Here is a 62,038-nt window from a genome sequence, read left to right on the forward strand (position 1 = left end):
AAGTCGATCATCTAACTTATGGTTCACTTTTTTCTAAAGAATCACATTCATTTTGTGGTTGATAAATCAAATGACTGACTTTGGATCTAACTCATCATATTGATGTATATCATTTTCTTACATTAAATATAATTCATTTTATTCAAATGTTTTAGATCTAACAACAGGTATCTTTGAATAACAATAGCAATAACTTTAGTACATGATCATAATCATAATTAAAATTACCATATATAATTATTTGAACCATAAATACTATAAATAACAATGGTTTAAAGTAACTTCTATAAAATGGAGATTTCATCTTAATTACCTGGAATCAGCCATTATTTTGGTAGAGTTTTCAACACCATTAGCAGCGGTCAATGAATTCATCATAGGAAAGAGCTCCAAAGACATCTTCTCCTTTTCAATATTCTTTGGAAATACATTATTTGTGGCAGCATTTGGTACCTCTTTGGCTCCGGATCCTACAAATATAACAAAAATCTTAAAAACACGACCCATAAACAAAAACGCGTTTCTATAATCAATTCTTAGATGGACAATCAGAAGACCATATAGACCTAGGCCGGGGTTTAGGCCTGGCATTAATTTTGTGCTAGTTTACGTGTTTTAATCTGATTATAGGATGTACGATGTTATTAAAATGGTAAAGAGATAGAAAAAATACCTTTGACATCAAGGTCGGACGAAGCAAGAGTCTTAAAAGCATCAATATGACCAAAAGACCTCCTCTCTTTCAAAAACTGGCTAAAACGAGTGCATGTTTGTGTGAAATTAGACTTAACAATCTTCTCAGAACCCATAATTTCTTCTTCAAATTAAAGCTTGAATTATTGTTAGTGAAATAATAAGAAGCTCATTAATAAGCTAAGGTTTAAGATAATAATGGAAAGAAGGAAGAGAATAATAGGGGGAATGAATGAAGATATATATATATATATATTTAGTCTTGATGAGAGAGGGAATTTTTATAAAAAGAAAAAAAAGGTGATGATTAATTAAGAATAATTAATTACGTGATTAAGGGGGACAAGTAGGTGGAATTGTATACAACTCGTGTTAAGGGTGGGGCTAATAATAATGCTAGTTGGCTCTTTTCACTATGCACCTCAAAATCGATTGTTTTATTTCACGTGTTTATTGCTTGGGATCTAAGAATATGGTGTCGATTCATTTTTAATTATTCATTTAAGATAAGGTCGTTGGTGTATGCGGTTTGCCTACTTTATTGGAAACTTGTACACTATTACTATCTAATACTATACGTGCTACCTAGATTTTTTCTAAAAAATAACACTTCTTCTGCTTTTACCACGATGCCCTCATATTATTAATACTCCGTAATTATTATTATTCGAGTTAAGTATGAGCCTCGAATTAGTCATGTCAGCTCTCTTATGTAATCAAGATATAATTTATATCTGACATCTCTTATGTATTAATTAAGATCAATAATTATCATTACTCGAGTAAAAGCATGAGTCTTGAGTTAGTCATGTCGGACCTCTTACAACAAGAGATAACTTGCCTGTTATAGCAAAATTAGATATTTAACTGTAGAAGTAATATCTAGCATAATAAGTTAATTTAATTTAAGTTTATCAAAAGAAGTCAAGGAAAACGTATTCAAGCTATAAGTTTATTTTATTTTTATTTTTACCATCAATAGATTTCAATTTTATAAATAATATTATCATATTAATTATCCATCTATGACATGTTATATAATAGTGTATATGCATGCGATGCTTGCGTGTATTTTCTTTGCATTACTATAATCTATTTCGAAATTTATGATCTAATTGTATGTTTACACATCTACACTCGATTATCATATAATGATTTGGGTTAATAATCTCATCAATTAAAAGTTTCTTTCAAACAAACAAACAATTATTATGAGAAAAATAATTACGACCAAAATTTTCATTATTGTACTCCGTAACAAATAGGTCAAATACTATCAATAAACAATTACTACGAGAATCATGCCAACACTATTAGAAAACTGTAATAATTATATATTGGGTGGGGTAGTTTGGGAATTATTTAAGGTTACAAATTGGTTTGTGAAGTGGCAAAGCTCAAAGGGGTCTTAATCTACAGGTTTTGGACTATTCCTTTGGGGGATGGCGATGGCATGAGTTTCTTTAGACTTCGTCAAGCGTCAATTAATTAGGTCCGACATTGGATTCTTTGGATTTTCTTCGGAAATTTCTAATTAAGTTCCAACATTCATGTTTTTTTTGAAACCAAAAGACTTTACCTAGCTAATACAAATTCATGGCTTAATTAATTAAGATTTTCGCTTATACCGTTACGTAGACCTTTATCGATAATTTTAAAGATAGTATTCATTCCGTCCCTTATTTACATGTTTACTTTTTTTTTTGGGTTTTCAAAATTACATGTAAAGCTGGGCATGGGCCGGGGTTAGAAGCTTTTACCTTACAAGTTACAACTAAAACCTATTAATTTATCGTAGGAAATTGAAACAATTTTAAATAACACACTATGAAATGACCTTCTACATTGAAACATGTGTTAGACGACATACATTACTGTACAAGTATAATATTATAATTTTGATGAATATCTAAAATTTTTAAATTACCATTATTTTTTAGGAAAATTTGATTTTAATAATCCCACCTTTAACCGGTTCGCTACTAATAATCCCACCTTTGGGGGGTATTCTCTTCTAATGGTCCCTTATGACCGGTAACTTGTTGTTTGGGTAAGTTTTTTTTTTTTTTTAAAAAAAAAATAAAAAATTCCTTGGCCATTAGGAGGTAAGAAAAAAAAAATTCTTGGCCACCAGGAGGTAAGAAAAAATATTAATTTTTTTATTTTTGTTTTCAAAACGATAAGGAAGAAGGAAAGGGAGAAAAAAAATTACTTTTTAAAATTTTTTTTAAAAGAAATATAAAAAAATATTTTTTTTAAAAAAAAAATAAAAATAAAAAAATCCTGGCCACCAGGTGGTAAGGAAAAAAATTAATTTTTTTTATTTTGTTTTCAAACCGGTAAGGAAGAAGGAAAGGGAAAAAAAAAATTACTTTTTTAAATTTTTTTTTAAAAAGAAATATAAACAAATATATATATATTTTTTAAAAGAAATATAAGAGAATATATTTTTTTTTAAAAAAAAAAAAATTCCTTGGCCACCAGGAGGTAAGAAAAAAAAAATTATTTTTGTTTTCAAAACGATAAGGAAGAAGGAAAGGGAAAAAAAATTACCTTTTAAATTTTTTTTAAAAGAAATATAAAAAAATATTTCGACGAATCACAAAGTGACACGTGGCATATTAACCCATTACACCGATCACCAACAGGTTATGGACCATTAGAAGAGAATGCCCCATAAAGGTGGGATTATTAGATAATAATCAAAAGATGGGATTATTAGCAGCGAACCGGCCAAAGGTGGGATTATTAGAATCAAATTTTCCTATTTTTTATACATAATTCTTATTTATATTCATGTATAATAGCCAATTTTTTTTAGTATAGATTACAAAAATTGGTTTTACATAAACCGTGCATCGCACGAGTTTCTAAAAATAGGGAAATTCTCAACATATTGTTCACATGTTGATAAATAAAAAGTAAAGTAATAGGCTAAAACAACGATTGTGACAAGTTTAGTTGGACCGATTCAGCGAAGCAACGGTCATACATGCTCAATTATTGATTCAATTTTTCAAATAAAAAATATTAATGTTTGGGGGGTCTCTTTTTGGCGTATAATCTTTGATCACAAATAAAATACTTCGTAAATCTTGCTCCAGTTGTCACAATCAATATAAAATGTGAATGTCTCAAAATATCACATTTTTTTTGCTAACTTGTTTCCTTATCGTCGACTTGGTAAGTCGGCATAACAGAATTATTTTGTGTCAACTTGTTTCAAGTGGTTTTACACACTAGGAATTACTTGTATTTTGGTTCAACCTGTTTCAAGTGACTTTACGCTTCATGTTATGGTTAAGATTTTCGATTTGTAATATGATCAAAGTTCAAGCCTTGTGAATTTTACAAGATAGATATTTGACAGTGAGGGAAAAGCGGAAAACGTAAGAAGATCTCTAATTCTCTACCTTTTAACACTCTTATTTATTTGGTAGATTCGAATCCTAATCCTCTAAATTATGATGAGGACTCAATTAACTAAGTTAAACAAGCCTTGATTGGTTAACAAGGTAACAGGATAAGTTTTAAAATTATAATGAAGTTAAAATAATGCAAAATATCTCAAGTGTCCAATAAGATAAATTAGTTAGGGCCAAATAGGGTCTAGCTAGAGTTGTGTTTAAGGGGTTTTTAGAATCCCTCAGGATATAGATCTTCAATATGCTACTCACTTGGTTCGAGACGCCTGCAAAACAACGAATATTCCTTAATCGGAATATTCGCCTTCGACGATTAAGTTAATAATAAAAAACGGAGGGTTTTCAAAGAGAGAAAGGGAGAAGTTAGAGCAAATAGCAATTATAAATGCTTATGTCTCAATCCATCCCTCCCATCATCAATGATTAGGGTATTTATAGGGGTGGGGATGTGTGTCACTCTAGGGTTACGTACCCTAGAATGGTGGGCGCTGATTGGCTGCCTAATAAATGTTGGACATGTGTCCTTTGGGGGTGTCGTTATGACTTAGTGCTCGGAAATTGGGCTTTTGATGTGATTGTTGCCTTTTCGTCCCTCTCTCAAGCATTTTAGGTTGTCACGTGTCTTCTTCCTATTGGGCCACGTGTCGCCTTGGGACTAGACCAAGTGACGGGGTATTTTTACCTTAAATATGTAATACCCCGTATTTTGATACGTATTTTCTAATTAATTAATTATTTTATTATTATTTTCTAAAAAGGGTATTTTAGTAATTTATTTTACTATTTGAATTTTGGCGCCAAAAGTATTTTAAAACTTAATTAATATTTTGGATTTTGAATAAGATTTATTATCCATTTTTTTATTTTAAAAACCGGATTATTTATATATATTTCGGATATTTTAATTAAGCAAAAATTATATTTTAAGTCCTACTAATTGGCTATTAATTTCGGATTTTTCTAGTGTGGAAAATCTGATTTTCTTAGCTAAATTATTTAGTGAATAATTGGTAATCTCTTAATTAATTATTTTATACAATATACTACCTTCGTTCCTGAAAACTCGACTCACTTACTATTCATGTGGTGAAAATAAAATAACTTTGACCACATTTTATGATTTATACAATAAAAATAAATTAACAAGTTTGGTCTTATAAGATTCCCCTACTGATAATTTTTTTAAATATCAACTTTTAAGAAAATTTACTTATACTTAGCTGAAGTTATTAATGGTCAAAGATGTTCATTGGAGACCGTGCAAATGCAAAGTGAGTCGAACTTTCAGGAATGGAGGGAGTATATTATTTACACAATTATTTTAATCCCTTAAAACTAGCAAAATAATTCCCTAAATACTACATAAGGGGTTCGAAAATTTGAGCTATCACTAGTAGAAAACAGTTTATGGCAAGCGGTTCAAAACCCTAATGGGAAACGGTTTTGAACCGCTCGCGCTTGGGGGCTTCCCATTGCCATTTTAAATAAACCGCTTCCCATTTGAAGGGAATGAGAAGCGATTTAATGCCTGAACCGCTTCCCGTTATGGCTTTAAAAAATATTAAAAAAAAAATTATTTTTCACATAATTTGATACACAAAAATAAAACATATGTATAAAAATATATATTTCCATTAATAATTAGTTGTAATATTACATTTTAATTTTTTTTTAAAAAAATTAAAACTACCGAAGCCACCACCGCAACAGACAAACATTAAAAAAAAAAGATCAAAAAGTTTACTCATTATGCAAATAAATTTAAACAACAAATTCATTAACACATCAATAAATTTACAAACCCTAACCAAATTTCAACTCAAAAAATGCAAATAAACCATAAATCTAACCAATTCAAAGCGATCAAACATAACCTAACAGTTCAAAAATGCATACAAAAGATGAAATTTGGAAAAAAAATAAAACTAGATCTAAATTCTTACCTAAATTAAAATTACATATGAAAACGCTGGTGGTACTCGGTGGGTGTCGCCTCGTCGGTGTTGTTGTTGGTGCTGCGTTGTTGCTCGGTGGTGCTTGCTCGGTGAGTCGGTGATGCTCGATGGTTTGCTGTGGTGGGGGCTGCTCGGTGGGTTTGCTGTGGTGGGGGCTGCTCGGTGGGTTTGCTGTCGGTGTTGTTGCTCGGTGGGGTCTGCTCGATGAGAAGAAGGAGATGAGAATGGAGATATGCGTGAGAAGGAGATGAGAATGGTGAGGAGGTGAGAGAAAGGAGAGATGCGTGAGAAGGAGATAAGAATGGAGAAGAGGAGAGAATAAGGAGAGATGCGTGAGAAGGAGAGGAGAGGAGAGAGATGAGAACGTGAGAGTGAAGAGGAGGAGAGAGAAAGGCCCGTAATAGTATTACTTTTAGGGTTTTTTTAGGAATGGGGAGCGGTTTAAACATTAAACCGCTTCCGAATACAATATTTGGGAGCGGTTTAACCCAAAAATGCTCCCCATTTGTATGTTTCAGTTTTGTTTTTTTTTTGGTGGGTTTTTGTGGATTTTTGGAAGCAGATTTTAATAACCACTTCCCATTTACTTTTTTCTACTAGTGTATGGAAGCTCAAAATTTTCGGCTACCTTGGTTGGATTTTGGGTGATTTATTTTGGTAAATTGTATTTTTAATTATCTTCCTTAAATCTATTATTTTTCCTTAATTCTTATTTCCCATCTCCTAAATATTTGATCATCTTATTTCCCTACCTTATTTCATCCTTGATTATTCCCCAAGCAAGCTCTTTTGCCATATTATTTTTCATGACAACACACTTTCCTAAAATTAATTATTTTTTAGTCACCTTAATATTAAACTTTCCATATTTCTTTAGCTCTTTTCTCCTAGTAATTTCCTTAATTCTTTTTACCATAATTCTTACTACATTAATCAATTTCAATTCAATTATCTCTCTTAAAATCGAGAGCTTCTCTCACTAAAAGTGAGTTTCACTAGCTTTGCTAGGGTTCTTCATATCTCCTTCAAGGAGTTTATGCATGTACCAGATTATCCCTGGATATCTTCATAGCCCTTCTAGGTGGGAGGAATATCAATCGTTTACTTGTGTTTGTGGTTTTCTTAACCATCTTTCTCTTCATTAAAGAGGATTAGCTTCTTGGTTCTAATATTTTACCTCGTTTCCCATAAAAGGTCTTAACCTTTCAATAGCCTTTACTTGTTCCAATATTGCTGAGGCCCTCCTCTTCATTTTTCACAACCAATTAATTTCGAGTAGTAATTGCTCTTCTTCTGATGGTGCAGTCCTTTTATAGCTAGAGGCGGCTACCCATTTAGGGGATTAAATTCTCCAGTGCTTGCTCCCATGCGTGTAGTGTTTCATCTTCCAAGAACTTGAGTTCGTCTATAAATGCAACGAATTCTAGCTCTGTCAATCATCTTCTTTCTCACCTTCACTTCTTCCTGTTTCTTATCTTTGCTTCTTTAATTATCTAAGTCTGTCGTTCTCTTATTCTCTCCCTCTTCATTTAAATTTGTCTTATTCTCTTAATTCTTCCTGTCTACTACCATGAGTAATAATAGGAACTCTCCTAATGCTCATGGTAATCAACAAGCCCAAGATATGCGAGGGGGACCTCTCATTCCCCCCCCCCCCTAAATTTTTTTTTTAATCTTGAGAATGTGACTATTAATTTCAACTCCAGTGTAATAGGCTTATTCATTGGACCTCATCCCCCTTCCGAGCATTTTGTGCAACATATTGTCAATTCTCGTTGGATTAGGAGGGGGGAGATAAGAGTTCATAGATCGGGGTTTTTTGTTCGAATGCAGGAACAACCAGGATCTAGAAGGCCTTATTCGTGCCAGCACAACAATCATAGATGGTAGAATACTTAATTTCAGAAGGTATTAGGTAGACTTTGTGCCCCACCAAATGAATTTTACCCTCAAAAGAGTATGGGTAAGGGTTTACGGGCTACCTTTGGCCTACCTTATGTCAAGTTGGGCAAGACAAATCCAACGGCACGTGGGATATATTGAAGAACTAGAGCATGAAGGAGATGAACTCCCTATACATGCTGAGCTTAGGGCTCGAGTGCTAATCGACCTTTCTATTCCATTAATCCTGGGGTGCTTTATACCCTTGGAAGGGAATAGAGTGATATGGGTATACTTGAAGTATGAATGCATCTACTGGTTTTGCAAGTCTTGTGGGTGTGCAGGCCATGCTACATCTCGTTGCACTCTCCATGCCGTTGTTGCAAGGAGAAGAGCAAGGCATAGGTTGAATGAGGTGGAGGCGGATGGGATAAGAGTGTTATATGGGCTAGCTGAATACCCATTCTACTTAAACTTTATTCGTGGTTTACCGGATTGGTATCGGTTCTGAAATACAGGTTTAGACCTTCGACCATATGAAAATCCAAAGGAATATCCTATGTATGGGAGAGTGCCAAGGGAGGATAGGGGTTTCGAGAAAGCCATCCGTATGATGACTCTTTATCAGCCTAGGAAAGTGACGAGAGTGAACAATTTCACACCGGTGAGGAGGAATTGTCGAATGATGATTCTGAGTTAATTGAAATGGAGGAGGAACCGGTGAGTCCGGATCTTATGCTATCCACAGGTAGACGTTTGGGTTTAAATGGGGATCCTTATGCTAAATTTGTTCAAGAAGGGCTGCCAAACCCTAATCCGGATACTCATAATGAGGGGAACATACGAAATTTCCTTGAGGAACATCAGCTGGATGCTGCTTAATATGCAACGTCAAGGAGAAGTGGGGGTTTAAGCCCAAGCAGGCCCATGGTTGCAAGAGGCTCAGCTGCGCATGCAATCAGCAATTTGCCTCCTCCAACTCGCCCATTCTTCATGGGTTCGACTTTTGAAGTTAGAGAACCATTATCAACACAGCAAGTGCATAGACAGGGAGGTGGGCCAGGGACTATATTCCATACTTTGGGAATTTTTGAATGGGCTTCATCCCCCATTGAGTTCAAAAGAAACAATGTAGTGGCTTATGGAAATGCAGAAGCACAGAGTGGGGCTACGGCTACTCCATTTGCTGCAAACCCGCAAGGTTGGTTAGAAAGCTCAACAATTATGGCGACTAGAAGAATAGAGGAGGAGGAGGAGAAGCTAGAAGATGATGAGTATGCTTTCATAATTGAAGCAAGCACAATTCTGTCTTTAGGGATTCGGAATGCAAGAAGGAATGAAATTCAGGAAATACATAGCAATGTAAGAGCTGCGACATCGCCATTCCTACGGCTTTCATCAACGGAATTGGTGGGGCTTTCGAACCTTCCTCTCACGGAGTTTGATCCTCCTAATACCCCGGTATCGCACTTTAGTTCATTCAATTTTACAGATTTATTTAATTATGATGACAGTGCAAATAACAAGAAGCAAATAAGGGAGGCAGTTGGTCATTTACCGCACTCATGTGATGGTGATTCGGTGCGATATAGTGAATTTGATTATGAGTGGGTCCAACGTAAGAGACTCAAGAGGCTTCATAGGTGGTCTGAAAAAGGTGGATTTACAATTTGGCTCAAAGATAAAAAAAGGGGGAAGTAGGTTCGCCTCAAAGGCTATATCGGATCCCGACATGGCAAAGGAATTTGGGGTGGATATTGATGGTGATCTTTGAATGAGGGGTAAGAACAAGAGACCTCAAGACATATCATCTTCTTCTTTCGAGTCTTACAAAAGGTAGAAAAGTGAGGAAGTGACATCAGTGCTTAGGGAAGCAAGGGATGACATGGACATTGTTCAGCTAACTATTTTTTATTCGATAAAATTAACGTCGGAGGGTGAGGAGGCTGCTCTAAATCAGCCCCCAACAGGAATATGAATGTTGTGGCATGGAATTGCAGGGGTTTAAATGATCCACACTCCCTTGCAATTCCCTACCTAGTGCAGCTCTATCCTTCAAAGTTACCTATGTTCTTGTTTATTTCGGAAACTAAGATGGATTTTGCTTCGGCGGCGGCTAGGTTAAGTTTTCTAGGCCTTACTTCCACATTTAGTTGGAATTCGGATGGAAGTAGTGGAGGTCTGCTAGTTTTAGGTTGGTCTAATGATGTAATAGAATGTTTGTATTCATCAAAAACTTTATCCATTGTAAAATGAATTAATCTAATGGAAGTTTGAAGTATGTTCTGTTTTTTTTATGGTGAGCCTCAAGTAGAAAATAGAAGAATAGTATGGGAACAATTGCAATGGTTTTTAGAAGAGTTAAAAAATGTTCTAGTCATAGGAGATTTTAACCAAGTGGAAAGTGGAAGTGACAAACTAGGGGGCTCGGCTCGAATAAGAGGAATTGATGATGCCTTTCTAGATTGGAGGTTTAGAGTAATGTGACAAAAGTCCCTTTCTCAAGACCTAGGTTCACTTGGAGCAACAAGAGGGAAGGTGACGATCTTATTCTAGAAAGGCTTGATCGAGCCTACATTATAGAGGAATGGTTCAACCACTCTCCAAATGGGAGGATTGCACATGAACCGATAGTTTGCTCCGACCATGCAGCCATCACTTATTATGATCAGTCTAGGTCTACTACTTCGAATAGGCCTTTCAAATTGAAAATTGGTGTTTTGCCTTCCCGAAAATCAAATAATTAGTGGGAAATTCGTGGAAGGAGGAGGTTCAGGGGTCGTACATGTTCCAGCTCTCAAGGTCAAAGCTCCAATACTGGTGCTTGGAAAATAAGAAGGTTTGGGGGATCAACTGGAAAAAGCTTACCGAGGATCTTCGAAGTACGAGGATGAATATTAGCTCGCTTCAGGAAGGGTACATCAAGCGTATTAACCTTCTTATTCCGGAGAGCCAATTGTGTTTTAGTTTTTGGAAAAAAAGAATGAAGGCGAACTGGATTAGGCTCGGGGACTGCCCCACGCCTACAATGCATAGGAAAGTGAAACAAAGGCAGTTACAAAATGCAATTCTGACGCTAAGGAATGGAAATGATACATGGGTAGAGGGGCAAAGGGAGGTCGAAGAGGTGATCTTAACCTCAATCAAGGAAATCTATAGGGGTGAGCACGGATCGGATATCCTATCCGAAATTGGATTTCGGATCGGATATCCGTATCCGAAAAATCAGATATTTGATATCCGTATCCGATCCGAAATTTTCGGATATCCAAATATTCGGATATCCGAAAATTTCGGATCGGATAGTAAGCTGGGATCTGAGAGCCTCGGCTTCATTTTCCAGTGAGGCAACTCTTCGTTTCATAGTCTCAACCTCCAAACTTCTTTGATTACTTACATCTTCAACCTTCAAGGCACACACATAAGCTGCTCAGATCATGAACCGAAAACCACCCTCTCCCTTCCCGAATCACCCTTCGAAGCCCACAGCTTGTCTCACCCACCAACACCACCAATTTCTTTATGATGCACAACACCGAAAAATGAAATTTGAATGAAAAAATCTAAAAAAAAACCCATATATTTTTACAAATTGAAACTTACCCAGTTTTTAAGATGATAATTCGAGCAAAATACCCTTATTAATTGACTGAAATTGCTTTAATTTAAAGCCTAATTGAAAAACCCTAATCACTAGAGAACCCTAATTTACGGGTTACTGGAAAAAAAAAATCTTTGCTTTATTCTTTCTTCTTCCTTCGTCTTCTTCTTGTTCTTCTCTTTCTTCGATCCATGCTCTTCTCTTCTTAAAACTGTTACAGGGAAATCTAAGAAGAGAGAAAACTCGCAAAATTGAAGAAAACGAAGAGGGAGATGAGGGGATCTAAGATGAGAGAGGAAGGAGATGAGGAGATGTGAGATGAGGGAGGAGGGAGATCATCTGAGATAAGAGAGCCAGAGACTCAGAGAGGACAGAGGAGGGAGGAGGGAGGAGGATGAAAATAAAAGAGAAAGAGGAGGATTACAATATACATTAGGGTTATCCGAATTTCGGATATTTTGTATTATTTTTTTTTTTGGTAATAAAAGTGTTTTTTTTCGGATTTCAGATCGGATACCCGATCCGATATCCGATTTTTTTTGGATATTCGGATATCCGAAATCGAAATTTTGATATCCGATATCCGAAATTTTCAGATCGGTTATCCTAAATTTTCGGATCGGATGCGGATCGGATTTTCCGATTATCAGATAGTTTTGCTCAGCCCTAGAAATCTACAACTCGGTTACGACCAACAACCATGGGGAAGATATCGATCTTTTACTTCGACAACTTGATACTCCCATCCTCTCAGAAGAGGAACGACTTTGGCTTGACAGGGATTTTTTGAAATGTGAAATTAAAAAGGCTATGTTCAATATGCACTGCTCCAAGTCTCCAGGCTCGGATGGGTTTACGATGGACTTCTTCAAGACCTACTGAAATGATGTAGGGCAGTTGGTGGTTGATAGTATAAAGCAGTTCCCGAGGACAGGTAACATGCTCAAAGAATGGAACCAATCTCTACTAGTGTTGATCCCAAAGGTTAAGGTTCTGGAGCTCGCTAGTCATTTTAGACCGATCAGTTTGTGCAACCCGGTCTATAAGTGCATTTCTAAATGCTTGGTTAATAGGCTAAAGTCGATTCTTCCAAGCCTTATTACGGAAAACAAGCATGCTTTTATTCCAGGGAGGTATATGGAGGACAACATTCTCCCGAGTCATGAGCTTATGCACCTTATAAATTCGAGGAAAGGCTCTAATTTCACAGTTGTGAAGATTGATATGTCCAAAGCTTATGATAGGGTGGATTGGCTCTTTCTCCTGAAAGTCCTGCAAGCTTATGGGTTTCCCAACCACTGGATAAGGATGATATCACAGTGTGTCTCGACGGTTAGTTTCAAAACAGTCATCAATAGGAAAACAACCTAACACTTTGCTCCCAATTGTGGGTTGAGACAGGGGGATCCTCTTTCTTTGTACCTCTTTATTTTTTGTATGGATATCCCACTACTAGAAAAAAGCTATTCAACGATGGAAAAAATCCGTCGGAATATCCTGAAATTCCGTTGGAACTTCCGGTTTCCGACGAAATTCCGTCGGAATATGTTGTCGCAAAACATTTTGTAGGTATTTCGCTATATTCCGACGGAATTTCCGTCGGAACGGTCAGTTTCAACGGAATTGAGGTTGTCGGAGTTCGGTTTTCCTTAATAGGAAATTCTGTCGCAAGGTTCCGATGGAACTGTTTCCGTCGTTACACATTGCCTTCGGACGGAATATTCCGTCGGAAACTGCTATGCTTCCGACGGAATATTCCGTCGGAAACTGATTTTAAGAAATTAAAAAAATAGTCGTGCCACCACCGGCACGGCGTATCACCAGCCTAAACACCACCACCACCACCGAAAAACTAACCCAAATCAGATTCACCAACCACAACCTACCCACCCACCAGCCGTAGCCACCCACCTCCAACCACCTAGCCCAGATTCACCAACCACAACCTACCCACCCACCTCCAACCCACCCACACCACCTCACCCAGACCACCTCTAACCCACCCAGACCACCTCCAACCCCACCCAAACCAACCCCAATCCCTCCCAAACCACCCAACACCATACCCACCCACCACACTCCAACTAATACCGTACCAACCTAACACCACCCCACCCTCCACCACATTTAAAAAAAAAAAACAGAAAAATAAATCCACCACCCACACACCACCACCATCTACAATAAAAAAAAAATCCGAAAAATTAACAAACAAAAAATAGAAAAAAAAATCTGAATAAATTTTTTTTGTGCAAACTAGATCTAAAAAAAAAAATCAAACCAAATTTTTGAAAGAAAACGAAGACATACCTTCAATTCTACGGGAAAAACGTTGAATTTAGGCTTTAAAGGTCAAATTCGACCATGAAAACTCTAGATCTAGAGTTTGCACGGTCAAATTTGATCATAAACACCATAATTATTTGCTTGTTGACGAAAATCCGAAAATCCATAGCAATTCGTTGCCGAAAATAAAAAAAATTAACCAAGAGGAAAGAGAAGAAGGAGAAAGGAAAGAAAAGAAGGAGAAAGGTGATGGAGAAAGAAAAGAGCACCGAAAAAAAAAAGAAGGAGAAGAGAGGAGAGAGAAGGAGAAAAGAGGCGAAGAGAAGAGGAAAGGAGAGGAGAGAGAAATGAGAAATAAAAGGGGAGGGGGTTCCGGAATATTTAGGGTTTTTTTTCTTTTCTTTTTACTTTTAAAGTATCAAATCCGCCGGAAGAGCTTAAAATTCCGTCGGAACTTTCCGACGGAATTAAAATCCCTCAGAAATTTCATGCCGATTTAAAATTTGTAGGAAATTAATATGTTCCGACGGATATTTTTCCCTCGGAATTTAAAGCTTCTGACGGAAATTTTTGTCGGAAGCAATTTTTCGAGGGAAATTTCCGTCGGAAGCAGTAAATTCCGAGGGAAAAAAATCCACCGGAATATTTCCAAGGGATTTTCCATCGGAACTAACATTTTCCGGCGGAATTTTCCGACAGATCCAAATTACGTCGGAAAATTCGAATTTTCCGAGGGAATTTCAGTCCGTCGGAATATGGCCTATTTTTGGTAGTGTCCAATCGAGGAAGTTAAATCTGGAAGAGGATATCAATCAATTCCAACGATGAAAAGTATCTCGCAGGTTTCCTTCGATTTCTCATCTCTTCTTTGCAGATGATGCTATGCTGCTCTTCAAGGCAAATGAGCAAATGAGGAGTCATGTTTGTGCATATCTAACATTCTTCATAGGTTTGGCAAAGCATCTGGTCAATGATAACTTGCTATTTGATACGATTTTAGGGTGTTTTGAACCTAGTTTACTTGATATAAATTGCGTTTTGGTTCATTTTTACTCTATTATTATGCAATTCTTGTGTATCCTATGCTTCACGGGTTGTTGGTGTTTTTGTTGAGATTCTAGGTTCAAAAGAACGACCAAATGGAGCCCATGGATACAAAGCCGAGGTTAGAAGCAAGAAGATGGATGAAAGAAGCCAAGGAAAGGAGCATTATAGAAGAAAAGATGAAAAAAAGGGGTTTAGAAGACCCTGCACGGCTGTGCCAGACCTTGCACGTCCGTGCAGGAGGTTCCAGAAAGCTTCAGCGAGCTGCCAAGGCCTGCACGGCCGTGCTTAATCTGGCACGTCCGTGCAGAAGAGGGTGCACGACCGTGCCAGACTTTGCACGTCCGTGCAGAAGTGCTCCAGAAACTCAGAACATTCTGCCAAGGCCTGCATGGACGTGCCAAATTAAGCACGTCCGTGCAGATGTAGCTGCACGTCCGTGCCAATATCTGCACGCCCGTGCGGAACTGCTCGATTCTTAGCAGTACGTTCTGCCTCAATTCTGCCCCCTCTGCACGTCCGTGCCAAACTTGGCACGGCCGTGCTTAGCCTTGCACGTCCGTGCCAAATCTGGCACGTCCGTGCAGACCTGCAGTCGAACTCCTTCCTTGTTTTCTCCGTCCTTTTTATTTGGGGGTCATATAAATACCCCTTTAGAGCTCATTTGTACGGGGGAGGCAGTTTTTCAGAGCTTTTCTCTTAGTTTGTAGTCTTAGAACATTAAATTCTCAAATCATTAGTTAGTTCTCAATTATTAGCTTGGAATTATTCAAATTCAATCATTGTAGAAGACAAAATCCACCATTGTTGCTCACCTTGAAGCTTCATAGTAACCATTTCTTACTCATCTTTTCTACTTCTCTTTACTTTGTTGTTAATTATTTGCTAGTTCTTGCATGTTTTGGATTGTTAATTAGCTTAATCCTTAGTTTGAATTTGTTCATGAATTGCTTGAAATCTTTAATTGCTTTAACCCCCATGGATTGTGAGTAGTCTAAATTCTAGGGTTTGGGCAAAACCCTCAATGTAGTCACTAATTACTTGTTGCATGTGCTAATTTGGTTGTTGTGGGATGTTAATTAGTTGAGCTTAAGTGGTTTAATTGCTTAGTTCTTGTATATGGCCATTGCTAGAACTATTTATCCAAGATTTCTCAACGAAGGATCGAGAGATGAACTTGAGTTAGCTCCCTTATGCTTGATTGACCCGAAATGCCATGAGAATAGGGATTACCGGTCAAGGGAATGTTTATGTCATCGTGATTATGCTTTAACACTTGTTTTATGCTATGTAACCACGAGAGTAGGTCGTATTCATGATTCAAGTAATCCCTCTAGCTTGAGAGAGTAGTTGGGTGCTTTAGATGACTTCCCCTAATTTATCCCATTAATTTACCTTGATTGTTGCATGCTAATTGTGATTTGTGATGAAGTTGAGTGGTATAACCCAAGCCCTAGATTCCTCTTAATATTGTTAACCTCCTCTTAGCTTAGTTGAATTGTGTTAGAAGAAGTTACTAAAAACCAACCCAATTTAGAATTCGTTTAGCTTATTTAAACGGTAGTACTCGGTGGTTGATTCAACGCCTCTCTTGGGTTCGACCCTTTCTTACCCTTACTATTGTTAGTGAGACCAAGATAGGAATTATTATCTTTGGTAGGCTCGACGATGGCCTATCAGTCAACAATTAAATATCCAAAAGTCTGTTATAAAGTTCTCGCCGGGTGTCGACAGTGATAAGAAATTGGCTATGAAACAACTCCTTTCTATGCCTGAAACTGATAATATGGGGATTCATCTGGGAGCTCCGATTGACATTCAGGGGTAAGAGCTCTTCTTTCCAATTTTTAGTTGACAAAGTATCGGAAAAAATCATCTCATGGGCTTCCTTACGCTTCTCCCAAGCGGTAAAGTTAATCCTTATCAACATTGTGCTGGTAAGCATGTCTGCTCACGTCATGAAGTGCCTGAAACTCCCTCAGAGCATTGCAAACAAGATTGATTCGTTAATTACTTGGTTTTGGTGGTCTAGGAATGGAATTAAAGGGTTGCATTGGGTGAGTAGAAATGTCACTCAACTACCTAAGAGTATGGGAGGCCTGGGAATTAGAGGTTGTTCGAGTCTCAACGATGCTCTCCTCTTCAAACAAGCAACAAGGATGCACCTCAACCCACAACTTCTACTATCAAGAGTACACAAAGGTTTTCAACCGTGTGGCATATGTAGTATCGCTAGTCCTTATATAAGAAGAGGGAATCTTTCAATGGGAGGTCAAGTCTACAAAAAGCCACTCAATATTTTAAGGAGGGCTTTGCATGGAAGGTGGGGAATGGTAATTATATTAAGGCCATTAGAATGCCTTGGGTGAAAGGGGAAATCCCATTAGTAAACTCAGGCCAAACCCTGAGGGCCGCGTTGAATTGGAAAGTGAGTGATTTAATTGACAGGGAAACTAGAACTTGGAATGCAGGGAAGATAAGGGAATGTTTCGACTGGGATAGTGCAAAATCGGTTCTGTCAATGGAGCTCCTGCATTCAATTGAGGATGATTTCCTTTACTAGAAATATCATCCTTCGGGTAGGTACAAAGTTAAAACTGGGTACTACTACCTATCAAAGGACTTAGGGTTAGAAAGAACTACCTTCTTGGCAAGGGATCAGGAGTTTGTTAAGTTGGTTTGGAGATTGGACATTCAGCCGAAGTGGAAGCTTTTTCTTTGGAGGCTTTTTCATGATGGCATTGCAGTCAAAATTAATCTGGCTAGAAGTGGAATACGAGTAGAAGCAGTCTGTGATCATTGTGGGGTGGACTTGGAAGATAGCCAACACCATTTCAGGTTCTGTAATCTGGCAAAGGAAGTTTGGGAGAATGGCTCCCTAACTATTTGCCTTGACTCTCCTAGGTCCAATTCTTTGAAAAGATGGATTCAACACTATATCCTGCTTTTTAATAGCGAGGATGGTAAGCATAGTAACCGTTGTGCTTTGTTTATTGCAACTTTATGGAGGCTATGGAAAACTAGGAATGCAAGATGCTTCAAGGAAACTACGGGGGCGATAAGTTTAGTGATGGAGTTTATAAATCTTGCCATGCAAGACCATGAGACGTTTAAACTTCAAGCAAGCCCAACAAATGAGTTGGAGGCTACTAGCAGGGTTAATCCAATCATCCCCCCGGGTTTCAATCACGTGCATCTGGGAAAGGAAAAGATTAGTTATGATGATTTCATTGTGGAAGCCGATGGCTCCTGGGATAAGAAGACGATGAGAGTAGGGATTGGTTGGGCAGTTAAGACTAATCTCCAAGGCTATGCCCTTGATGAGGGCGGAAAACACAGAGCAGCTGCGTCAATCATACAATGCGAGGCTTGGGCTTGCCTCGAAGCAATGAAATGGGCTCGAGCTAAAGGTAGGAGATTTCCCTTCTGAATAACTTACAGGTTAACCCTGGCAAGGAGATTTCGATAACTTGGTTGCTAAAGGAGTTAAGGAAAGTGGGGGCATCGTTTCAAAGATGCACGATTATGAAAGTTCAGATAGATCAGGTTCAAAAGGAGAATGATATTGCTAGAAAATGTCGGGTTAACCTTTTTAATTTTTTGTAGTTTTTCTTATTCTCCTTTGCTATTGTCAAAAAAAAAAAAAAAGAAAAAAAAAAAAAATTCTTCCTACATTCTCCTACCATAATTCTTGCATGAGCTAGCCTATAAATACCCCTTGATTCATGGCTAAACACTTATACCAAATTCTCTAATTCTCTCTTAATTTCTTTCTAATTCTCTTCTATTTTCTCACCTTTTCTTGCACCAACCACCACCGATCACCACCCTCCGCCACTGCCACCGCCACCGCCGTTTGCCACCAGCCGCCAACTTCCGCCTCCCTTGCCACCACCTCTCTTCTTCTTTTCCTTGGTTTTCTATCTCTTCTTTTTCTCTTCTCTTATTTAATTAACTATTATTATTATGGGGGATTTATAAAACTTATTATGAGTAGTTTTAATTAAATAAAATCAAATTTTTATCCAAGTTTATGAAAAATAATTTATAAGATTCATGTACATATAGTTGGGGGGTTTTTAATTGAAGTGTTGTGATTATTTGTTAACCTTATTAATTAAGGTTATGCTTAATTGTAGGGTGTATTTGATCAAAGTTCTCGAAGTTCTTTTGTATGTGCTAAGCAAGGATCAAATGTACGTTAGGTGGCTAGATACTTTTGAAATTGATTGGATTGAATGAGAATGTTTTATATGATTTTTGTGATGATTGAATTAAGTTGAATTGAATTATGATTTATGATTTGTGAAATAAAAGCATGTTTAAAGAATTAGTTTTGATAATAATATAGATTGGAAGATTGATTTAATATCAAGTTTTGAATGATTAAAATTATTGATCATGTTTTAAAGGTTGATTTTGAAAGCATGTTGAATTTAAATAAAAAGGAGGTTTTAAATTGTTTTATTATAAAGATTGGAATTATTGATTTAAAGAGGATTTATTGAATTATTATTATTAAAGCTTTACAAGCATGTTGATAGTAATCCCACTAAGCGGATTTGGTTGATAAGACTTTAGACTTTGCATGACCGAGTCTTTCCTCAAGAATAGCCTTGCAATATAAGGAGACTATCTTGGGGGGTGTGCACACTTGGGTGAGAAATTGGTTTTATTAATTAATTATTTGAATATTGGATTATTGGAATCGGTTTTGAATAATGAGTTTGGAATTATTGGATTAATTATTGGAATTTGGTTTTGAATAATGAGTTTGGAATTATTGGATTAATTATTGGAATTGATTTTAAAAGCATGTTTGCAAATAAATTGAGTTTACTTATCTTGCACTTATCGTACTTAGCATATTTTGCTAACCCGTATTTCCTATTTGTTTTGGTTCACCCTGTTTACCTTAATGGTAAGCAGAGTGGACTATTTTTCAGGTGGAGTCAATAATTGAGCATGTGGGAGTCCCAGGATGTTCTTCACCTAGCTAGAATTAGGAATGTTGGTCTTTGTTTTTATTATGAGTACTCATGACAATGGTTTCTATTTATAGCTATTATTAATCAAGAAAGAGTTTGAGTTTCCGCTGCAAAGTATTGGTTTTGGTTAGTAGTTTTGGTAGCCTTGCGTAATCACACGGCGGTAATACACGCCTAAGTCTATCTCTACGATACAATTATATGTATTATTCTAGTATTTCCGTAGAGGGAGATTTGGAGGTGTTACAAAATAAGTTGAGTGGTGTAATAATTCTATGATACCTTTATACTTTGTTTGGATAAGATGAAATATAATGAAGGGAAGGGAACAAATCCCCTTGTTTGGGGTTGGAGGAACTAGGAAGGAGGGAGAGGATGAGATCCAGGCCATATTCATTCAAATAACCAAGAAACGACACAAGTTCGTCACAACATAACAGATTTTAATTACATGGGATTTTTCACATTATTGGAAATAATTATCAATGTGATTAGTGATTTAGATTTTCTATTGCTCATTTGCACCAAAAGATTAAAAAATAAAAAACACACACATTTTTGTTCAACTTTCAATTGTTAAATACCATACAGAATAGTTTTCAAATATAGTTACTGTAACTAGATTAGTGTTCGTGCGATGCACGATAGTAATAAAGTTTTTTTATAATTAATTTGTGATATAATATAAAAATAAGGCAACTCATATGAAATAAACAAATGCAATGTGTATAAGAAAAATGAAATAATTAGGCCAAAATTAGGAGTACAATTAAAATTGAGAAAAAAATTATTGTTGATTAGTTGCGTTTAAAATATTTAAAAGTGGTATACATTATACTCTGTATTACATTAATGATGCATGTTTTCCAATAAAACTATACAACGTAATTCCAAAAAATAAGATAAGTAGAATAACAAAAAAAAAAAAAAACTACTCCATAATAATAAAAGATGATATCATATATTCGTTGGGAAATTACTTAATGATAGCTTGACATGTGTCAAAATAATGTTAGCATGTTTTGTTTTACTATTAGTTGATAGATTAGTATTTTCAATAAAGGTAGCAAACTAGCAACGTTGTACTTGTGAGTTGTGAATCTTGTGATTATTCCAACTTGTACGTTGTTTCAACACAACTTTTTTTTTTCACTACCCCACATACACATATATATATTTTGGAAAATACTACTGTTCGTACCAAATACGAAGTAAGAGTGGCAACATAGTCATGTACTTGTGTTACTCGTGTACTGGTGCTGTTAATTAGCTGCAATATGCTCATAATTTCCCATTGGTATGATTTTATGAACGCCTATTTTGTATAGTAGAGTTGATATGTTATTTTATTGTTTTTTTTAGCTGTTATTATTTTCTTGTGTGTATTAACTTAGGCTATTTGATCTAAATGAAAATGTTGTTGGAGTTTTTGCAATTCTAGTAATGCAAATCGGAGTTTTACCAAGTGAGTGTGCAAGGAGCTAACGAGAGAAAGATGTAGCATGCAAGTTGGTGAGCCGTACAAGACTGAGCTAGCAAGAGAGCTAGAGCTCGGATGCCCGCAATGGCCTGCAGCAGGTCCGAGCAAGAGCTCGCCTACGTGTGAGCTATAGCTCGCTGCTGGGAATGCCTTGCGGCAGTTTCGAGTGAGAGTTCGCCAGCGAGGGAGCTATAGCTCGCTGCTAGCAGAGTCTTGCGGCATTTCGAGCGAGATCTCCCCAGCGAGTTCGCAGTTCATGAAGCCTACGGCAAGGCTGAGCGATAGCTCGTCAGCCCAGCCGTGGGTATGGGCCTTGCGTGAGGCTTGTGCTGCTTATTTCCTTTTCTTATTACTCCTATAAATACTACTCCTGGTCTATTTTTTCGAGGATACGTTATTTTCATTGTTGAAATACCTTAGACACTCAAACACAAACCTACCCTTTGAGATCTGAACAGTTCTTGAGTAATTCCACTATTCGAGTTCGGGTGCACGAATTACGAGGAGAGTTGCGTTAAACTTAGGGGGTGTGCGTCACTAGGAAACTTGTACCGGTGGTGGCGTATTTCGCTTCTAAGGTAGTGGATTCTGTTCTGCGGGGCGACTGTGAGTTTGATATCATCAATCCAGGAAAGTACTAAATGTTTATTTATTATTGATTTCAATAGTTATTTTACCAACAAATGTTAAATTTACATGCCTAGACCCAAATACTGAAATCGGATCAAGCAAAGCTCATAGTGGATACTTGCTTAGATATGTATTTTGTAGGAATAAAGGGAGGAAAAAGAGTTATTGCATTGAGCATCCGCCCGATTGGGCTAGCTTTGCTCGATTGGGCGCTAGAAAGAATAACGGATATGCTGGAATTCTAGCCGCCCGGTCGAGTGGCACTCGGCCCAGTCGGGCGTAAGTGAAAGTCTGGAAACAAACCTGGCCTTCTCTCGCCTGATCGGGCGAGTTATGCCCGGTTAGGCGCGAGGAGCTTCGAAATTTGTCACTTTCTTCTTTGGATGCTCGCCCGGTCGAGCTTTGTCTGCTCGATTGGGCACGTGGTATGCCGTTGGATTCCAACGGGCTTCTTCCCTTGGATTATTCCTTGATCTCTTGATGATCCTTTGTAACCCCCCATTAAAGAAGATGTTATGGTGATTAAATCATATTCTTTATTCTTATTTAATCACCCTTTTGATGTCTAAATTCATTCTTTCCATCTTACATTCTTGGTTATAAATAGCTTGTTCATTTTCTGAATTACATACACTTGAACATAACCTTCAAACACAAGCTTAAACACATACTCTATATTGGGCATAAGTTACTTGGCTCTAACCTTCCACCCAAAAGTGTCTTTGTGTAGAAGTGGTGTGTTAACCTTAGGGAACGTGCCGACGAATACAATTGTGCACCCCGCTTGCGCCGGAATTTCGTTTCAAGTCAGTGAATTTGCTTCACGACGCACCGTACTCTTTCCATTGTTATAAGATCAACTTTTCGATCTTATTGTTTACTTCTTATTGTAGCCTTAAAATATTTCTTATAATGCAACATATTTGACTATATAGCTAATACAAGTACTCGTAAAAAATAAACCAAGAAGACAAATACTTCCTCCGTTTTTTCTTTATTTGCAACAATTTTCCTTTTACACTATTTATATACTTCACTTTGACTGACTTTGATGATTTATAGCTAAATAAAGTATAATCATTTGACATCTTCACTACTACAAAAAAGGCCAAAGAAACCTGTAATAAGACACCTGTTGGTAAATACAGTAGGTCTCTTTGACATAAGAGACCTAATATTAGTGATAACAGGTCTCTAAAATGTTAAAGGGCCCACCACTTTTGTTGCGGGATATAGAGGGAGGGAATTAAGAGACCTATTGTTAAACTCAACGAGTCTCTTATGTGTGTTAGGGCCCACCATGACCCTCACCTTCAGTGGCTGAGCTACTTGTCCCCCATTTTCAAAAAAAAAATTAAAAAAAAACAAAAGAAAAAACACTAAGAGCCTAAGACAGAAAGAAGAAAACAAAAACCAAACCCTAACTTTTCAATTTTCAGTTTCTCTCTCTTCGAAGGCGGAAGGTCTCCAGGTCGCCATTGATTCGCCGTCGCCGTTCGCCGTGCGTGGGGTTTCAGGCGAAAACTCGGCCAGACGCTGCTTCCACTGGCTGCTTCGCAAATCTCAAATCTTAAGTTGACAAGTTCGCACTTCGCAAATCTCCAGTTCGCTGTTCGCACTTCGCAAATTCAATTGGCCAATTCACCCAAATCAATTAATCAATGGAGGTATGTATTATGTAAATCTGAATTTCATTACTTATTTAATTGTTTTATAGTTTATACTTTTATTGTGAATTTGTAATTTGTGGGTATTGAATTGATTAATGACTATTGAAGTTTTGAATTTAGAACTGAGTCCACCGCTCTCGCTCGTCGGCTCCACTCCCGGCACTCCGTCCCTTCGTCTGTCGAGTCGCCGTCGTCGCTGCTTCCTGATTCACTGCTTCGTCCGTTCGTCGGCTCGTCGCTGGACTCGCTGCTCTCCATTCGACTTCACTCACTTCACTAAATCGCTAGACCCAATTCACGGTATGTAAATTTGAATTTAGTCTCTGAATTATTAGTTTATTAATTGTTTAATTGTTTTACAATTATACTTTTATTCAATTATTCTGGGCATTGAAGATTTGAAGTATTGAAGTATTGAAATTTTGAAATGTGTTAGTTTATTGTCTTATTGAAATCTCTGAATATTGAAATTTGTTGGTTAATTGGTTTATTACTTGTTTTTTCTTCTGTTTTTGTGAATTTATTGAAATAATGAAATGTACAGTTAATTTTGTGAACTTTTGATTGCATTTTTTTCTCCTATTTTTGTGAATTTTTTGAAATGTATAGTTGAACTAGAAATGTAATGTGGTATTGTTCATTTTGAAATCTGTGTATCGAAATGCTTTTATGCAGGAATAGGAAGAGATGTTTTGTTGCTAAATTAGTTGTTAAGGTTGTGTTTATGTTGTTGCTATCTAGTTTTTGACCTGAATTAAAGCCTTGTAGTTTTTTTTTTTCATTGATCCTCTTAATGGTGTACAGGAGGACGAGCAATTCAAGAAACTCGCTAAGCTGATGAATGGAGGGCTAAAGAATTACCTATGATGTGTTGTATTCACTTGTCGCATAAAATGATGGGACTGTTGTTGGTTTTGGTAACTTGTAAATTATTTCCAAAAGTTCTTATATACTTGTAAATTATTTCTATAAGTTCTTGTATACTTGTAAACTATTTCTATAAGTTCTTATATACTTGTAAATTATTATTCTTCTTATTTACTTGTAAATGTTACTCACTATGTAGTAAGTTACTACTAGTGTTTCAATAATAATATAAGTTTTATGTAAATTTATTTAATTGTTTGATTTTGTGATTTTACAATTTCTTTCCATTTTTAGTAGAATAATTACAAAATAATAAATATATATCATCAAATTTTTATTTTTTTTTAAAAAAAAAGAATAAAGAGACCTGTTATCTAATGTAATAGGTCTCTTAATGGATATCAAAGAGACCTGTTGCGTTAAATAACAGGTCTCTTCCCCTTCTTAAATATGTGATGCAATCACATGCAAAGAGACCTGTTAACTTCTTAAACAGATCTCTTATTTATTACAAAGAGACCTGTGAGCTAGAGACCTCCTCTAAACAGGTCTCTTATGTCATTTACAACAGGTCTCTTTGGCCTTTTTTGTAGCAGTGCTTGTTAGATTCGTCTTGATTTATACTATTTTAATATAAAATATTTATAATTTTTACATATTGGTAATTAAAGATATTAACGATTAAAATAATATATATGCGAATGTGAAAAAAGAGAAGTGTTGCAAGTAATACATAGATTTTATTTTGAAAAACAAGTTTTATAAATTGAGATTTGCCAAAGCTTAGTGGAAAAAAAATTCATACGTAGTATGGAGTACATATTACTTTCAAACAACCACAAGTGTATGGGAAAATATAGCATTTAAAAATAACACAACCAAAGTTACCAGAAAAACAACATATAGCCAAATAGGGGCTAGAATTGGATGGAGCAAATTTCCCACAATTCCTGTAATGTCGCCAACCAAATGGATTTTGTAAAAAAAAAAAAAAAAAAAAAAAAAAAAAAAAAAAAAAAAAAAAAACTCTTTCCTTTCAATTCCAGTTTTTTTCTTTCTCCAAAAGCATTTTTATTATTTTTGAGGCCTCTTTCAATTTGAGGCTCTCCTGCCTTCAACCACCCAAAAATAAAAAACACACAAAATTGAAGAAAAAACAAGGCAAATCTTACAAAAAATAAAAAAAAAATAAAAAAAAATGATCAAATCAATGCATTGGATGAATAAAAAAACAGCAAAAAACATTCACAAATTAGAGCAAAAACTAAAAATTGTAGAAGGTCCTAGATCATTACCTTCTTCTTCCTCCAACAACATTTTACATATTTTTGGCTAGAAGATTAAATGGCCATTACATCATACCAAATTTTGAAGCCACATTTTTTATTACCATATTTTCTTTTCATCACCTTATTTTCTTCAAGAACACATTCCATATCCGATGTAGAAGCCTTATTAAAGTTTAAAAGCTCGTTATCGACACCCGAAGCTCTCAACACATGGGATCCAAACACCGGCCCTTGCCTAGACAAGAACGCACGTTGGAATGGCATTGTTTGTTTGGATGGCAGTGTCATTGGCCTACACTTAAAATCCAAGGGATTATCCGGCAACATCGACGTTGATGCATTGGCTAGCCTACAAGGCTTACGCACTATTAGCTTGGAGGACAACAAGTTTTCCGGCCCCATGCCCGAGCTTAATCGCTTAGGAGCCTTAAAGGCGATATACTTAAATAACAACAACTTTACCGGACAAATTTCTCCGGATTTTTTCTTAAAGATGGAGTCACTAAAGAAACTTTGGTTAGCTAATAATGCGTTCTCGGGTGATATTCCATCGTCGTTAACACAACTACGTAACCTCCTTGTGTTGCGCCTCGAAAACAACCAGTTTTCGGGTGAGATACCCCCTCTTAAGCAACCGCCTTTGGTATCTTTAAACTTGTCAAACAACCAACTACGAGGCGAAATTCCTATGAGTCTTTTACATTTTAAGGCCTCATCCTTTGAAGGAAATCCCAAGCTTTGCGGTGAGGTTATTGGGGTAGATTGCATTACCATAATTAGTAACAATAATCAGTCAATATCACAAAACTCGACGGCACCTCAAGGCGGGTTTAGTAATTTTAATAAACCTCACAATAATAAACACTTTGCCGGGGTGATGGCCTTGGCTATTAGTGTTATTTTGGTGCTTTTGTCGTTTATGATTATCTTGATTTTTGTTATGAAGAAGAGAAGGGTGTATAAAGATGATATCCCTAATACAACACCCCAAAATAATGATGACACCAATTCTATTGCGACGACCTCAACCACCACCACACCTAACACGAGAAGCAAAGACGGTATCAATGAGAGGGCGATAGAGGTAGGCGCCGTGGAACCCATTTTGCAAAAGAATTCAAGCCATTCTTCTTCTACTCATTCTTCTACGTCGAGTAAGAGGAGCAACAACTCGGAAAGATCATCAAGAAAAAGCTCGGGAAAAGGTAGTAGCAATCGCGGAGTGCCTAATAGTGTAGGTGGTTTAGGCCAAGGAGATCTTACAATGGTGAATGATGAAAAAGGTGTGATTGTGTTGGCGGATTTGATGAAAGCATCGGCAGAAGTGCTAGGAAATGGCGGTATAGGTTCGGCCTATAAGGCGATCATGGGTAATGGATTAGGGGTAGTAGTTAAGAGGATGCGCGAGCTAAATAGATTGGAGAGTGATGCATTTGATGTGGAGATTAGGAAGTTGGCTAGTTTGAGACATAGGAATATTTTGCCTCCTTTGGCTTATCATTATAGGAAAGACGAGAAGCTTGTTGTTTATGAGTACGTTGCCAAAGGCAGCTTGCATTATCTTCTACATGGTAAGTAAGGTTCTTTTACCCAAGTTAATTAGGTAATTTGATGAAATTTTCGTATTTAATTATGAATATCACCCTTTATAATTCCAATGTGTAAATGGGAGAAAGTACAAGTTTATCTTCGTGACAAACAAAAATATGTTTATCTCATGGCATTTTTGTAAATGAATCAACAACTTTTTATTAGACGTGGGCCTAATAATGTTGATTTATTTACAGAAATGTCATATTAACGGAGACTTTATGTTGATTTATTTACAGAAGTACCATTAAATAAACATTATTTGTTTATCATAATAATAAAATGGGGCTTCCTCGTGTAAAGGGTATGAAGAAAATATTACAAACCAAGAATGTTTTGCTTAATAATGTAGACTACCCAATAATTTTTTTTGAAAGAAAAAATTTCACCAATTGAATTATCATATTAATCATAATTGTTCCTCTTATAACATTTCGATGAATACATGTGTAGGTTGTTGAATAAAATAGTTTGGTTGTCCAATTTAAAAAGGGAGCTAAAAATTACGAAAAAACGATTTCTAAAATTTACGTTAGATTATGTTCTTTTAAAAACCGAAAGTTTATATAATTGGGTGCATAATTTTTTAGTTGGGATTAATTTTTAGCACATAGTTTCTTCTAAAATGTAAGCATTATTTGGTTTTTTTTGAGCTTCTATAGGTGATCGAGGAATATCTCACGAGGAACTAAATTGGCCAACACGTCTAAAGATCATCAGAGGAACAACAGAAGGCCTATATTACCTCCACTCTCAACTACAATCCTATGACTTGCCTCATGGCAACCTTAAATCCAGCAACATTTTGATTGACACACAAAATGAGCCATTGCTCTCGGATTATGGCTTTAGTCCAATGACTAATCCAAGTGTCGCGGCACAAGCATTATTTGGCTATCGAGCCCCAGAAGCCATACAACACCAAACAATATCTCCTACGTGTGATATCTACTGCCTAGGAGTAGTCATTCTCGAGATCCTCACGTGCAAATTCCCTTCTCAATACCTTAGCACAACCAAGGGTGGCACTGATGTTGTGCAATGGGTGACTTCGGCCATAGAAGAAGGTAGAGAAGTTGAACTGCTTGATCCTGATATTGTGTCACATTCGACGAGTTGTAAGGAGAGCATGGTGAAGATGCTTCACGTAGGGGTTGCTTGCACTGAACCTAATCGCGATAAAAGGCTGAATTTGACAGAAGTAAGGGAGAGAATAGAAAGGGTATGAGTTCAAGATGATGGAGGTCTAGATCTAAAGACTATTGATCTTTTGTAAAGTTACTGATATCTTATGACCCTGTAGAAGTTGTGTTTTATGCAAAATTCATTTGACCTTATGGATTTGTACCTTACATCTTTACTCAAATCGACATTGATCTCGTGCTCTTTGAGTATCATGATGTAACTGTAGACAACTGTATCGAAAACAGTTCAAAGGGAAGCTCGGTACATACAGTTCAGAAGATTTCTAATTCAACTCAACATCTAGGTGTAATTTGTTGTTGTATCATCTATAATTTGTATACCAAGATATCATCAAATTCTTTTTTGTAACACGAATCATGTTACAAAACTCGTTATCTTTATATACCAGTTTGGTTAATCAACCAACAAAAATACATGCATTTGTGATTTATCTCCACTGTCATATTTTTACATACAAACGTCGCCATGTTTAGTACATAAAATCTGTTTACATGAACTAAAATTATTTTTCTGAATAGATGGTATAGCCTTAGTGCTGCTGATGGTCTGGTGCCCAAGGAATAGACTTTAACCATTGTGGGCCTAATGGGCTTAATTATTGAGTTTTATGGGCTTTTTGACGAAAGGAGCTACATTGGGCTACAGGCCTACTAACTTAATTGACAATGTTGGGCCTTTTGACTGGACTTATTGGGCTTGCAGTTTACACTTGACAGGTCGAAAACTTTTAAATATTACAAATTAATTAATCAGAAAAGCTTAGCACATAAATTGTTTAGCAAATTCAATAATACAATCTGTAATACTATTATGAAACATTAAAACAGCTGAATGATTAACAACTAACATAGCTTTCTCCAAAAATAAAAAAATAAAAAATAAAAAATAAAAATAAAGAATCATCATTAGAAGCAAGAAAAATTACGAAATATCTTTAATTAGCATACAAGATTCACATACATTAATTTAGGAATTGAGCAAAATTAATGCATAATGCTAGTTGATTGAGGATATGATACAAATGGTATCATAAGGAGTAAATTATATTTGATAGAGTATATAAACCAATGCTGAGTTTCAACCATCAACTTAAACTTTTGGTTGAATTGGTCCTTTAACTACCGAAATATTTTTTAAAGCATCATCCATTAATAAATAGACTTTGCGAAGAACTACCCGGCTATACTTGATTTGCATAAGCAAAAATCACACGATAATGTTTTTAGGCATTGTATGCACATAGATTTAAAATTGATCAACGGTTTTAAGCTAACATCATCTCTATAATTGTTTACTTCTATAATTTCTATAACTGATAAGGGCCGGGATATAATATTATCATATCAACTAACATACAAAACCCAAAATTATCAAATAGTAGCTGTTTATGCTCTCCAACTACGTATCATACATATAATTAAATTGGAAATCGAAAATATAATTGCTCACTAATGAGTTGTAAAATACTCTAAAATCTATTAATATTATAAAAACAATATAACTAACTTCTATATATATTTTTTAATATATGGTGTCAAGTTGTCTCTTCAAGATGAGCAACTAACAACAAGCTTGTACTCTTGTAATAAGTTGTGACTTGGAATATAAACTACCATAAAAAATATATTGCATTACTAGGGATAGACAATCCTCTAAATTTTTAATGTTGCCCACCTTCTCATGATCCACCCGTGCAACATTGATTTTTAATTAAGCAATAACTATATCACCTTCTAGATACATCTTCATCTTATTTCTTTTTTGTAGTACCAATTTTTTATATATATATATGTTAAGATAACACACTCTAATGTTCCGTATTCAATGTGGGTGACATTTTAAGTGAAATCTAGGATTTTAATAAAGGTTGATACTATCACTTTGTAAGATACAACTGTACAAAAACTTACTAATTTTATTATAGATCCAATGGTTATTATTTAATCAATGTTATCTTATTGATTATAATGAGAAAAAACCGTCTAATGAGTAAGTGAGTTGTACGTTAATTTTAACACTCCCTTTGTTTATATCTTTAAATAATATTTTATAAAATATATTTATGTTTGTGTGGTCGAAAGTACTGAATTTTATTCCTTTGTTAAAATTTTATAAAAATTACAATTAAATGTTAAATATGACACCTAGCTATTATATAAAGACAGAGATAATACTATAATACTTTGTAGTATACAATTTCATTCATATACGTTTTATTTTATAATTTTAGGACTTATACATGATTAAAAAATCTAGATTATGTAACTTAAATTACCAATTAGAGTTTTTTAGGTTTATTTTTATTTTGTTACCGGAGTACTTGAAATGAAATTAAATACGAGTACTTGATATTCCTAAATCTTGTAGTGTATTATTATGATCGAAAATGATAATTGTTGAGATAGACATTATTTGGGTACGTGAAAAGCATGCATGCATGCACGTGGATGTCGGCTTAATTAGGCTGGATATTACGAGTAGTTGACTTCAATAAATACATCATTCAGATTTTGTCATTAAGCTAAGCTGGTTATTTGTATGTCTTCGAGGTAACATATCAAAGACAAAACCTCAATTCTATAACAATTTTTTACGCATGGTTAATCAGATCAGCCACTTATATCGCTGATAAATAAATAGCCATTGAGCGGTTGAGCCAATAGATCGATTGATCAATACAAGCCCATATAACAATGTCCAGCCTCGTAGCTGGCTTTATACTATGGGCCTAGCTAGTATTAGCTCATTTTTTTAATGTTACGATTAAGTCATAGCGTTTTCAAAAAACACATGTAAGTTCTCAAAAAATATAAATGTAAGTGTATATTTTATAGGCTAAAAGGCTACTCCGATCCTTAAATAGTCATATAATTTTGGGATGAAATCCTTCAACTTGTAAAGTGAACTCTCTCTATTAACGAGTACGGCTCACATTTGTGTTTAACAGTCATTAAGGTGAAGATACCAGGGTCTAATTGTCTTAGTTTTATTTATCTCAAAATATTAAGTTTTAATAATTTGTAATTATAAAGTACAAATGTTTTTATTGATTATAATGTCCTTTTCATTCGCTTTATCCTCTATATATAAGTTGTTTAGTTGACATAAATCAAAGTTTAGGAAAATAGAAAGTCTTTTAATTTGTTGTCTACAAAAATGGAGATTAATAAATACTTCGCACTTCATTTCTTCATTACGAGGATCTCCTACTTTAATCAATTCGTATTTTTAATCTAATTAAAAAATTATGGTTCATAAATAGTAAAGTTCACAAACGACCATTTAAAATTCAATGTAAAAAATGTGATCGAAGGGAGTATTATTGATCGAATGAGTAATAAGTAATAACCCTTGCGAATTTAGAATTTTTTGTCATCCCCAAAGGGATTGGTACCCAAAAATAAAGTAAATCACCAAACAGGCAAACACTATACATAATTAAAGTTGATGTGCGTGTGAAGTAGAGCTTAGCAGTGTCTAGTGATGATAGTACGCAAAAAATAATGCACCTTGGGAGTGCTGGCTCCACAGCAAAATCTAGCTGGCTTAACCCAATTAACCATTTCTTCGAGGATTTTTATATAATTCCTTCAGGATTCTCTATTATGTAAGTTTGTCCATTTTCTTAATCTTTGCAATATTTATGATTTCTTTATTTATGATGTACTACAACACACCCGGTTATTGGCTCTACATCATTTTCCACCAAGCCAATTGCTAGCTATAGCTATGAAAGCTATCCACTATACAATGTGTCCGCAAATAATTCATACTACATAAGTACTCCGTATTTCATTGGTTTTAACTTTTAAGGGTTCTTTCTAGTTTCCTTGTTGAGGAAAAAACACATCCATTTATTGGCTACATCATTTTTCCAACAAAGGGCTAGCCAAAGCTTCTACTACGGTCCTGTTTGGCGGTAGTATCTAAAGTAGTAGTTAGCGTTTTAACTAGTCAAAACACTATTAGAAAAAAGTGAAAGTGTTTGTCAAGGTAGCGGTTTGAGTATTGGTAGAGGTAGCATTTAAGTAACTTTTTTCAAACATTAAAAAATAGTAGCGTTTAGAAGTAGCGAGTAACGTTTGTTAATTTTTTAATTTGTTACTTTTTAAATAATATATATATATATATGATTTTTGATATATTTTAGTATTTCAACCACTACTTTTACCAAACACTCATACTATCAACTGTTACTTTGACAGCTAACCTACCCACTACTAATTGACAGCTACTCGTTACCCTAATAGCTACCCGCTACTCGCTACCCTAATAGCTACCCGCTACTCGACCGCTACAAGCTACCCCTTACCGCTAGTTTTACCAAATATGACCTACATATTTCAGCACATATTTACAAAATACAAGTACTTTCTTTGTTTTAAGACGATAAAACTCCATTAATAACATCTTGATTAATTAACAATTATTTCATACTATACATAGACAATGAATGCATAACTGGAAATTTGGAAATGCTATAACCTTTATTAGTGGTATTAGAATAATTATTGTATGGATGAACCATTATTTTCTTCCCTCACAATGAAATCGTATTTTTACTAATAACCTTTTTAGAGGGTAGTTATTAATTATAATGATAATGATAATGATAATGATATGACTGGGACCAACAAAATTAATTATAGTGGTTGTATGACTTTACCTTGTCTTGTAGCTTAGCTTAGCTTGTTTGCCCCTTTTTTTCAATTCATTAACTCATATTGGCCAGTATAATCCAAACAATATGTAGTTTAAGTCAAAATTTTAAAAATCTCAAATATTGATCATTTCGGATGAGGCAACTTTCTAAAATTACGACCTCCAACAACTAACCTATATGTTGTTATAAGTAGTTATAATCATAGGCGCACTGCCATTTGCTTTAAATTTAATATAGAATCTTCGTCGTATAATCGCTTGTAGCTTGCATGGTGTACAATTAAAGTTATGACTACTTGGTCAAATAAATAGTATTAGTTGTATGTTTATACCATATATAAGGTATATGTGTATAATTAACCAGTTATACATTTTTTTTAGAACAACCAGTTATACACTTATACATAGAATAATATATAAATATAATTGTAATTAATTAAACAAATGAAAACCATTCGTTTTACGTTTTTTCCTACCACAGAGGACTTCATACATACCTATTTACGAGTTAAGTAAATAAAAGGAAAAGATTTTCAAATTTTTTTATTCATTTTGTACTAGTGGATTAACTATTAGTGTCTTTTTAATCCCAAACTATCATTAACTTGTACTGCTTACTTTTCTTCTTGAATTTGTTACTGAAATATCAACGAAATATAGTTGATTAAACAATTAGTTAAGCCAGCAAATTCTAATCAAAAACTATATTATAGGTAAATTACTACTATTTCCCATCAAATTCATCCATTAATGCATATCAGTGACGTAAGTGCCTGAAGATAATTCAAGAAAAAATCCAAGCAAATACTTAATAGTTTGATTGAAGACTTGGTGTGTAAAAGGTTTTACGACTAGTCCTACTACTATGCGTACCTTTTGTTTGATTGTTCTTCTCCGTACCTTACCTAGTCTACCTCTCTAGCTATTTCCCTTATTGTAGCAATGAAAATATATCACTTCCTAATCTCGTGATCTCACAACCTATTAGCTATTATATCATCTATCATTCATGATCTTCATAATTTTGTAGAATTTGGATACATGACAATCCATTTGTTTTAAAAATCCTTATAAGATTATTAGCAAGTTGAAAACCTTATATTACCTGTAGCCAAAAGTTCATCTTTAAATATGGTGCTCAGTACTTTTGTAGCATATATCAATTAATATGCGTTGTAAATTTTTGTACTCCATAATTATTTCTTTGAGTAATTAATAACGGTTTCAAATATGAAGCTTGCACATTAGGTGAGTTATAAGACTCAATTAATCATCAAAACTTTAGTCAATTTAACTGTAGCATAGATTTAGAAAGAATCAAGCATAAACTCTTTAACAAACTTACGTGGTACTTAAAACTCTTTTCTCAAAAAAAAAAAAAAAAAAAAAAATTACACTCAAGTACTCAACCCAACTAGAGTTAGAGATAGAGTAATACAATTATGGTAGTGTAATAGAAACCATGCAACACAAAAATAATTACTCTACCACCCAATTAGAAATTTGGGCCGCCAACTTCGCCAGAATATCCTCCTACTAAATTTAATTATCACAACATTCACCATTTTTTTATTTGTCAAACTTTTTCTTTTGTTTCTTTTTATTTTTTTAAACCTTCAAAAAAAATAATTTCATTTCTAAACCCCCAAATTTTACAACTTCAGACAAAAAACCAACATATCACCACCATTACACTGTCACCCTTTTCATTCATTTTCTCTCTCCTCCCCTCACTAGTAAAAACCTTCCTTCTTCTCCTTCTCTTTCTCTCTCCAAAATTTCCAGAAATCAAACTCAAATTCAAATTTATTCTTCAATCAATCTTTGATTTGAAGAATTTGAAGCTTTGTTAATGGAGTCTCCGCAACGAAGCGAAGCTGAAGATGGCGGCTCCGGCGAAGAGAAGGTGGTTGAGACGGCGGAGAAGATCATTCTCCGATGGGATTCCACTGTTTCCGAAGAAGCTCGTGATAAGATGATTTTCTCCGGCGACCGCCATGAAGTTGACCGTTACCTCCGTGCTGTTGATGAGATCCAACGCTCACTTCATTCACTCGCAATTTCATCTCCTTCTTCCACCGTCGGCGCCGGCGACCGGAATCCGAACACTATCCAAATCGCCATGGCTAGGTTAGAGGATGAGTTTCGGAACATCTTGCTTTCGCATTCATCTGCTGTTGATTCTGATTCGTTGTTAGTCGATACGCCTCGCTCTCACTCTCAGTCCTCCTCCCGTGACCACTTCGACAGCTTCTCCACCGCCGCTGCTGCCGAGGTCGAGGAGGAGGAAGTGGATAAGGAGGTGGAGAGAGAGATTTTGAGGTTCGACAGTGGTCACGGAGGCGGCAGCAGCAGCGGTGGAGAAAGAGGCGGCTCCACTTCTTCCTCGAGAAGAAGTATCAGATCGACGACTAGTATCCGAGAGGTTGATCTGATACCTTCGGATGCGATCGCCGATCTCCGGAGTATTGCGGAGCGAATGATCGCCGCTGGATACCTCCGTGAGTGTATCCAAGTATATGGTAGTGTAAGAAAGTCTAGCGTCGATGCGAGCTTCCGAAGCCTCGGAATCGAGAAGCTTAGCATCGGCGATATCCAGCGCTTAGAGTGGGATGCTCTTGAGAACAAGATCCGGCGTTGGATTAAAGCTGCAAAAGTTTGTATTCGAACTCTGTTTGCTTCTGAGAAGAGACTCAGTGAGCAGATCTTTGAGAGTTTGAATTCTTCTACTGTTACTGCTCCATGTTCTTCACCAGCTTCTTCGTCTTCGTATTCGGAAGCTTGTTTTCTGGAAACAGTGAAAGGTCCTGCAATGCAGTTGTTCAATTTTGCTGAGGCAATTAGTATAAGTCGGCGATCGCCGGAGAAATTGTTCAAGATACTTGATTTGCATGATGCATTGGCGGAGCTGCTGCCAGATATAGATGTTGTGTTCGAGTCGAAGACGGCGGAGTCAATTAGGGTTCAGGCAGCTGAGATATTGTCGAGGTTGGCGGAGGCGGCGAGGGGGATATTGTCGGAGTTTGAGAATGCCGTGCTTCGGGAACCTTCTAGGGTTCCGGTACCTGGTGGTACAATTCATCCATTGACTAGGTATGTGATGAATTACATTAGTTTGATATCTGATTATAAGCAGACTTTAATTGAATTGATTGTGTCAAGACCTTCTTCGAGTGTGTCACGGTATCCTGGGGAATTATCCGTGCCTGAATTCGATTTTTCGGAGTTGGAAGAAGAGAGAACTCCTTTAGCTTTGCATTTGATATGGATAATTGTTATTTTGGAATTTAATTTAGAAGGGAAATCACAACATTATAGAGATACATCCTTGGCTCATTTGTTTATGATGAATAATGTTCATTATATTGTGCAAAAGATTAAAGGGTCACCCGAATTGAGGGCGTTGATTGGGGATGAATACTTGAAAAAGTTAACTGGTAAATTTAGGCTTGCAGCTACTAGTTATCAAAGGGCTACTTGGGTGAAAGTGTTGCATTGTTTGAGAGATGAGGGTTTACATGTGAGTGGGAGCTTCTCTTCTGGGGTGTCCAAGAGTGTGTTGAGAGAGCGGTTTAAGTCATTTAATGCGATATTTGATGAGGTTCATCGGACACAGGCCACATGGTTAGTGCCCGATACACAGCTCCGTGAGGAGCTTAGGATATCGATAGCAGAGAAGTTGCTTCCTGCTTATCGATCTTTCCTTGGTCGGTTTAGGAGCCACATTGAGAGTGGCAGGCATCCAGAGCAGTATATCAAGTTCTCATGGGAAGACTTAGATTCAGCAGTATTGGATTTGTTCGAGGGTAACCCAGTTACACAACATTTGAGAAAAAGGTCACAGGGATAATGATTATTCAACTATGACTCTAGAAGACTAGGAATTCATTCTTTAAATTTTTTGAAGAAGCCTTTGGGTGACGGCATTCTGTTTGATCCAGTGCGATTCCTGTAGAATATTTTTCCTTGAAGCAGCGCATTTTGATTAATCAAGAATCGTAGTGCAGCAAGTGGGTAAAAATCGAAGAATTTGCCCTCCAGGATTGCCAGAGTCTGAATGCTTCTGTCCTGTAAGCATTTATGTTGTTTGTATCACCACAACCTAGATTTTTGGTTCATTTTTGTTCATATGGAAACTGTTCAACGTGTGTTTTTGTTTTCAACACTCTTATATCTATAAGCAATATTCTTTTATACGTGTCCTTTTGTCCTTTGGAAATGAGTTTATATGTTATCTCTTTACATAAATTGGAAAATATCGCTAATCTTTCAGCGATTGTCACTATAATTTTTGGTGCTTGGAAGCATTCATAAGATTGTGGAGTTTTCCTTTTCTTCATTATGTGTTGTTATGATCTAGAAGATTTGATAGCATAACTTTGAATTGCATACGTAAGGAGACCATCACATGAGACACAGCAGGAAGTTGCTTTGATTTAGATGTATTTGAATAATATTTTCCTCTGCCTAGTGTTTAAAGAGCATTACTATGATTTGTTGTGGCTAGGAAGCATTCACAAGTTTTGGATCTTTCATTCTTCATTTTTTTGTTAGCCTGTGAGATTTGATAGCATAACTTTAAATTGTATACAATATACATAACGGGACTATCGCTAGAAATTCTGAGGGAGTTTCTGTGAAATAGATGTGCTCACATATCATCTGAATTGTATTTTCTTGCCTTTAGGGTTTAGAGTTCTATTGGTTTCATATCCTATATACTTCACTAGTGGTTGGTGTGCTCTCTCAAGACAAAATTTAATGAAGTGGAATAACATGAGTGCATTGATAACCAATGCTCTCCGTCCCTAAATTATTGGCCACATTTCTTTTTTTGTTCCAACCCCACATAAAGATGCTACTTCTTAGGTCTGTAACCTAATCTTGAGCTTATCCATTCATGGACTAATCTGTATGACATCTCTCTCTCTCTCTCTCTCTCTCTCTCTCTCTTGGGAGAGCCACATAGGTAAGAATGATACTTTTCAGTCTTTCACTATGAATTCCAAATATATGACTACATTGGTAAGAATGTGCCGACGGAGGTTGTATTACCTTTGACCTTTTGTTTTCCTTATATGCTACCACTGTTGCCGTTGTTACTGTGTTTGGATGAACAACTTTTGCCGGAGGTGTGCTGATTGCTGATCCCTAGGAAAAAAGGGGTTTTACCCATCTGTCTGGTGTTTTTCATCCTTTCAGAAGACTAACCTAGTTGAATTTTCTTCTTTGAAATCCTGTTCAAGTCAAAATAATTGAATAATAAACATGCTTATGACTTTATGAGTTATGGCAGGTGCTATTAACATCTTTTGAAATATGTAGGACTTAGATATGAAGATGGGGCTATGGTGATATAGTGTCTTTTTAAATTGTCTTGGACTGAAATCTGAAGATAAACTGTGATATGCCTATGGTATTTGAGTTTGCTTTCATGTGAACATCTGTATGGTGTAGTCAACTGTATAGTGTTTACTCATGAGAATAGGAATACTTTGGTCGTTTTTTCAATATGACTATTATTTCATTCTTATGGTTGGTGATTTGATATATGGTTGCATTATTATTTGGTTCCCTTGTTTTCTTTAACATAATTTTTTGGTTAGTGGCCTCTTCTGCATCACTTTCATTACTGGAGTACATGATTGCTTTGGCCTGCCACCTTCCCATAATTATATTCAGGTTATGCTTTGTCTTATAAACCAAATTTGAATGTAGTTTGAGATATTGAAAAATTATTTTATTAGAGAAATATAAGGATTATGTTAGAAAAATAGTTGATGATGGAGATTGTAGGAGAAAATCTAGGATCCTCATCACTTGTTAAGCCAAGGCAGTATTCAGCCAAGACAGATGTCGAGGAGCGATATTTTCCTACTGACCATATTTGCCTTCGGTGAAAATATTCACCGAGCTTTTATCTTTGAATTATTTCCCCTGATCTCGGGGCATCCCAAAATAGTATTCCGTCCTTTTCAGTTGCATAGTAATCAGTTATTCCATTCAGACAGTTGGTGTTTTAGTGTGGCACTACTGTCTGAGATATGTACTGGTAATATTGGGGCTATTTGGTCTTTTTGCTTGAATGAAAATAGACCTTTGTTGAAATTGGACAAGAGATAATTGTCATGTGGGGGAGTCAGCAACTTATATGAATGAAGTTCATGGTTTTCAAGTCCAACTAATCTTTCATACTCCTGTCTTTTTCAATTTTTGTAGCCAACTGATGTTTCATATCAACTTCATGATATTTATATTCCACTTTTATCATCTTTTAGGACACCATCAAATTGATTGGAATTTCAGAAACTTTTATACGGAGTAAAATTGATTACATCATTATTGATTATAGGTTTTTTTTTATTTAAATTTGTTGAATTATTGTTAATACTATTACTCTCTGTTTCCTATTATTCTTTTTACTTACTGTTTTTGTAAAACAAAAAATTGATCAAAGTAGGAAGAAAAATATGAAACAGAGAGATTATTATTATTACTCCGTATTATTTTTTTTTTGAAAGAATTATTACTATTAAGTACTTTTTCTCAGGAAAAAAATTTTAAAAAAAAATAAAAAAAAAGTGAAAGGAAAAAACAAAGAAGGAAGAAAAAAAACAAAAAAACACACTTGTTCGGTTATCTGGGTGCAAACTGAGAGATCGCCACATGACATTGGATTATTCTGGAATCATTAGAAGTTGGAAAATATGCAACGAATGGGTCAATTTCAGATTATATAATTCTACTTTTGCACTATCTTTTAATTTGAGCAAAACTGGGAAAGATATGGAAGAAGCAATAGATTTAAGTCACTTTAACTACCTGTATTCGTGTTGCTTAATGGCTTGTGCAACATAAGTCAGCACTCAGCAGTCTTACATCACTCATTAACAGAACCTAAACAATTGCTTAGAACTTTTCTTTATGCTTTACCAACTGCAATCGGCGGTATGGATTGGATCATTGGGTCCATTTTATACACTCGGGTGTAAAAATATACTCCCTCCGTCTCAAATTACTTGCAACGTTTTGACTTTTTACACTATTTACACATCTCACTTTGACTATCTTTTTTAGCTATTATATAAAAGTCAATGTAATCATGTAAGATGTTGTTGGGTCTATTTTAACGTATAGTTTCTTAATATAAACTTTTTATAGCTTATACAGGTATATAATAAAAGATATTGTAGATCGACATGCGTATCCAGTCAAAATGTTGCAAGTAAAGTGGGACAGAGGAAGTAACCACTTATATTTTGGTTAAAGTCTTAGGGAATGATTTCCACGAGAATATGAGATTGAATCTTATAAATATCCAACTTACCTCATTTTGCCCTTTGTGACATTTTTTTCAAGAATATATAAATGAATAAATAAACTATAATGGGGTTGGACATACATAGCCATAGATAATAAATTATACTCCATAAAAAATCATACCTAGAACTCTAGAAAGGTAGGATGAAATTCATGTCAATAGTGGGGGTGAATTGATACACACATATCTAACATAAAGTTGTTTGGGATGCACTTTATAATCTTTCAAATCGAGTCTAATTTACATCATTATTTATTATTTATAATAAAATAAATATATGTGAAACTTCTGAGGTTTGAATTTACATTTGTGCAATACTTTGCTTGTGTAAGCATAGCTCAAGTATTCAACACTAATATAAAGTTGCCTCTTTAATTATATTATTGCCTAATCTGTGGTTAGTCTTAATCTAAATCATTAGGAAGAAATTAAAAAATTAAGCCAGCTAATTAGGCTGACATTATCACTGACGTGGAGCAACCTTTACCTATGGTCCTATACCAGAGAGATCCAGCTCTGCCTATGTACATGATATCTTTATTTTTTTAATAAAATTATAATAAAGATTTTTTTTGTTACGTAATAATAATGATAATATAATTTTAATTTATAGCCGTAAAAAGGTCAAAAGTGGGACATGAAGATTGCTTATCTTATTTTGGATACCGTCCAAACGGCCAAAATGGGATTACATGTGAGCTCCACGTCAGATGCCTCCTGGACTATTAATTAGTTATTGATAATTGATTGGCTTATTATTAATCTAATTAAGCAATTAATTTGATGCTTTACAGGATAATTAATCTCTGATGATCTTGCTAATTGTTCAGTGGGGAGAAAATAGCGTGAACTAAGGGAAAATAACAAAAAGAATGAGTAAATATTAAGAAACTGTATAATAATACTCTGATATTCTGATAGGGATATTTTCTCTCAATTTTATGCGATTTCTTGTCTTGTTGAAGATCTCAATAATCAAGTTGTTCTCCAAATTTAATGATCAGTTTAGAAATTTCTAGAAAGTATATACAATTTCTGTCATGGCTAAGGTTAAGAATTATCATGGCATTTTACATAATCAAATTCATACATTGTATGTAAAATGTTTGTAGGTCTGAAGGCTAAGGTTAAGAACTATTATGCCATTTTACATAATCAAATTCATACTTTGTATGTAAAAATATTGAAGCTCAGTCGCTCAGAGCATCAGATCTTCGGTGTTTTTGTTTTGAGGGAGCCCCATTTTATCAAGTGGTAAAATTGTAAATAAATCAATAATTTTGCCTTAGTCAACATGACATTTTTGTAAATATATCAATAGCTGTGGGACCCATTTTTAATAAAAACTTTTTAATTTATTTACAATTTTGTCATTTGATAAACTTGTATTTTCTCGTTTTTTTTTGTCATTGCAGCACAGCATCTAGTTAGAGCTAGAACTAAAACGATATAAATTCAGTTCACATTATTTGAGATTCACATACTAATCAACAGTTTACCGGCAATTTTAGCATTAACCTCACAAAGTACAGACGGGTATGAACAAATGAAACATAATCAGGTAAAAGTTATTTAAATGAAGATAGAAGGAAAAACATGAACGATCACAAAATTTATGTGCATCAAAAAGAACAAATCACTATAACTATAACTAGTAAGTACAGACTAAAGAAATGCGGGTTGATCCTTAATGAATTTCAGTATAACTAACAACTACTGGAGTAATAATAGAATATCCCAACATGAGGCCGTTTTGCTTGCTCCCATGCTCCTCTGAAGCTTCGCTCGTGTAAATAATTTCTTTTGAGGGGCAGATTTGGTTTCTTCAAATAGCAAGATGCTGAAACTGAATTTTTGTAGTGAAAATTTTATGGAGTACGCAAATCAGGCAGTCTTCTCTTCTTCTGAGTCATCGTTAGACAGCTTATTGCTGTCTTGCGATGGATGGGGGTCGGTTCGCATATCGCTTGAAGGGAATGGGGCTGGCTTAATGAGAGTCAGAGTGTCATCTTTATCAAAATCTTCATCTCCTGAGTAAGCATACCTGTGGAAGAAACAACTATTCTATGAGTCCTACTTAGGAGCATAGTCTTAATGAAGAGACCCACAAATAAGCAAAGATCAGATGATGAACACAGTTGTTTACACAAGCAGGTGAACAATGTCCCAGAGAAACGCACAGCCACAGCTAGTTGCTAACAAGAATAAAAAGGTTGTACTGAACATAATATCAACAATGTAAGCAAGCTACTTCATCATGTTCTCTACGAGCTGAGTAGAGCCCATGCTGTCCTAAATTCCTACAAGTAGTTCATAAGCCAAGATGGCCCAAAAGTATCTCACTAAACAAGCTAATTAATGATGGTTTTTCTCATGTTAGGCAGGAAGAAGTACTGTAGCCCACTTAAGTGTGGCAAGCTTTTTTTTTTTGCAAGGTTATTTGCTTTAATGGAGATTAATTTGCAATAATAAATTTCCAAGACTGATCTTTCCCTCCGGAATAAAAAAAAAAAAAGGGAAGCTAATCACCTAATCATTTGACAGAATTTAAACAGTTTCCTTCAAGGCCTTGTCACACAGATCAAGAGATATATTTTTAAAGATAACATTTCACAATTTTCTGTCAAACCTCATTGTGAATTTACACCCAACCTAGACAATCTTCACATTCATAAAGAAACTAAACCACTAAAAATTTAGGCACACAGCCAATCCAAAAGCCTCAAATGGTATAAGACTCCAAATTGTATATAGATTTCAATTGTAGGGCATCAACATTTCCAGAAATAAATAACGCGTTTCAAAATCAAAGGGTAGTAACTGAAGTCGTGAGGAAATGACTGAGCTAGATAAAAAAGAAATGCAGTGACAATCAGGTTTTTACCTTGTTGAATTTTGCGAAGGCGCCCAGAGGATGCATATCACAGTTAGTAAAGAGAAGGAAAGAACCTGCCAGAATGCTGTAACAATCCATGCATTCTGCCAATGCTCATTGTGTGTATCATTTGCCTTAAAATATAACTGCATACAGAAGAGTAAGGGAATGTAATGGAACAATTAATACAACGGAAGAAAATAATGAGAAATGGGCGTAATAATCATATATAATATAGCATACATAAAAGTAACAATAGCTCTATACCTCATAGCATATCCAACCAACTGACAAAATAACAGCTACTACCAAAGCATTAGTGAACTTCCGATAGATATCCAATTTAGCCATCATCCGACGAGCCTGAATGAAACAGCAAAATATTAGATGTGATTCAGATTTTCTACCATAAAAGATTGCCAAATATGGAAAACAAGTTCAACCCTGGAGTTATACAACAAACTTCATATGGTTCAAACAGGGTCACACAGCCTATTTTCACCAAGTCATCATTTGGCTATGCAATCTCTCCTAAGCAAGAAGAAAAAAATGGCTGAGGATATTTTGATTTTACATCATGCAGTGCTCTAAAATGGTTTGTGCTAACATGTCATCATGAAGCATGTACATGTTGTAGAGCTGAAACCAATCATCCTCAAAGAAGTGTTCACCACTGGCAGCTCTTGTTGGGCTCCTTAGAAAAAAGCAGGAGCAACAAAATGAAAGATAGATTAGTGGGTTTGTTCAATGGTAGTCTGTTTCTCTGTCTGATCTTACAGCCTTTTGAAAAATGGATGAATATTTCACAATGCACCCCCTGCATTTCAACCCATCTGATCTCACCCTCAAAATCCATGCTAACAGCACTAACACCCACAGAAGGGAGAAGCGCCTAGCTAGAATTTGATATATCAGAGGAAGATGGAGTCTGGCCTACATTTTTTTTTTTACCAAGAATCTTTCGTTTAGAAAGTTCCTACTAACTGAGGAAGCAGACTCAGGGGAAGCATTTCTTGTGATTTGTGAATACAGTATGCTGAAATCACATCTAAATAGGTTTGTGATCTGTGAATTGTTGATGATGTTGCGATTATATACTTGCAGCTTCCACATTTTTATAATAGTATTAGGATCATAAACATCAATCAAGATCTCAGCGTTAGTAGCAACTAACTCATGCATCTACTATGTTTCAAGTATATCCAATGTTTTATACCCAAATAAAGGTGTGGAGAATATTTTGTGTAGGCCGGACAAAGGTATAGAATGGTAACTCTCATATCCTTAGAGTGTTGAAATGTCATATGAAGTCAAAAGGACATGGTTATTTTCAGAGTACTCATGTCCAAGATACTGTATTACTCAATCTGGGAAAATGCAGGCAATAAGCAAAATATGTCTTAATCTTGAAACAAATTACTCAATTGAATCAACAAAACAAAGAACAAATTATAAGGAGCAAGTACCTGAAGCTTATTTAAAGTAGCAGATAGGGATTTGAATATCCATAATATGAAGAAAGCATCCAACAAAGCTACTGGCAGAACCAAAAACAGTCTAGTTTTTCCTGAAAGATCGCTGATGGTACCAACATTTTCCACCAATTCCAGAACCTCAGATGCAAGAAAGAAAGTTGCTCCAAGCATAGTAACTTTGGATGAGATACCACCAAGAGTAGGTCTAACAACTCCGTAGCCCATCGAAACCATCAGGATGAGTAGACGTGAAACGGTACGTTTCACTGTGCCGAAAGTTACAGCCCACACAGTCATCCCAACAGGCCTTATTCCACTTTTGTTGAATTCAGCATAGTCATAGTACCAGAAGGCCATCTCAAACATGCCCAATGTTATGACTAATGTTACACAATTCTGTAAGGGAATAATTTCTTTCCAAGATCTTGCATATTGACTGAACCAAAAGATCCCAAGAATTACAAATGCAAGAGACATATACCCATAGAATTTCATGAGTGGAGCCATTCGACCTGGTAGATAACCAGTAGGGTTTTTCCAAATAGTTTTCCCCTCTACAACCACATCCTGAAGACTCGGATCACAATGGATAAAATATAAGTTGTACATCCCAGTTTTAGTAACCTGAATTGATCTAGATGTGAATGTTGCTTCAAGTTCATCAACCTCAAATGAGACACCAGAAACTTGTGGCCAGCCAGGATTTTTTGTCGATTGTCGATGAATTAGATCTCCCTGTTTACAAACACCAAGTTTTGCAAGGTCCTGGGTGCAGCAAACAGCTCTCTGGCCTCCGTATGCAGAACCACCAATTGTTTCTCTGTCTTCCACCTCAAAAAGTATGGCATGCACCCTTGAGCTAAAATTAGACGATGACTTGGGCCTTTGAAGTGTAATCTTCTCAAATCTGGATCCAGAAACCACAAACAGAAAGTGAATATCTATCAACCTATAAGAAAGCAACTAATGGCCAACACAGAAAACTCTAAACTTAGTCGTCTACATTCAAAAATTGATACAATAACATAATAACAAAACAGGGATATATCACAAATTGACACCATTTATCATTGAACTAACTGTTCATCCAATAAATTGAAGCATTCAAAATTTTAAAAATCCTTAAACTACTGTTTCCTTGCAATCAATCAATTGAGTCCAAGTCATGAAAAGTAATCAATTACTTCATTTCATCCTATGAACTGGCATAACACAAGCTATGATACCTTTTGGTGGTTGGATCTAATTTTTACATAATCGCAATTCCTACAAAAGCAGTGAGCTTATTCTAGTTCACCCACAAGATTACCAATCAATTGATACAGTACATAAGCCTTCCCATACATTGCTTCCTGCAGGCCTCATTCCTCAGTATACCATACCGACAACTCGATTATTTCAACCTTTTCGTCTATCTCAGGGTTATTACTAGTCAAATTTCACCACTGAGCAAACATAACCAGCATAAAATTAACTAATCTCCTCCAATTCCACTTGAAAACGGTTGGTACCGGAAATTCCACCAATCACAAACTTTTCTCCCAAAAGTACTTCATTCACAGCATAAGTTACCAATTAAAGTAAACGAGCTTCAAATTTCAGCAATTTCGAAACCTAGTTTGCAGATTTAGAATTCAAACTAGCACATTTCATACATTTCCAGCAATTCCGAAACCTAGTTTGCAGATTTAGAATTCAAACTAGCAAATATTTTACAATCAGATCCCACACTTTTCACACAAGTATTACAGCATCAAATTATCATCAACTTGAACAAAAATCAACAACTTAAACCGACAAATTCCACAAAAATCAGCAGCTAAAGTGAGCACAAATCACCAAAAAAATCGAAAAACACGTAGAAATGAAACGAATTACTCACCGAATAAAGGAATCACCAGGATATCTACTGGAAGGAGCGTAGATTCCTTCACTTCCGCCATAAACAACGAATGAGTTACCTTTGGAAACGAATTTCTGACTTCTGTATTCGTGCACCGACGCTTCAATGTCGGCAACGAAGCATAAGATGAGCAAAATCGCCATTGATGACGCTGCGAAGAACTTCATCGTCTCCATTGTTGAGGAGAGGAGAGAGAAAGTGGAGAAGAAGATGGTGTGGATCTACCAGAGAAGAAGAATGGAGGAAGAAGCAAGAGCTTTGAAAGTACACTAGTAGCAGTAGTAGTAAGACTGGTGTTACTGAGTTTTTTTAATTAATTCATTAATTAATTAATTTATGATGATAAGAAGAAATAAAAAAAAAAAAAAAAAGGCAAAAACAGAAAATTTCGGGGTTTAAGGAAGAAAATAAAGGATGGAGTAATAAAATAATTGAGGTCAATGAAGAATTCAGAAGTTTTAGTTTTAGCTAGGGTACTAAATAACTAAACATGTGATTATATATATATATTTTTTATGTTAATCTAAAAATTAGGTGAATTGAGGAATTCACACTAAAGATGTCAAAGAGTTAAGCTAAATTATTTTGTGTTCATGGTCGTTTAACTTGAACAAGCTTGAGCTTTCAATAGATTTTGATAATTTGCTCAAGCTTGATTTGTTGAGTAAGTTACAATGTTTGTGATCGGCTCATGAATGACTTTTTATACTGAGCTTCTTGTTTATAATTGAATTTTATGCTTTGTACAACATAAATATTAAATCATTGTTATATACACATATTAAGAATTCTTACATACACTCGGGTGTACCTAGAGTTAAGTGCATTCAAAGGTATCAAATGAATAAAAATTTCTCTTGAATGAACCTTTTCTTGTATGCATTTAGGTATACAATATAGGGATTTAAGTGAAAGAAATTCAAATTTTCACACTAGAAAAAAAAAAGTTGAAATCAAATTCGGAGGTATATCTTTTTTTAAAAAACAAATGATGTAAAGAACATTATGATTCATGAGCTTGAAGTGCATAACTTTTTTCATGTTCAATTTATTTCTTAAATGAAATTCAGAATTCTAAAGTCTAAATAGCTCAAATTATTAAACAAGTTTTAGCCGAATTCAAGTTATTAACCAAAAGTGTTGTGTAAAGTTCTAACCTACTCCCATTTATTTACCTACCAATAACAAAAAAATAAAGATGGTCGTTGGCTAATCTTGGGATCGAAGATCACAATTAACAATGATTAATAGTAAAACAAATCTTCTTTGACTTGTTAGTTTTCATTTCAGTAATGAAAATAAGGCCAAGAGGAAAGTCAAATATGTGAAAGGGTGAATTTGCACTAATATATTCGTATTATCCTCGCACTGTACTGTCGGTGCTGTCAGATCCTTCAACATATTGGGCCTGGATCAACCACTTGATGGGCTTTATAATTTGTATGATCTTGTTAGTTGGACAGTACTCTCTAATCCAGGCCCAAGTCCACACTTAATTAGACAATTGCCTCTAAAATAAAATTAAAATGACTTAATTTTTCATTTTCTGCTGCTCATCAAATGGCTGAACCTACTGAAAGTACTGATATGATGATATCTGCAAAAGCTTATTCTTCACAAGTCGGATCGATTCAACATCGTATGAAGTAAATGAGAGCCTACTCCAGTATACTAGAAGGTTAAATAAAGGTTCAGGCACTCATCTGTGCTCGTTAAATCGAAGAAATGAACCAACAGGGAAATAAAACGGGAGTTTTAACACTCCCAGGATGTAATTTAGGACCATATTAAACAGCCATCAACTAATAATTGTTAATTCTACACAATCTTGTACAGATTAGCTTCTAAGCAACAATGCTTGCTAATACCGTGGCACATCATCCATTGCAAAATCTTGGTCTTTTGAATATTCAGACCGACTAGCAGACGATGTGGCATGGTGTTGACAAGGAAAAACAACTCTCTGAACACCAACAATAAGTTTCAGTCCATATCGAGAAACTCCATCCTCTTTCTTATTAGGCCTTTAAGATCAGAGGCATCCCTCTCTGCTTTTTGTGCCTGCAAATGGAAAACTCAAACACATATCTATTGAATAGGTTCTCCACAAAACCAAAAAAAAAAAATGGTTTACTCAATGAAGGGAAAGTAATAAAACAGCTGGTGCCATTGCATGAGTAGAAATAGAATGACCACTCAACATCTCAAACATGCACATATAATGGCATGAAGACAAAATGAGCATTTTTGAATTTTTTAAGCAGAAACTTCACACGTCTACTTAATCAAAATTATCCAATGACAACAGAACCATGTACATAAGACTCATTATATGGACAAATTAGTAAGCATATTCTTCTGCAAAAATGTAATTCATTCTTCTTAGAAATAAAGTTGCTCCCAAGCTAATATTAGTTCTATCATTGTTTCAATGCAGGATTAAACTTCACAGCCTATGAAAAAGTCGCTGACTTCATAAAAATCCAATGCACCAAAGCTACTATGTAGTTCAGGAAGTTGGAAAAATGAGGATAAAAAAAAAGGAAAATGAAGGGGAAAACCGAATTGATTGTTCAGAAACTTCAGGAGACACTAATAGTCTTAAAGATGATTAAAAAGATATGCAGATACAGATGCAGTACAAGTATAGAAAACACGCTGCACAAGTGCACAGCATGGACTGGCAGTACTGTGTTTGCTAAAAAAAAAGCTTGATATATGCACAAAACAAATGATATTAGTGAAAGAAGAACAAGCAGTAAGCATTTCCTCATAAGCACCCACCTTTCTGATCTCAGCAACTGATACACGTGACATATGAGGGGGGAGATCCTCTTTTTCCGCATCCTACAAATGCATTGTTGGTATTATATCAAGCAGGAAATCAGGCAAATTAAGGACATATGAGAAGGCATAAGGACGTTGTACAACATACCAGCTCACCAATCAAGACCACATTCTCCCCACGGATTACATATAAACCTAATGGGATGTCGCAATAAAGGTCACCAACAATGACTCTTTCACATGCACCTTCAAGAACAGCATTTGCTGCGATCAAATCATAACAATGTACTCAGCTAGAGATCAGGGAATGAAACTTAACTGATCAATAATATACAAAACTGGTCCAGAAAGGTACCGAATTGATCAAATGAACAAAGTGTCCCTAAGAGTTTTCTTCCATCTCGTAGTAAAACAAGAATCTTTCCTGTATGACATAGAAGAAAGTACATATTACTACAAAAACAACTATAATTAAGGAGGTCTGCAACCCATACAGGTTGATAGTAAGAAGGCAACTAGCAAGAGGTATTTTATGTTCACATTCCACCGAAATGATATTTTCTGTATATACACAAAAGGTTACTCTTGAAAAACGACCAACATGATATAGCTTCATCCAAATGATACATGAAGTCTCCTGGCCAAAATCTCTTTAGCACATACATTTTCTATGATAAGATACCATATGATAGCCTGTTACTAAAGAACAGTAGCATAAACAGCCACCACCACATAGGGATGCAACCATCTAGGTTCCATCCCTCTCTCACATAGTGCATGAAAAGAAAACAGATATGTACAGCAGAAGATTGAGCAAACGTGGCTTGTTTAGACACTGTACTATCTCATATGATGCACCTTCCAAGACATGGCTTGTAGCTTCTGGGAAAGACTCCGGTTTTAGAACTGAAATACTTCGGAAGAAAAGAGAAGATAACCGATAAGGAGGCAAAAAAGGCTTTAATGTCCAACATTTACCAAAGAAATCAAATCAGAAGACCCATGTCCTTCTACAACTAAACACTCACACATTCGTAAACAAACAAACTTCCATGAATTGGAACAGCATGAAAATCAGATCTCCTTGGCAAGTCAACTCTCACTAAAACCTTCATCATTGATTTGAATTCAACCAAACCCTAACATAATTTTGCATTCCCTACTAAACAACATTAAATTCATCAGGCAAGGAAAATCAATCAAGTGAAAACCCTAGCTATCTCGACAAGGTCAATCAATGCAAGTCTTGAATCAAAGGTCCAAAAATGACCAAATCCTCGGCAATTGAGACTCAGGGCTGAATTAAAGAGTTCCATCAACTTTACAATCTACGGATCACGGCTCACAGGAAACATGTGGAAAACAAATGGTCAAAGAATGAAATTCAATTCCTTTGGCAACTCTATTGATTGTACTCTTGAGTCATAAACCATATTGTCCCCATTCAAAATTTGCACTTCCACTTTCACTCTATCTAATATCCCATCAAACCAACTCAAGAATCATATACCTAAAAATCAAATTCCAACCTCAAAAAATCAGAATACACTAACAAGAAGCTATAACTAGGGGACATACATTAGCAAAGCACATAAAAATAATTGATTCCCAATAATTCAACTCAAATCAAGCATAATCAACCCCACATCAAATAATTAAAATAAAAAAGAAATAGTATATGCCCAATAATTCAACTCAAACTAAACATCCAATTATCAACAAACAAACAAGAGTACAAACCCAGAATCCCAATGTAACAGAAAGTAAAGTAAAGGGATTTAAAGTGAAACATCCATGAATTAGAAAACAAAAAGATTAAAAATTTGGATAAAATTACAAATAAAATGAGATCTTTTGCAACAGAAGATTAAAAGACGAGGAGAGAGGAAGAAAACAAACTGTCGAGATAACTGGCGAGAGAAGTTGAAAGATACAGATCTTCAGGACCGGCCCACGACATTTGAATCTTGAATTAGTTTCAATCCAGAAATCAAATTCAACCCAGAAATTCAATTTTCTCCTTTGAAGACAATACAATTAGAACTGACAGCTCAAAGATTTCTTCTTTTCTACACTCCTCTTTCTTTCTTTCCTTTTTTTTTTTTCTTTTTTAGGAAGGAAAGGGGGAGTGGTGGTTGAGGGTTTGGGTAAATTTATTTAGAGGTTGGAAAATAATTGAACCATAGAAAAAGGTTTAATTGTTCAATGACTTGAACTCCTAGAAGTAAACCTTACGTAATTTTTATTTTTTAAATAAAAAAGAAGTAAGAAACATTATTTTTTACAACGAAAAAATACAAGTTAATCAGTCTAATATACGGAGTTGGTATATCAATGGATATAATGGTCATTTTATCAATTAGTTTGTGGGCAACATACTAATTTTCCATCTTTCTTCCTCTTTCTAATCTCAAATTTCCTCCATTGTTGGTTTCTCTATCCTCTAACAGTCAAGCTAACTCCATCATTGCCTCCCCCATTTCCATCATCTAAGGTGGTTAAAATTGCTGCCGCGAATAAGATGCTCACCTAAGGGGTTGATAACTTGATATGGCCATACTTAACACTCTTTGTTACTAGGGTTTTGTTTTGTTCCGCCGCGAAGCAGTGTTGAGGGGTTGAGGAAGGAAGAAGAAGGGGAAGACGACGAGGGAAGAAGGAGAGATGGTGGTAGTTGTGATGGGTTTTGGTGGAGAGATGGTGGCTGTGATGATTGTGGTGGTTGTGACGATGGTGACGTGATGGTGGTGGCGTGGTTCAGGTGGGTGTGAAACTGGGAATATGACTTTGCTTTATTTTTTTAAAAAGATAAATAATAAAAAAAAAAAAATAGACTGATTTAGTTTGATTAATTGGGACAAGCCCTTTTTACAACTCAGTAGCAACTCTAGTGTACTTGATTAGAAAAAGAAAAAAAAAAACTCTACTTTAATTTTGAGCGATAAAAAAATAAACGTATTGGACTTCTTACAAGCCCTCTTAAGGCTAGATAAATACGAATACTTCGTATTAAGCATATTTTTAGAGCTGTCAAAGTATTTTCAAATTCAACACAAAAATTATGTTAAAAGGTATTCCATTTATATGAATTTGAATTTGGAGTTAATTTGATGCGAACGTATGAAAATATCAAACTTATTGCAATATTAAATTGAGCTTATTAGATTTTATTTGAAATAAGTCAAAATTTCATTAAATTAATTCTCTCTTAGAGAAAAACTAGTATTTATTTAGTTCAATGCACAAGTTGAACTTGTTATCAAATCATATAAGTAATTGTTATAATTTTTGTTAAAATACTTATTATAATATAAGATATTTTTTTTTTCAAATTATTAATAAGTTACACTAATAAATTATATCTTTCTTGTTAAAAAAAATTGATGTAATATAAATGAAAGAAAATGCAATATGATTTGAATAGTAAACGAAAATGGGAGTTTGATTAAAAAAATAAAAAACTAATGCAACCCTACATGAAAAAAAGTAAATGAAAAAACAAAATAAATAATGTAAATATGTTAAATTATAGAACCTAAAAATAATAAACATGTCAAATTATAGACAAGTAGGAATATGACAAGCGGTATAAGAAGACCAAAAGTTTCAGTTTTTAATATTAGTATATTTATAGATGTTATAAACTTGGGCGTACAATTGATAATCCTCATTCCTCAATACCTCAAACAGCACACACCATTTGAGTGTTTTATTACATGTACTATGAGCTAGAAACATGTAATAAGTGGTATTAAGTACATGGCATGAACAATTGTTTTCTCATGTCCTCATGACATGCCATTAATATAAATAAGCATCAACAAAAGTGGCAATTACCCCGTTTACGGCAGATGGTCATGTTATTTATTTATGTTGATTGCATAATATAATTTGTAAGGAAATTTCACCTTGTCCACGAGCATTATTGTTAAAAAAAGACACATTTGGAATGATCAATAGTAATATTACCACAACTAAAAATGGTATTTCAACCTCTCTTCTTATTGGCTACATGTATGCACAGTAACAGTATCTAACATGCTAAAATAAGCAATGTTAAATGTAACTCCACATGACAAAAAAGAAAATAACTGCCTTACAAAACTATTAAACTACTTCATCTATTCTTAATTAGTATGAATCATACATTGTTTTATGTGTCCAACTCTTGTCCTATGCAAATTTTAACAAGCAGAATAACACAAAAAAGAAGAGAGGAAAAGAGGATTCCATTTGGAAAATGGAAGAAGAATATCAAAGGGAAAGAAAAAAGGGGAGGAAAAAATTTTAAGTGTCTGGCTTCGACAGCTTAAAATACAGAATGTTACATAACATGAGTTGATCTGTACATCAACAGATACAACCATGAAAAAAAGGGGGGCAAGTTTCCCCGTTTCACAAAAGATATCAGGATTCCTTCAAGTGCCAACGATTTCTTCTGTTATTTCCTCCATCAGTTTTACGAACTCATTCCTCTGACAAATCCAAGTTATTGAACAAGAAGACGATGCATACATATACTTAAATCTGCTAAGAAATATAGAGCAGTAAGTTAGATAAACCAATTAAAGCGATAATTCAAGGAAATTCTAATTAATTTAAACCTTTCTGTTGGGATGAACATGTAACAGGTTTTCATACCTTGGTATAATATATCTGTATAAGGGTGATAAAATATCAAATCTCTAGAACAATATCTGCAGCAAGCAAGAACTTTAAATGATCAGTGGCATGCTCACAAGATACTAGTGACCTTAACATAGAAATAATTTTTATAAATGAGCATAACAGTGCAAATAAACTCACAATCTGAATCTGTCTTGTCCCATTTACATCCCTCGCTTGGCCTTGGTTTGTCATCTTCCTCTTCGTTAATTTTCTTTTCTGTAGTATTGTGTTTATCTTCAATATATCTCTTCATCGACGATGTCCGAGAAGCATTTTTAGGGTACATCTTCTTATGAATAATGGTTCGCAGTAGCTGGTGAATAGGCAAATTAATAAACATAAGCCTATCACTACACACAGAAATCCAGTAGAAGACATCAAGGATTTGCTAAAATTCTTAGAACTGATTAACAATGTACCTTCTCCATTCTGGTCTCTTGTAGAGTGTCCCTCAAACTAGGAGCCGGTGTGAACCCATTTGCACAAACGAACATCTTCTTAAGAAGAAAAGAAATTGATTTCTTCCCAATCGCATTCTGAGTCTTCTCTGCCCGGACCTCTTTGCATTTACCGATTATTACACTAATTGTGCGTTCAATATCATCTTCCTTGTAATCAGGATCAGTGCAAACAGCATTTGAAATCCTCCTGCTGACCTCCAAACTTGAAGGGCAGTTAAGGAATCTGTCCAGAGGTAGATCAGAGCTTTCCTCTTGTTTAGCTGATTTTCGTTTTAAGAGCTTTGTCAATTCCTTTTGCAATTGACCAAACTCTTCTGGAGAAAATTCTGACAAGTCCGGGGATGGAGCAGAGGTGGGATTCTGTTCTAGTTCTTGATCATGAGTGGCAGTCTGAATCTCAGAACTAGCGGCTTCTTCTTTGAGATCCTTGATACCAAATGTCCCAATTGTTAGCAGTCCATGAGGCCAGTCATTGAACTCTTCTCTCTGGGAAGATTGTTTTGGAAGATCTGTCAAATTGACAAGAGGAATTAGGATCCAGTTAACATTAGAGTATTAGACAACAAGAAATTTAGAAAATGCAGCAAATTTTTAAGATTATGGGCAACATAAAAATCCATTAAGTTTATTAATATAAAGCTAGCCCCGGATTCATAGGTCCTAGCAAACCTAGTTTTGAAGGAGCTGCATACAAAATTCTATCTCTATCAGAGAAATAAGTTTCATGGCTCAAATCCCTACACCAGATTCATGATTTTCAGTGTTGTTGATCAATTTATGAATTTTTAGGCAGGTGTTGGAGATAACATAGAAATTTCCGTGCGAGGTCATGGTTTTGCTATGGTCATAATATCCTTGAATTAGTCTAAGAATCTATATGTTATCCCTGAAATCTAGAAAAGAAATTGGTCAAGACATAGCCAATGAATTTTCTTGACAACATTTGAAGTATAACACACTGTTGTCTAGAATTAGCTAGGGGTTTGCTTCTCTTGAACTCTAAGGCCTTGTTTGGTTGAAAACAAATTCATGGAAAGTTTGATTTCCTAAGAAATGAATATATGCATACTTGTTTGGTTGACAATAATGTAGGAATTGGGACTTCCTAGGAAGTTCTACTTCCCACAAAATGGAGGAATTAACTTACCTAGTCCCCCCTAGGGTAAGTAGAACTTTCCATGGCAAGTAGAAATTCATACATCCAACCAAACAATTTTGGGAATTTCTAGGAGTTACAATTTTATATGAATTGAGATTTCATGGGAATTTTTACTTCCTACATCCAACCAAACAAGGCCTAAGAAAAGCATTTGAACAAAAAGTCTCACAATTGGCTTCCGTAGTACAGATATACGAGTTCCATAACATGAAATTCATCATTTGCCCATTGTGGCTTTCGCTACAACAAAAAAATTTGTTTGTGGCTAACAGTTCTAGACAATACACACGCGAACCTAGACTGGTTTCATCTTAAAAAAAGGTGATAATGAGGCATAAGCAATTGTATAGAATCTAGATGTAGGATCTTAACACACAACTGATAGGCTAGACAATTATTCGTACTTGTGGTCCTAATGGGTTAATTTCCCCAGTAAATTGCTATTGTACCTTGCACCATCTAAACAATGTTTAGTACCAGAAAAATCTAAGCATAAAATACACATTTCCAGATAACCATGTAGGGTGAAGCTCCCTACACAACCAACCAAGTCTTCCACCTTGTCTGTAACCAGAAGAAGAAAGATACCAGTTTTCTAGTCAGGCATTGCCTAGAAACTGAGAGTAAGGGCATATCCACTCATCACTATGCTTGGCAATGCTACGACTAAGTTAGACAATCTACATTGGTCATTCTAAAACAAGTTAGAACGCAGAGCCATAAAAATCACAAAAAATATACTACCTCCGTTAATTGTTATTTGCAACTTTGGAATATTTTATCTCTCACAAATAATACTCCTTAGTTGCAGATAACAATTAACGGAGGTAGTATATGTAGTACACAACTCAAGTGACTTAATAAAAAAAAATCCAAGTACTTCCCTAAAGATACAAAACCATTTTTTTTTTTTAACAAAAAATATTGATAAGCCTCTAAAGTCAAATCTCCATACTGCTAGTACCGGCATAATTTATAACATCAGTATTATCTGAGTCGTTACAGATATGGCAGGGTTAGAAAGGTGATAAAAAAGAAGCTAATTAAAACCCCAGGCCCAAACTACCTTAAAAATTTTGGTTGTGCTTCTAGCTAGACATGTGGTTATGGGAAAGTATGGGATGAAGGTTTAAGAGAAGATTATCCTAATTTTGATTCAAACCTGTTGAAAAAAAAAAAAAAAAAAACCCTCAGCATCCACCAATTAACTATTGATCTGTCCCCAATATAGGAATAAAAGAGTTGGAAGCCTTCAAGAAAACCTTAGAAGCACGGATCTGAATAGCTAACCTGCTGAAACATCCATTGTAGTTCGAGACCATATTTCTTATTGCTTAAGCATAATTAGGAAGTACAATAGAGATAAGCACAGGAAACCGAGTATACCTAGGATATCAGAAGAGAGATAGTACTCAAAAAATCAAAATATAGCAAGCATAGCATCAGGAAACATTAAAGGTGACACATACATCTGTAGCAGTATGTATTATTGCTTATAGACCTCGAAGAACCATACGTGTAAGGCAATGCAAAGCGGATATTTGTTAGGTAGAAAAAAAGACTATATCTATGCATGTGCATGCCAAATGGTTTTTGAGCTCTTTTAACTTTCCTTTATTCCCTTTTTTTCTTTTCTAGTGTTTTGACAAATTATAGAGATCAGAACTCCTTATACTATACTACACGGTTGAGGTCAAGCCTCTCCATCACAGAAATATTACACGAAAAAGGTATCCCCATACATTGACCTTAGAAGGGCAACGTAAATCTCCAAAACATAATAATATATGAAGAGCCAATGAGGATCTGAATTATACGGAGTAAGAAGGACGAAACTTGGAGCCATGAAATCCTACAATAAACATGAACGCATTTCTCATGCAACTCGTGCAAGTTGCATGAAAGATGTGATTTGTGCAAGTATATTGGTGGACCGTGGATGTAATGTAGTTGTACCATCAAAAAGTCGTCTGTAAAGAAAGATGGCAAGAAAAAAGAAGCTTACTACTTGGTGGGACTGAATTCGGGGTTTGGTTCCCTGGTCTTCCATTAAGCTTGTTCTGCATCCAGTTGAAGAACTGCAATATTCACAAACCAGATAGTCTTTGTTTAGCAAACAATTATATAACTACAATGAAAAAGTTTACTACAGCTACATCATGCACATATATCTCTCTCCTCACCTTCATTGTCACCAAAGTATTTATTCTCTAGATTAAGAACTTTGTAAGAATGTCGACTTGGGGAGATAGAAAAACCTTCGTAGAGTGAGTTATTTTTAATAAGCCAATAAGCTTTGAGCAGTAACAAGACAACGCAAATGAGCAATTATAAGGTCAGTGCTACAGCTTAGGAGCTCTCTATTGGTGCAAGTTCCTAAACAGAGGGCCTCTTTTTCTCACTAAGCTTTTCGTAACAAACGTTCTCTCTCTTCCTCTCCTTTTCACATGGATCTCAACCTTTTCTACTATGTTCTCTTAACCTTGTTTTCAGCTATTATACTCCCATACCTCTTCAACTAGCAAGGATATCTATGCTAAGAAACATTCTCTTATAATATTGTTTAATAGTAAAGGGTAATATTTTAATATTGGTCTGTGTGAGTGTGAGGATTTGTCGCAAGCATGCTTCCCTAGCAATTCTTACTAAGCCTTCGTGTCTAAACATTGGTCCTTAGATCACTATAATAACCTATCCCCAAAAAACCTTGCTTTCAGCAAAAATGTACAAGCGCAATCCCCACAAGATTTACCATTTAAAGGTAGAAATCATGCATGACATCAGTAATGAAGCTTATTAACAGGGGTGAAATTTCAGTCGGTATATGGAATTTTGATTCAGTATTTGATTCGAGGACTGCAAAACTGCAAGATTATACAACTAATACTGCTATAACTATCTTTCACATTGACAAATATAATGACCAAGTATATTCCAAGGAAGCCTTGTTTACTGCAACGCTTTTAGTGCTACCAAATAACAATGTTTCTCTTGTCTCTAAGGATCGATCATATTATCATGCAACTATGCAAGATATTTTCATATAAATGAATAATGCATACAAGTCCAATCTCTAAGTAATGGAAACCGGCATACATGATGTGAGATCATTGGCCAAAAGTTCAAAATGTACATATCCTGGACTGTGATACATAATTAAAAACTAGTTAATGAATAAAATAGTATTAAAAAGTATAATGAAATGAGACTATGAAATTATTTGCCAAAAGTTCACAATTCCAAATTTCCTAAATAAAGATACAGAACATAACTAAAAACTAGCCAATCAACAAAATAATAGTCTCTATTGTAAAATAGCCACCAGAGAATAAATGCTAGACTCCTACAAGTGTAAGATATATTGTTATAATCTTTAAGTTGTTCACATATCACATTCTACATTTTAAGTTTCCTAATGACTCTTTCCTTTTTTAGATATATTGTTATTCTAGTTCCCCTTTTGTATTTTCCCTCAAAAAGCCACCATGTAACTCCAATAGCCTCGTTGTTGACTCTTTTTCCTTGCTGTGCGTGGAAAAAAAATTATAAAAAAATACTTAAATAAAGAGGGAGTATTTAACTAAGAATTGAATAATAAGCATTATTCATATGGTGGAGACTTTAAGATTCAATAGTGAAGGATGATTATGATACTCTAGTTTTAATTAGCTAGATACAAGATATTTTAGACTTTAAACACGGTTCATGTCCAAAGCTCTAGTCAACAGTAACTTCCTACACTTGTAGCAATGACTCATTATCTAGCTCAATAATATGAGGCTACCCCATCTTTCCTGTCTTCTCTTGTAGTTTCTTTTGCCTTATCATCACCCCAAAATCCCAAATCTAAGGGCCAACCTCGCTAAAACACATGCAATTCCTAACCCATCTTTAAACTTCATAAACAAGAAGGAAAAAACACACACAAATTCCTACAATTATATGATCCAAGTTAATGACTGCATCATAGTAAAGCTTATTTATACAAACAATCACATGTAAACAGAACAAAAAGATTGCATATTTGCCAAATAAGCATGGAATTAGTATATAAGAAGATTTGTTACAAAAAGACAATAGAAAAAAGGACAAGTCAGTAGGTCACATATAAAATTATAGACCGTCATTGCTGAATATGGCAGTTCACTAGCCATTGTTTGACCAATATAATTGATTGATTATTTTAAATTTTTAAATAACCACAAGCCACATGGACAAGTACTCAAATAAGTAGGATAGAACACTTTGCCGTCGAGAGGGTGACCATTGCACCTGATCTTCTAATGCCTTACCAGTTAGTAGTTTCCATAATATCCCAAGTTCCAACAAAATAATGCCAATGAATGCTAGAATATATTCGGGACTTTTTGATTCATGCAATCACTCAGACTATATATTATATAATATTACTTTCAGATAATTCACTTGATTTCAACGAGTTTTAAAAGGTCATGAAGGACTACACATAAGATAATGTAGCTACAAACTCAAAACACAGTTATATTATTTTTATAGAAACTTATGTAACATTGAAAGAATGGCTCAACAATATTAATACAAATGAGAAACATCGTACTATTGCTGACTAGATTACTTCATTCCAATACAGAAATTAGTTCATTAGTTGTTGCATGCAAACTGAAGTAACCTACATAAATCAAATGGAGATACTCATAGTGAGAAATTGATCAATCAAACAAGATTTGGGGAAGATCAAGATATGAGAGTAATGGAGATATTGATAAAATAATTCACGACAAAATGGAGAAACTCTTGCACATTTTAATTTTATAAATATTTTAATAAACAAATGTGTTACTCTCTTGTGCATATTTTTCCCTTCCTATTCAATTACTATGAATGTATATTGGTTGACTTTATCTTTTATTGATTGATTAAACTTCTTTTTGTCACAAGTCAAATTAAGTTGAAAAGAATGGAAACAACAAAGTCAAGGTCCACTATTCAAATAAAATCTTACCTCTTTCGGCTTTTTAAAAATACTTGCAACACTTTTTATTTTGACATGAGACCATTAATATTTTATCGTTTCTCTTTACCATTAACCTCAATTGCACTAACATTTTATTGTTTCTCTCTCACACAAATTTTTAAAATATTTCCCATCAATCCTATTTGCACATTAAAATAATCACTTTTTATATACTTCGTACTACCCACTTAATCTCCTAAATCTACATGCAAATGTAAGTGTTAAATATATTTAGGAGCAGAGTAGTATCTAATAATGTAAGTTAACACATGCCTGATAGGCTGATACTGGTCACATTTCCTTACTTCTATTGGACAGGCAAGGCGTTGACTTCTTATTAAAAAAAAGGACAAAGAGCTAATTTTGTGGAGTACTACATATCTTCCCAATAATATTATAGTAGTATATACGTCGTATATTCTATACTCCATTTCCTGTTTAGGGTTACTTAAGAAACCTATTACAATCCAAAAACAAGCATATACTGTTTAGAGTTTATGTTACACATTACTTCCTTTGTTCTTATGACATCTGTTATAGGCCGCTAGACACTGCCTAACAAAACAAATGGCACCTACTTAAGATAAAATCAATCTATTTCCAAACATGCAACTTATTATAGCAAATTTGTAACACATAATATTATCTACGATAAATCTTAACTTATGCCAGAACATCCATTATCAGAAGAGATGACAACGGACTTAATTATTCGGATCTGGTCAATTTAGGCTCAGACATTTTTAAGTTGTTTGTTCAAGTTGATTTCAAGATCAGGTTTGGGTATTCTAATCTTAGATTGTGTAATTAGGTAAGGACTAGTTATCAGATAAAATACTTTTAACACTTCAACACAAATGTACTACAATACAAATATCCTACTGTATAAGGAATACGTATAGAATCATAAAAAACTTGTCATATCCCTACTTGTAGAATTTTTTTATAAAGTGGATTTTTTTGACGATTTTGACCATCAGATGTAAATTTTACACTTAAATCACATCGTTGCTAGCCCATCTGCCTAGCATGTGCTACATATCCATACTTGCAATTAACAAAGTCAACTTTGCATGGATGGAAACAGCTAGCTAAAATAGTGAAATGAAACGATTACTAAGTCTCGGTA

General features: G+C 35.1%; 6 protein-coding genes and 1 long non-coding RNA gene across 7 annotated transcripts in view; 3 read left to right on the forward strand and 4 right to left on the reverse strand.

Annotated features, from left to right (window-relative positions):
• LOC110688060 (protein TIFY 10A-like) overlaps window positions 1-940 on the reverse strand; it is a 1,753-nt gene extending 813 nt beyond the window's left edge. Inside the window, exons 1-2 of the mRNA XM_021864740.1 lie at window positions 674-940; window positions 314-470 (exon numbers count right to left, since the gene is read on the reverse strand). Coding sequence (XP_021720432.1) covers window positions 314-470; window positions 674-809 — 293 coding nt within the window. The 5' untranslated portion in view covers window positions 810-940. The remainder of the gene's footprint in view (window positions 1-313; window positions 471-673) is intronic.
• A 22,348-nt stretch (window positions 941-23,288) lies between these two features.
• Window positions 23,289-24,694, forward strand: LOC110687618. The gene is made up of 3 exons (XR_002504456.1): window positions 23,289-23,650; window positions 23,774-23,953; window positions 24,458-24,694. It is a non-coding gene; the product is annotated as an uncharacterized LOC110687618 (long non-coding RNA).
• A 532-nt stretch (window positions 24,695-25,226) lies between these two features.
• LOC110687619 (pollen receptor-like kinase 3) lies at window positions 25,227-28,932 on the forward strand. The gene is made up of 2 exons (XM_021864257.1): window positions 25,227-27,380; window positions 28,062-28,932. Exons 1-2 carry the CDS (start codon window positions 25,865-25,867, stop codon window positions 28,625-28,627), a joined length of 2,082 nt encoding a protein of 693 aa, XP_021719949.1. The 5' UTR covers window positions 25,227-25,864; the 3' UTR covers window positions 28,628-28,932.
• A 5,725-nt stretch (window positions 28,933-34,657) lies between these two features.
• Window positions 34,658-37,606, forward strand: LOC110688061 (exocyst complex component EXO70A1-like). Its single transcript, XM_021864741.1, has one exon. It carries the CDS (start codon window positions 35,120-35,122, stop codon window positions 37,115-37,117), a length of 1,998 nt encoding a protein of 665 aa, XP_021720433.1. The 5' UTR covers window positions 34,658-35,119; the 3' UTR covers window positions 37,118-37,606.
• A 4,463-nt stretch (window positions 37,607-42,069) lies between these two features.
• LOC110688062 (transmembrane protein 87A-like) lies at window positions 42,070-47,156 on the reverse strand. Its single transcript, XM_021864742.1, has 5 exons — window positions 46,821-47,156; window positions 44,930-45,845; window positions 43,731-43,826; window positions 43,473-43,609; window positions 42,070-42,632 (listed from the first exon to the last, which is right to left on the reverse strand). Exons 1-5 carry the CDS (start codon window positions 47,015-47,017, stop codon window positions 42,473-42,475), a joined length of 1,506 nt encoding a protein of 501 aa, XP_021720434.1. The 5' UTR covers window positions 47,018-47,156; the 3' UTR covers window positions 42,070-42,472.
• A 1,327-nt stretch (window positions 47,157-48,483) lies between these two features.
• On the reverse strand, window positions 48,484-52,494 carry LOC110688063 (sm-like protein LSM1B). The gene is made up of 5 exons (XM_021864743.1): window positions 51,528-52,494; window positions 49,984-50,052; window positions 49,777-49,892; window positions 49,626-49,688; window positions 48,484-48,902 (listed from the first exon to the last, which is right to left on the reverse strand). The coding sequence occupies exons 1-5, from the start codon at window positions 51,586-51,588 to the stop codon at window positions 48,825-48,827; spliced, it is 387 nt and encodes a 128-aa protein (XP_021720435.1). The 5' UTR covers window positions 51,589-52,494; the 3' UTR covers window positions 48,484-48,824.
• A 1,239-nt stretch (window positions 52,495-53,733) lies between these two features.
• LOC110688541 lies at window positions 53,734-58,105 on the reverse strand. The gene is made up of 8 exons (XM_021865312.1): window positions 58,100-58,105; window positions 57,922-57,994; window positions 56,366-56,480; window positions 55,427-55,494; window positions 54,716-55,266; window positions 54,435-54,609; window positions 54,270-54,325; window positions 53,734-54,155 (listed from the first exon to the last, which is right to left on the reverse strand). Exons 1-7 carry the CDS (start codon window positions 58,103-58,105, stop codon window positions 54,306-54,308), a joined length of 1,008 nt encoding a protein of 335 aa, XP_021721004.1. The 3' UTR covers window positions 53,734-54,155; window positions 54,270-54,305.
• Between the last annotated feature and the right edge of the window lie 3,933 nt (window positions 58,106-62,038).

Source organism: Chenopodium quinoa, unplaced genomic scaffold, assembly GCF_001683475.1.
Source record: "Chenopodium quinoa cultivar QQ74 unplaced genomic scaffold, ASM168347v1, whole genome shotgun sequence".
Classification (NCBI taxonomy): Eukaryota; Viridiplantae; Streptophyta; class Magnoliopsida; order Caryophyllales; family Amaranthaceae; genus Chenopodium; species Chenopodium quinoa.

Coding starts and splice junctions, on each gene's coding strand:
- LOC110688061 (XM_021864741.1), top strand. CDS start 35,120: ATGGAGTCTCCGCAACGAAGCGAAGCTGAAGATGGCGGCTCCGGCGAA.
- LOC110687619 (XM_021864257.1), top strand. CDS start 25,865: ATGGCCATTACATCATACCAAATTTTGAAGCCACATTTTTTATTACCA. Junction 27,381..28,061: donor CTTGCATTATCTTCTACATG/GTAAGTAAGGTT, acceptor GAGCTTCTATAG/GTGATCGAGGAATATCTCAC.
- LOC110688062 (XM_021864742.1), bottom strand. CDS start 47,017: ATGGAGACGATGAAGTTCTTCGCAGCGTCATCAATGGCGATTTTGCTC. Junction 45,846..46,820: donor CCTGGTGATTCCTTTATTCG/GTGAGTAATTCG, acceptor TTCTGGATCCAG/ATTTGAGAAGATTACACTTC. Junction 42,633..43,472: donor CCTTCGCAAAATTCAACAAG/GTAAAAACCTGA, acceptor TTTCTTCCACAG/GTATGCTTACTCAGGAGATG.
- LOC110688541 (XM_021865312.1), bottom strand. Junction 56,481..57,921: donor GAATTCAGTCCCACCAAGTA/GTAAGCTTCTTT, acceptor TTCTGGTTACAG/ACAAGGTGGAAGACTTGGTT. Junction 55,267..55,426: donor TGCAGCTCCTTCAAAACTAG/GTTTGCTAGGAC, acceptor TCAATTTGACAG/ATCTTCCAAAACAATCTTCC.
- LOC110688063 (XM_021864743.1), bottom strand. CDS start 51,588: ATGTCGTGGGCCGGTCCTGAAGATCTGTATCTTTCAACTTCTCTCGCC. Junction 50,053..51,527: donor TCTCGCCAGTTATCTCGACA/GTTTGTTTTCTT, acceptor TATGTCATACAG/GAAAGATTCTTGTTTTACTA. Junction 48,903..49,625: donor CAGTTGCTGAGATCAGAAAG/GTGGGTGCTTAT, acceptor TTCCATTTGCAG/GCACAAAAAGCAGAGAGGGA.